A 72089-nucleotide genomic window follows, 5' to 3' on the forward strand; every position below is an offset into this window, starting at 1 on the left:
AGTAAATGTTTGGGAGATAGTCCATGAGTAGCGAACCTTGGTCATCTCATTGTATCAAGCTAACAATTCACCCTCATATTCTATAATGCTAAATGTTAGCGTCCACCCATGATATGGTGGTAACATAAAACCTTGCCTAGTCTCCCACATAATAAAATACTTAACCTAAATTGTCCATTTCCTAATTAAGGACTTCCAACTCTAATAAGGAACCCACAATAATGGGTTGCATGAGGAGAACAAATATGATCTACTATAATTTCATGCATACAAATAAGAACTCCCAAGTCTAACCATGAGTAAGGTATGAATTTACATTTTGCACAAAATCGAACAACCATGAATTATATAACTAAAATGGTCATTAGAAAAAGGAAAAGGTGGGAGAGGAGGGTTAAGTGTACAAGGGAAAACTGCTGCCCACATACCTCAAGCCACATGGGCACAGCAGAACTTACATACAATGGTCAGTCATACAAGTAATTACTTTTTATATGGTACAGACTTGACCACATCTAGCAGGCTGTTTTGACATGTTTACAGTGACTGCATGCCTTGCATTGGCCATATTTGAAAAATCCTATCTGTACTGAAAGCCAATTTCCTTCCAGGCTATGTCTCATATTGCTGTAGACCAAAAACTCCCTGTCACACTGGCTCTTAGTGTTTTTCGTTAACCACTACCCTATCAGACAGAATCAAATTCCAATGTTTGCTCAAAATCCTATGAATCTGACCTGAATTCCTGCTGTACTATGCGATGAACTGTATAGGTGAAGAACTAGTGCTAGTGTTGTTGGGTCTGAACATCAATTAATTCCAAGTTTCTCTATCTGCTTTCACCTGGGCTGCCTTCAATACATTACTGGGACACCCAGTAAGTTTCAAACAGTGGCACATACTCTCTTTCACTCTGTTGTAAACTGCTGTAGTGGAGAAATTCCTTTTGACCCTGATGAATTCACCATAAGATATGATCCACTTCAAGTTAGGGGCATCACCACTCCTGGATTTAAAGAAACTTTTTGCTGCTGTCTTTTTTCGGCAGAGCCAGGTCTCTATTTCACCAATGGACAAATCAATGTTAACATTCAAGAAATATTTTTATGGGAGTCAATATTTGCAGTGAATGACACGTTTAGTTAATTCTCTTAATTCTCCTATACAAAGTACAATATTGTACTACCTGAGGAAGGTGGAAGCCAAAATGTTGTAGTGGGAATATATTTTTGATTTTCACCCTAGCTGTCTGTTTTTTTCTTTCAATCCTTCATCCTCAAGTATGTACACATAAACACACTCAGACTTGCACACCCACACACACACACACAAACTTACCTATTCACACCCGCACCCACATACATCCACATAAACAAATTACACATAGATATAAACAAATGATTACGTAATTAAGAAAGCTCTGTGATAAAGGGTCTGATTTAGATTTTTGCGGTAATGGTCCTGCCAACGATTCTCTATTAGTTTTCTCATCTGCTGCATTGGCGGTCCACCCATTCGATTTAGATGTAGGTGGTCCCATAAACAAAAGACAGCTAAAGAACTGCCATCACCACGTTGAAGTTTCCATAGGGAAAAGCAGTTAGCAGTGTGGTTCCAGCCACTTTTACCACTGAGCAAATCACAATGGGCCAGATGTAGGTAGGTCAAAATTTGCGAATCGGAAATAGCGACTCCATGCGAATCGCTATTTCCGACTCGCAAAACCAAATGCAAGAAAGACTTGCGATACCAAATTGCGAGTCGCAGATGTGTCGCACCGCATTTTGCGACATCCGTTTTTAGCGAGGTCGCAATTTGCGACCTCGCTAAAAGCGAGCTCGCAATTTGCGCGAAGGGTGTGGTCTGATGTCACAACTTGCGACTGCCTCGCAAATTGCCTGCAGGTGCAACATAACAGTTGGGAAACCCACTTCCTGGCTCTTGGTGATGACATCAAAACCAGGAAGTCACCAAATAGAACTGGGAGGAGGGAGGAGCACACCCAGCCCAAACTGCAGAACCACACCCAGGTGAGAGGAGCTGCAGCAACCATGGAGGAGACAGGCAGTGCTGGCAGGAGGAGAAAACTAAAATTCTCAAACAAGGAGTTGGAGGTCCTAACGGAGGAGTGCTGCCTGCACCATGACCAACTCTTCAGCAAGGCAGCAATGAGTGTCCCTTACACTCAGAAGAAAATAAGTTTGCTAGAAATTCAAGAAAATATCAATGCAATTGGGGTAAGCCACCGCACCATAGAGAAAATCCGGAAAAGGTGGTATGACCTTTGCTCCAGGACCAAGGAAAGGGTTGCGGAGCGCATGAGGGAGATGAGGGGCACCGGAGGAGGCCCATCCACCGTTCCACCACCTACAGCCCTGGAAACCATGGTAGAGACGACACTGGAGCCGGAGGCCGTACTGGGCATAGGAGAAGTGAACAGTTCAGCGCCTGGAACATCTAAAAGTGAGTACCATGTTACATACTTTGACACCCACCAATCCAGTATACACACTAACCCAGTACACAGCAGCAGGCACCACCAGACTAGCTCCATTCCAGTCTAGCAACATCTAGAATAGTGCATTATGGGCAATGTAGTACAGTGGTTCAAATATAGGCAAATGTTAATTATGAGGCATAAAACAGATGTGCGAGACTGACAGTGTATCCCCTATGTCCCACAGGTCTCCTACAAGGCACCCCCATCAGCGAACACATGCAGGGAGAGGAACATGGGCCAGACCCACAGCAGGAGGCTGCCAGTGATGCAGCAGGGCCCAGCAGGATGCCACCACCCATGGAAATGCCACCAGAGTCCATGGAAGATCCTGCGCAGGACATGGACGCTGCAGGGGTAGCACCAGGGCCCAGCCAGCAGCAGGAGCAGTGCGCAGACGCCGGCGCAGAGTGCAGTCTGTGCACAGGGATGATGTCCCAGATGTTGAGTTTGCGGGACTGGAGGCATCACTGGTACAGTGTCACCGCCTGCAAAACAGACAGTTGCGGTCAATAAACAGAAACCTTAATAGACTGCAGACCACCATGAACCATGGGATGGCAAATGTGGACAGTCAGTTCCAATACATGAACACACATCTAGGGAACCTGACACAGGCCATCGAACATTTGGTCAGGGAATTTGTGGCAGACAGGGCACAGGCACGGCGCAGGGAGCGCAACACTGCCGCCTGGTTTGACAGACTTGCAGCATCCATTGGGCGCCTGGCTACAAACACCACCTGCCTGTCATGGCATACAGTCAGCCTGCTGGTTGATTAGGTCATTTCACAGGGGATATGGCTCGGGGACTTGGCCGCATCAGCCATGCAGTAGACATAATGGAGAATAGGCAGGCTGCAAGGGGCACAGGGGATACCCCGCAGGACAGCGAGGAGGGCTTGACCATCAGCAGTGTGTCTGCCACCGATTCCCGTGTGCTGTGGAGTAACAGTGCACGGCAGGGGACCCACCAGGAGTGAGCCATGGTGGCCGCAGTAGGAGGAGGCTGTGAGCCACCAAAATGTACTATTACTAAGGCACATGCAGTTAATGTGTCTGATATGACTTTTTACAATTCAAGACTGTGGCATACAGCACAATTCTAATTTTTTCATAGTTTAGAAATAAAAAAGCTTTGTTTGTTTGACTACACAACTGGGCTATGTGTGTCTGACATTAGTGAGTGTGGTCACGGTCGCCACGTACTTGCCAAAGTAATGGGTTGCAATGTGGTTCCGTTTCTGTCTGCCCTCATTTGCGATGCTTCTATCCCCAGGCTGTCGGTGTGGTAGCTCTTGCTCCTCATCCTCCGTGTCTGTGTCTTCAGGGGTGAGATGTAGCCCACGTCTGGTGGCAATGTTGTGTAGGATGGCACAGGTGGCAACTATCTTGCATGCTGTTTCTGGGGCATACTGGAGTGCACCTCCACTTTTGTGGAGGCATCTGAGTCTTGCCTTTAACAAGCCAAAGGTCCTCTCAACTACAGTTCTGGTCCACCGATGTGCACTGTTATATTGCCTCTCGTTCTAATTGCCAGGTGTTAGGTACGGGTTGAGTATCCATGGTCTCAGGGCATATGCACTGTCACCTGTTTGACTAAAAAGGCAAATTTAGCAGGGCATCAATGGGTTACACAGTGACCTGCATGTATGGCTTCAGAGTTTAGTCAGCAATACCTAATAGATATCCGTCTCCAAACTCCCCACGTTCTAGGCGCTGGTGTATCCCACTGTGCCTGTCAATGTATGAGTCATGTGTACTCCCTGGATATTTAGCTATAATGTCAGTAATGACATTATGGGCGTCACATACCACCTGGATGTTTAGTGAGTGGATACATTTCCTATTGCGGAACACATATTCCAGATTTGCAGGTGGGCAAATTTGTATATGTGTCTCATCCACGCACCCTATTACATGGGGGAATTTGGAAATTCAGTAGAAGTCCACTTTGGTGCTTTTAATTTCTGCCTCATTCCTGGGTAGGTATATATATCTGGACATGTGTGTGAGTATGGCATCTAGAAAACATCTGAAGAATCGTGACAGTGCACTTTGGGATACCCCACCTGCCACAGCAATCACCCCCTGATAGCTACCCGAGGTGCAGTGAGCATAGCACTTGCACATGTGTAGGGATGGCGCTGCCGCGCATTGTCTGTCGTTCAAGTTGCGGATTCAGCAGTTCAATTATTTCTAAGATTACAGCACTGCTCAGTCTATATTTGTCATATATCTCCTCTTCAGTTTGTTGAAATAGTGTCTGCCTGGTTCGGTATATCCTCTCCTGTCTCTGCCTCCTCCTCCTCTGCTGGGCGGCCTGGACTCTCCTGCTCCATGCTATCACATACAGTTCAGACATTTTGAGTCACCCAGATGCCTTCTGGGTCTCCTTTTATACTTTGGTTCTGATTACCACCTGTTCTGAATCAGTGGTAATCTGGATGTGCAAAACGGGCTTTTTGCGACTAGTCGCAATTTGCGACTGGCTTTTGCATATGGTTTGCGACTCACAATTTGTGACCCCTGACCTGTTTTTGGCCAGGTGAACACTCCCAGTGTGCACAGCACCCCCTAGCCATGCCCGTGTCTCCCCACCCCACCCTCGCTGCTGCCAAGGGATCGAGCCCTCCTGGACCTGATCCTCCCTGGTGTCTAGTGGTAAGCGTTAGTGTGTTTGGTAATTTCTATTTCACTTTTTCCTGTATTTTCACTTTTCCTTGTTTGCGCCTGTTTTTCATTTTTACCTGTTTTATTCTGTCTCCCCTTCCCGCCACTGCGTCCCTGTGGGCCCGCCCCCCTCGCGCCCCCCATTCGCTCCCGCCTCCCAGCTGCTCCTCTCTCCCTCCTCCCCTTCTTAATGGCAGTCGCTGCACGCTGAGGTGAGTGACCCCTGACCTGTTTTTGGCCAGGTGAACACTCCCCGCGCGCACAGCACCACCTAGCCGTGCCCGTGTATCCCCACCCGCCCTCGCTGCTGCCAAGGGATCGAGGCCCACCTGGACCTGATCCTCCATGGTGTCTAGTGGTAAGCGTTAGTGTGTTTGGTAATTTCTATTTCACTTTTTCCTGTATTTTCACTTTTCCATGTTTGCGTCTGTTTTTCATTTTTACACGTTTTATTCCGTCTACCCTTTCCGCCGCTGCGTCCCTGCAGCCCCACCCCTCACACCTCCATTGTCCCCCACCTCCGGACTCCCATCTGCTCCTCCCTTCCTCTTCCCATCTTAATGGCGGTTGCGCCAGAGACAAGCCCGTCTTCGCCCGTCTGCGCCTGGACCGCGCCCAGTGCCAGAACCCCTGGACCTCGCAACCACCATGCCGCCAGACTCTGTTACGATGCCAGCACCCTCCTCGCACTCAACACCGGTTGAGGCACCACCTCCTTCCAGGCCACCCCGAAACACACCCATGGACCCTTCTCCTGCCGCACCTGTAGCTTCACCTGCGACAGAGCCACTGAACATCCCAGGACCGGAATCAACCACCTCCACTGCATACTCCTCAACACCTGCTCACCACGCAAGCATGCCATCAAGCTCTGGGACTTGCTCGACACCGCCGCCCCTGACATAGCCTTCCTGACCGAAACCTGGTGGAACGACTTCTCGGCACCCGACATCGCCATAACCATCCCAGACGGCTAAAAGATCTCCTGCAAGGATCGCGTCAACGTCAACAGAATCAGAGGAGGTATAGCCATCGTCCACAAGGCCACCCTCGAAGTCTACACCCTCAAGTCCGCCGAACACCTGCCCTTCCGAATCCACACCGACCCCAACACCACCCTCAGAGGGACGCTCGTCTACAGACCCCCCGGACCCAGGGCACCGTTTAGCAACTCCATCGCCGACCTCGCCAGCACCCACGCACTCACCTCCACGGATTACATCCTCCTCAGGGACCTAAACTTCCACCTTGAGAACAATAACGACGCCAACTCCACCACTATGATCGACAACCTCGCAAACCTCGGTCTCAGACAACTTGTCACCGCACCCACCCACGCCGCCAGCCACACACTCGACCCCATCTTCTCCACAAGCACTCACGTCACCTTCAACCACACCACCGAACTCCACTGGACCGACCACCACTGAATCCACTTCACCTTCAAGAAACAAAACAAACACCACCACACCCATCTGCCCCCCGTCGATGCTGGAGCAAAGTCAACGAAGATCAGCTGACCAACGCCCTCGCCCAGAGACTGCCAACTGACCCCACTGACCCAGACAACGCAGCCCACAACTTCAGGCAATGGATCAATGACTGCGCCAACTACCTCGCACCACTCAAGAAGCCCACCAACAACCAAGCCAGCAAAAAAGCCACCTAGTTCACCAACGACCTCCAAGCCTCCAAGCGCAACTGACGGAAACTCAAGAAGAAATGGCTCCACGAACGCACACCCGACAGCCACACAGCCCACAAGGACGCCACCCGCAGACATCACCAACTCATCAGGCTGGCCAAGAGATCCTCCTTCAAAGCCCGCCTGGATAACAACGCACACGACAGCAAAGAGCTCTTCAGCATCGTGAAGGAACTCTCCAACCCCAGCGCCAACGTCAATGATATCCCACCTTCCCAAGAGCTGTGTGACGCACTGTCCTCCTCTTTCCACCGGAAGATCACTGACATCCACGACAGCTTCAACACCTCGACCACCTCGACCACGCCAGTCCCCTCCTCCTCGAACACCACCTTTACCAACCGCCTGACTTCATGGACCAACGTCAATGACGACGAGACACGCAAGATCATGAACTCCATCCACTCAGGATCATCATCAGACCCGTGCCCACACCATGTATACAACAAAGCAGATGCAGCCATTGCACTTCAACTACGGAAGGTCATCAACATCTCCTTCGAAACAGCGAATTTAACTGAAAGCTGGAAGCACACCAAAATCAACGCCCTTCTCAAAAATCCCAAGGCGGACCCCAAGGACCTCAAGAACTTCCGGCCCATCTCCCTGCTCCCGTTCCCGGCAAAGGTCATCGAGAAAATCGTTAACACACAACTGACCCGCCACCTCGAAGACAACAACATCCTGGACCCTTCCCAGTCTGGATTCAGACAGAACCACAGCACCGAGACCGCCCTTCTCGCCGCCACAGATGGCATCAGAAACCAACTCGACAACGATGAAACATCAGCCCTCATCCTCCTAGACCTGTCAGCCGCCTTCGACACGGTCTGCCACCACACTCTGAAAACCTGCCTTCATGAAGCTGGAATCCAAGAGAAAGCCCTCGACTGGACCACATCCTTCCTCTCTGGCAGAACCCATAGAGTCTGCCTCCCTCCCTTCCAATCCGAAGCCACCAACATCATCTGCGGCTCATCCCTCAGCCCGACGAGGGTTCAATATCTACATGGCTCCCCTCATACAAGTGGCCCGCCAACACAACCTCAACATCATCTCCTACGCCGACGACACCCAACTCATCCTCTCCCTCATCAAGGACCCGCACACCGCCAAAACCAACCTTCACGAGGGTATGAAGGCCATCGCCGACTGGATGAGAGGCAGCCGTCTGAAACTGAACTCGGACAAGATGGAGGTCCTCATCCTAGGGCCCACCCCTTCCACCTGGGATGACTCGTGGTGGCCAACCTCGCTGGGTACCCCACCGACACCGACCGACCATGCACTAAACCTTGGATTCATCCTCGACTCATCCCTCTCCATGTCAAAACAGGTCAACGCCATCTCCTCCTCCTGCTACAACACCCTTCGCATGCTCTGCAGGATCTACAAGTGGATCCCGACCGAAACAAGAAGAACAGTGACACAGGCCCTCGTCAGCAGCAGTCTTGACTACGACAACGTACTCTATGCAGGTAATCCGGGCTAAACACCTGCAACGCCTCCAACGCATCCAAAACGCCTCCGCCCGACTAATCCTCAACGTGCCCCGCCACAACCACATCACCCCCCACCTGAGAGACCTTCACTGGCTCCCCGTCGACAAGAGGATCACCTTCAAGCTCCTCACCCATGCACACAAAGCACTCCACAACGCTGAACCAGCCTACCTGAACAACAGACTCAGCTTCTACAGCCCCCTCTTTCAGCTCCGCTCTGCCAACCTCACCCTCGCCGTCATCCCCCGCATCCAACAAAAGTCCTCCGGCGGCAGGTCCTTCACCTACCTTGCCGCCAAGACCTGGAACACCCTCTCGACCAACCTAAGACAGATCCAGGACCTGCTCACCTTCAGAAGACACCTCAAGACCTGGCTCTTCGAGCAGTAGCAGCACCCTCCCTCCCCCCAGCGCCTTGAGACCCTCGCGGGTAAGTAGTGCGCTTTACAAATCCAATGATTGATTGATTGACTTCCTGTTTGTGGGTCGCAAAATCAGGTCGTAATTTTTGCGAGTCGGTGCTGTGTCGCATCGCTATTTGCTATTCGGAAATGGGATTTTTGCATCCCATTTCGGATTTAGCAAGGTCGCAAATAGCGATTCTGGCCATTTGCAACTTGCAATACTTTGCTACATATGGCCCAATGTGCCTTCCTGCTGATGCAACTGTGGTGGGTAAACCCCAACATCTGAGTTGGTGAACTAGGATGGAATAATGCACAAAACATAACTTTTTTCTGAGTTTTCTAATTTCCTGCTGCCATGAACTCGGTCATACAAGTCCTGCCATTGCTGCTTCTCCTGGAACAAGGCAAATTCAACCACTGGAATAGAAGGTAAGCATTAGCACTGGACTTGTGCATGATAAAAAATATTTTCAAGTAATAGTGCAATGATGTACAATGCATATGTGTTTTACTGTCAGAAATGAGGGCAAGTGCATGGCACACACACATACAGAAATTACATTATCAGCAAATAATTTGGAACAATTACCAAAATGATGCCAGGACAAAGGTATTGTAATGGAAATATTTTTTTTTTACATAACAATGAGATACTTCTCTCAGTATATATATATATATATATATATATATATACGACAAACAATTTCAGAAAAAGAAAAGAGTCTAAATTTGGGTTGCATGCTCAGAGCTTACCTCCTATTTTCACTGCCAATTGCAACCTCTTTAGGAAGGGGCATCCATTGGGCAGGGAACAGGCACCTCAATGATCTTCCTTTAGGGTGAGGGTCGTTGGCTTTAGGAGGGGAGGTTTTGGGAGGGGAGGGTTTGGATTTGAGAGGGGTGAGTTTGAATTTTGGAGTGGTGGGTTGGGGTTTGGGAGGGTTGGGTTGGGGTATGGAGTAGGTGGGTTGGGTTGGGGTGTGGAAATGGTAGGTTTATGTTTGGGAGGGTTTTTTGGGGATATGGAGTGGTCAGGGCCAGGACAAATAGAAGATCTTCCATAGGAAAATGTCAAGGGAGGTTGGCTGGGAGTTTCAGTTGGGAGGTAGAGGGAGTGGCAGTGGGTGATGTGTGTGTGTTTGTTGATGGTGCGATTGCCTGTGGGTCTGGTGTATGTGGTGTAAGTTGTGCTTGGTGTTTGTTTGTGGGTGTCTGTTGTTTGGGTGAGTGTGGGTGTTTGTGTACAGTGTGTGTAATGCCTAATGTATGTGTGTGTGTGGATGGGTTGCTGTGGAGGTGATATGTGTGGTTGTGGTACCTATGGATGAGCAGGTGCATGTGTGTGTCTGGTGGTTGTGGATATTTGCATGGTTTTGTGTGTGGTGTCTGCAGGTGTGGTAGTGGTGGTTGGTGATGTTTGTGTGCTGATGAATGTAGTGTCAGTGGATGTGGTACTGGTGGATGTGCATGCTTGTTTGATGGTGGGTGTGGATTCTTCAGGTTTGGTGGTAGTGGCTGTGCAGGTGAGTGTGGTGGTGGTTGTGGCAATGGTGGCTGTGCATGTGGGTGTAGTGGTGTGTGTGATGTCTATGTGTATGCTTGTGGTAGTGGTGGTGATAAAGGGTGTGCTGTTTGAGTGCGTGTCTGTGTTTTTTGATGTCTCTGTGTATGTGTGGACATGCTGTTTGTGTGTGTTGAGTGGGTTCATGCAAAGGAGTGAGTGTGTTTTGGAGAGGGCAGGGAATATTGATTTGGGATGGGGAAGAGGTGGAAGGTGGGGCAGGAGGATGGAATGGGTGGGAGTCATCAGTCAGTAAAGAGGCCAGACGTTGGAATGACCTCTGTAGGCCAGACATGGTACTGTGAATGCAATCCAGGTAAGCTACCATTTGTGTCATCTTGGCACTGTGCTCCTGGATGACGTTCAGTAGTACAGTCTGGCCTACAGAGCCAGTCTGTAAACGGTCAATAGCCTCTTCACTGAGTGCCACCTGGGAGAAAGGGTCATGGAGGAGATGCCTGCAGCAAAGGTAACTCCATCCCTTTTGGAGGGGTGGATACATTTCACTTGGTGGGAGCAAGAAGGAAGGTGGGGATGGGAACTTGGGTGGTTGACAACGATGTAGGTGGCAATGTTGTAATAGGGTCCACCACTACTAGGAACTGGTCTGTGGAGGCCCCCGAAGATGATGACGAATCACTGGTGGCCTCTATGCCACTCCCCTCACTGTCTGTGCACTGGGTCCTGCGATGTCAGTGGTGTCTGCACCAAAACCACAGTGCCCAGCTTCTTCTCCGCTGATGTGGTCAATGTCACCTTCACCTTGCCCAGATGATGCTGAAAACACAGAGACAACAGTGTGAGTGTGTCAGTGTAAATAGAATAGAAAAATGAATTTACTCACAAGACATTTGCCAAGTCTACATATTTGACCAGTTTAAATGCTCTCAAACTTGGCTGCATTATCATCAGTATCTCATACATATAGGGAAAAGATTTCTACCCATATGTTCAAAGTTTTCAAATTTCTCATGCTGGCTGCTGTATCATGTATGCCTGTGTCTTTTATCCACATTTATTTCACTGCATGAATTGTTCCACACCTCTGATTGCTAGGGCATTGTTGTTTAGAACACTGAGCTTATGTCCCCAAAACTCAAAGTAACCAGAATTGCATCTGTACAGTGTGTTTACAAGGTCAAGCAATCTGCATCATGTACATTCACCAAAAGTTAAATAGATATCAATGTGTGTCCACAAATACTGCAATGTTGTATTAAAATGACTGTGAACTGAAAGCCTGTTTCCTATGTCAGACTATTTCACAATAGTAACACTCACTTCAAGTAACTAAAGCATATTTCAATTGCACCACATATCATGTGGAATCTGTAATGGAGTAGTTTAGCAATGTATTAAACACTACGTACATATCATTGCTGTTGAAGATATTTGCTAAATTATTTTTGTGGTGGATTGACAAATGGCTTTGACAGCATGAATAAATGCATATGTCTTGATACATTGATAACCCAGTTCAATACAGAGCAAAAACATATTCATCTTTCTGAAAGAGTCATGTTTTGAGCCTGCTATTAACCTAACAACATGGAATAAACAAACATCTATGTGATGTAACCTTCCATCTGCAAATGGCCCTGTGAGCAAGTGCCTCTTTGTGAAAAGGTTTGCACTAACTTTTTGCCTGGAACATGCTGTGGCTTCGAACTGTAAGTACCCTGAGCCCCTGCTGAACAGGTCCCAGGGCCAGCTCTCTTTCCCCAAAACTGTATTGTGATTGGCACTTCAACCAGACCTGTAAGTCCCTAGTAAATGGTACTCCTGGCATAATGGGCATTCATACTAAAGAGGGCGCCCTGAGCCGCAGCACCAATTGTGCCACCGTAAGAGGCCCACACCAGTCTCATGCAAACTGCCATTGCAAGTTGCATGACAAGGTGTCCCCTAAATTGCAAACTCGACATGGCACTCACCCATGGTGCCATGTCTACTAATACTGCATGCAAAATAGATAAAAGAACAAAAAGTGTTCCTGGAGGAATTATTTCCATAATCAGTTCTTCAACAATATGTCATCAATTAATGTATTAATGGTCAATGAAACATCTCCGTACAAGAATAAATCAAAGACCAGCTTATTGTTTATCTGTAAGAATAAATCACTTTATATAAACAAATGTGTTTACTTCCTGCCAATATTTATGGTTATCGAGGCAACAAAGCATCAATCCACAGGTTTATTAAATATGCAGACGCACTGGTACTCTTCTGATCTCTGCTTACACTACACCTGGGGAAGAGAAAGATAACATCCCCCTCCTGACTACCGAATACACAACAAGTTTGTTATAGTCATATATAATGCCTTTCCAGGAATTATAGTTGGACCAAAGCAGTTCATGCAGTCAGTTCAGCCATGGAGGATATACTGTTGATGTTTCGGTCTCCAATGGCAAGAACATCCTCAGGATATAGGGGGTCATTCTAACTTCGGCGGGCGGCGGAGGCCGCCCGCCAAAGTTCCGCCGGCAGAATACCACTGCGCGGTCAAATGACCGCCACGGTAATTCTGGCTTTCCCGCTGGGCGGGCGGGTGACCGCCAAAAGGCCGCCCGCCCGCCCAGCGGGAAAGCACCAGCAACGAGGATGCCGGCTCCGAATGGAGCCGGCGGAGTTGCTGGTGTGCGACGGGTGCAGTTGCACCCGTCGCGATTTTCAGTGTCTGCCACGCAGACACTGAAAATCAATGTGGGGCCCTGTTAGGGGGCCCCTGCAGTGCCCATGCCAGTGGCATGGGCACTGCAGGGGCCCCCAGGGGCCCCACGACACCCGTTCCCGCCAGCCAGGTTCTGGCGGTGAAAACCGCCAGAACCAGGCTGGCGGGAAGGGGGTCGGAATCCCCATGGCGGCGCTGCTTGCAGCGCCGCCGTGGAGGATTCCCTGGGGCAGCGGGAAGCCGGCGGGAAGCCGGCGGGAAACCGCCAGGGTCAGAATGACCCCCATAGTGTTGAACTGGAATGATTCCTCCAATTGTTGCTATATAGCACAATAAGTAACCCACATTACAAAACTAACAATGCTACTATTAAAAGCCAAAAAACACTGTACATGCAAGTGTAATAATAAATCCACACTAATGCCAGTGTGAAATTATTAAAAAATGTACCAAGAGGGTACATTAGAGGTGTCCCCTGTAAAACCTAACAGACCTGGCATGGTTCCTCACTGGTCTTAGCCAGCCTGCAACCACCAGACACATTTCTGGACTCCTGAGGTGAGAGCCTTTGCTCTCAGGAGCCAAAAGACAACGCCTTCCTGGGCAGAGGTGTCACACCTCCTCCCGTAGGCAGGCAGGCAGCCTGCTTTAGCGGTCAGTTTCAAAGGCCTTGCCACCTTTGAAATGTGACCCCAGCCTCTACTGCTACCAGTAAAATGCAGCCCATCTGTTCTACCCCCACTTTAGGAGGAAGAGTGAGGTGGGAAACATAGAAAGAATAGGGGGAGTGGCCAACCTCCGCCTGCACCCCCCCTCATGTGTGGCAGGTGAGGTGACCACTCCATTTCATTTTCCTCCATCTTGGATGGTAGTAAAAATAGCCAATTAGGGTCAGGGTTGTGTCCCCTTTCCACAGAAAGTGGCCACTTAGTGGGTGCAGTCACCCTAAGGTAGGTAGCTCATTGGATACCACCTGGTACCCCTCTAATGCCCCCTAAATACAGTATTTAGGTGGCATCCCCTGACCAAGACCTCAGATTCAATGGACACAAGATGACCAGGACAAAGAAGACCCAAGGCAGGAGAACTGAAGCCCTGTTGAGCAAAGAAAAGTGTGCCAAACCCTGCCTGCTACTCTAAGGACTTGACAATCATTGCTGCAGTGTCGCCTGTAAACCTGAAGGACTCTATAATATCCCAGAGAACTCCAGCCTTCTAATACTAGCAAGAAATTCCCTCTGAGTCAAGGAATCACTCTCCTGCACACTGCAGGCAAGGAACCCATGAAGTTTGGTTTAATGACCTGCTGCTGACCAATAACTCCGACGTAGTAGCCCAGCCAAGAACAGTAGAACTGCTTCAGAGGACCAGACATGCCTCCCTACCAAGTTTGGAGGGACTAGGACCTCTCAGGACTGTGGCGTACCAGAACCTGGGGTACCGGAACTTCTATGTCAAACACCCAGAAATAGAGTCCACCCTGGACTCCCAAAAACACAAAAGCAAGCACCAGTTGAGAGACTTCAGGACACCCAAGACCATCCATCAAAGCTGCCTGCTCCTGACTCCAAGACACACAATGCCTGACTGACCTATTGACCTATTGTTTCTGCACACGACCTCCTTGCCCCCTGCATCAATCAGCTGTACCGATCCGCCCGAACTTCAGACCTGTCCATGACCTCGACCTAAAAATAGAAGATGCCACTTGTGAGAGCACTGTCTGAATTTACATGCATTTTTCTATTTTCTCCCATTGATTCCTATGGTGCATAATTATGCACAAAAAATGGCATTTTCCGAACTTTGAAAAGTCCTAACTAAAAAAGTAGTTACCTTATAATGAAGTTCTTGGTCTTCAAAATGTTATAAAATCTATATTATTTTGTAAATTGGTCTTTAGTTATTCATCTGAGTGTGTATCTTCATTTATTAATACTGTGAGTGCAACCAATGCTTAGCATGACTCCTGGATTAGCCTAACTGCTCACCCACTAGTACAAAAATTAAGCATTAGGGGCCAGATGTATCATCACGACCCATTGCGATTCGGTAATAGCGATTTTTGAAAAATCGCTATTACCGACTCGCAAAGGGCCATGTATCACATTTGCGAATCGGTAATAGCGATTTCTTAAAAATCGCAAATGCTATTACCGAATCGCAAATTGCAATACCAGCCCCATTCACAGCTTTGGGCCTGTTGGCCCATAGCTGCAAATTTTTTGCGTTTCCAAAATTGCGATTTCTGAACCAGAAATCGCAATTTTGGAAATGCAAAAGGCCAGGGTGCTGGGGGCCTAAGGCCCCCTCTCCTGCACCCCAAAATTATTTTTTTTAACATGTAAGGTACACACATGCCAAAAGGGCATGTGTGCTTTCCATGTTAAATTTAAAAATGCAGTTTTACTGCATTTTAAAATTTGGCACCAGGTTACCACCTGGTTGCATTTCATGGTATTTTGCAAGTGCAAAATGCCATTTTTGAAAAATCGCAATTTGAGATTTTTTCCAGCAAAGCCTTGCGACCTGGAAATTGTGAATCGCAAATTGCGAGTCGCAATTTCCAGGTCGCAACGCAAGAAATCGCAAATTTAGCGCTTTCTTATTTGTGGTCTGCGAATGCATTTCATGCATCGCAGACCACTGTTTTGCACTCGCAAACGGCCGAATTTACTGATTCGCACCGTTTGCGAGTGCAAAACCTTTTGATACATCTGGCCCTAGGTGATCTATATTTTACCTTTAGATACCAAGTTGGGGTTGCGTGGACTCTCTGCACAGTGGATGTAATTTTTTTTACACTATTTAGATTTCCAGCCTCCTACAGTCCCTTTCAGTATCACATTTCTCCCCATCATTGTGTTCTTATATTGATATAGTTAAGGACACTAAAATGTTGTTTGGGGTACGTGTAACTCTGTCTCTATTGTGGACACATTCCTGTCTATTTCAATCAATACAGTTTGGCTAAAAAATTCAAATTGATTGACACAGACTGGCTTACATTCACATTTGTGAAGGACTAAGGCTTCATGCAATCTGCTACTGGCTACATGAACTGACTTGAATCTTGCGGTGAAAAAATATTTCTCACATGCTTCAGATAAGGAATGATGCCATTGCACATGTTTCTAGTCCTTTTGAACCAGAAGATCATTATCATTTTGTCATTGTACCAACCTACCAATGTAAAATCTGAACATCAACTGTATTATACGTGCTTAGTATGGCATATCACCTGTAATAGAGCCTACATTGCCTACTCACATTTGTGATGGAGCATTACACTTGCAGGTACCTCTTTTTTGCATGCAGCCATGTGTCTGCTGAAAAAGGTACTTGGCTTGCAATAAGGAATTTAGTGGCAACCTTTTGCACAAATCAGTACACCAAACACAGCATCAGACACCTTTTGATAAACTTACACGTCAAGAAACCCTTGTGTGCATTGAATGTGGGTCAACAGTCAAGTTGATGCCATACAACATTGCTGTAAATAAAAATGATTAAACAACAAGAATAACTACAAACAATAACTCACCACCTTGATGCTGCTGTTGGGCCTTCAGCTGCCCCTTAAGCTCTGGGTAGGCCACCACAAGCATACAGGCCATTAAGGGGGGCAGGGTGTGGCACACGAGCGTGTCTCGCTGAAGGACTGGCTGAGCTGGACTTCTGCTGACTTCTTGGTCCAGCATCAAAGGTCCTCCCACATCTTCCTGCAAACCAGGCTGCATCACTTATGGACCCCCAGGGTCCCCACCTTCTTGCCAATGACCTTCCATATGACTCACATTTAATGGGTGTTGACCTGTATGGATGAGAAAAAATAAGAACAAAAGAGGTTTTGAGTGTTTTTTTTTTGTCTACACTGGTGTGACACAATTTACATCTCTTACGTGCATTACCAAGACATTCAGTACAGATTTTTTGAAGCTTTTATAAATGGTTCCTAGGAATTACTGATTTGCAATGATCTGTTGAGTACCCTCAACACTTTATATCTCCTCATGTTATCAATCTAGGCCACAAACATCATTTAGGCCCACTCCTGATAACTCCAAATCATTGGGAGCTACTAAAGGCCAAACAACCTGTTACGTTATTTGCACATAACGCCAAGCACAGCTACATTGGCTTCATATCTAATCTTCTAAGAGCCAAATGCTTTTGTTTGCACCACATAAAGTGACTAAGGGCAACATAGAAGGGCTGCCATGTGTCAGTGAGAGCATTGTTTTGGGTGATGTATGAAAAAGTGTGTGTAGTAAGGGGACATACATGTATGGATGATTGTGAGCATGTGTCATTTAGACTTGCAGCACAGGAAATACCTTCCCCCATATGTGAGATTATGACATGTTTGACTCATACAGATACTTTTAATTTAAATTATTGGATGCAATTTCACTTGACTAAACAGCATCAGACAGCTCCACAACTTTGAAGATAGTTTTTGCAATTGACATATCACTCGCCGGGCGGGCGTCAATGCGGCTGCACCCCCACCGCGGCCATTTGGAGATCCCCGCTGGGCCGGCGGGCGGAAACCTAGTCTCCACCTGCCGGCCCAGCGGGGATCTCGGCCGCAACACAGGAGCCGGCTCCAAATGGAGCCTGCGGTGTTGCAGCCGTGCGACGGGTGCAGTTGCACCCGTCACGCTTTTTACTGTCTGCATAGCAGACAGTGAAAAGCTGCACGAGGCCCTGTCATTGGGCCCCTGCACTGCCCATGCCAGTGGCATGGGCAGTGCAGGGGCCCCCAGGGGCCCCACTACTCCCCGTACCACCAGCCTTTTCCTGGCGGTTCAAATCACCAGGAAAAGGCTGGCAGTACAGGACTCGTAATCCCCTGGGCAGCGCTGCCCTGGCATATTAACACCGCCGGGGCAATTGTGGCGGGAAACCGCCAGTCCCGGCAGTGCGACCGCGGTGCTTCCGCCGTGGTTGTAATGCCATGGGAAGCACCGCCAGCCTGTTGGCGGTGCTTCCTCCGAAACAGCCCTGGCAGTCTTGGACCGCTAGGGTTGTAATGAGGGCCACAGTGTCTATTGGGCACTGGAAGTAAGGGGCCTGCGGTGTGAACTGAAAATCATCTTATACTTTCAGGTGACTTTTCATTTCAACATACAGACATTTCTAATATTGTCAAACAACACTCTATACAAAACAAAAACATTCAGTTAACTACACTCCAATAACAACTCTTCACTCATGAACAAAAGGGGATATATTAGCCTGTTTACAAAGGTGGAACAAGTTACTTTAACAAACATTTTCTACTCTAACATGTACCTGTTCCTCTGGGTTCCCATACAGCTGGCTGTGCAGGGTCAGGACCTTCCTGGTGAGTAGCTCTAATTACTCAGGGGAGAAGGCAAGAGCCCTGTCACCTGCTTTGCCCAGCACCCTGGCTCCAGGAGGTTGGTAATAGCCGCAGAAGTCAAGGAGCTGTTGTTGGCTGGAATGTTAGGCCGCAAGTGAGCTTTTTTCCAGATGTTGTGGACAAGTACACAGGTAACGCACTCCGCCACAGAGACAAACACAGCCATTGCCTTTTGTGAGTATTTATTACACATAGCCGATGGCAGTGTCCGTTATGGAGTATTACACCTACTATGTTTTCAACTTCCATCGACAACTGTCGAATAGCCAATGTCCAGACGGCAAGTTCAGGCACCTGCCATTTTAGAATGTGAAGCTGTGTATTATTAAATTTGTTGTGCATCACCAGCACTCAAAATAGTGGCTACTTTGTATACCAATGTCAGATACATACAACACGGTTTCAGAGGTGTGCTCCAAGAAGTCCTTGCTTCAGTGATGAGACACATCAACAGCTTCATCCAGTTTTTGGCCAGGATTTGGCCAATGTGAAGGGAGAATTTTATGATTTTGGTGGTCTACCACATGTGGTTGGAGCAATAGCACATAAATTGCATTGTTGCCGCCACACACCAGGGAGCAGGTCTACTGCAATCAGAAGAACTTCCATTCCATCAATGTGCAAGTTGTCTGCTTACCAGATTTCCACATTTCAAGTGTGTGTGCCCCCTTTCAAGGGTCAACATATGGTTCCTTTGTACTATGGAACAGCACCCTACCCCTGAAAAGGTCACAACCTGGACCTTAGAGGGCCTGGCTTGTTGATAAATACAATATGACTTGAGGATAATTTGCTTTAATCCTAGTTTAGGAATGTTGTTAGACCTGACATGCTTTAGGGTGGTCACCCCTAACTTTTTGCCTGCCTCCCTCCACTTTTTGAACTCTGTTTTGCTGGCTTTTAGACTCTGCGCACTTTACCGCTGCTAACCAGTGCTAAAGTGCATATGTTCTCTCTCTTTTAAACATGGTAACCTTGGATCATACCTGATTGGACTATTTAATTTACTTATAAGTCCCTAGTAATGTGCACTATATGTGCCTAGGGCCTGTAGATTAAATGCTACTAGTGGGCCTGCAGCACGGGTTGTGCCACCCACTTAAGTAGCCCCTTTACCTTGTCCCAGGCCTGCCATTGCAAGGCCTGTATGTGCAGTTTCACTGTCACCTCGACTTGACATTTAAAAGTACTTGCCAAGCCTAAACCTCCCCTTTTTCCACATGTAAGTCACCTCTAATGTGTGCCCTAGGTAGCCCCTAGAGCAGGGTGCTGTGTGGGTAAAAGGCAGGACATGTACCTGTGTAGTGTACATGTCCTGGTAGTGTAAAACTCCTAAATTCGTTTTTGCACTACTGTGAGGCCTGCTCCCTTCATAGGCTAACATTGGGCCTGCCCTCATACAGTATTGAAGTGGTAGCTGCTGATCTGAAAGGAGTAGGAAGGTCATATTTAGTATGGGCAGAATGGTAATACCAAGTCCTACTGACTGGTGAAGTTGGATTGGATATTATTATTCTAGAAATGACACTTTTAGAAAGTGAGCATTTCTTTGCACTTAAATCTTTCTGTGCCTTACAATCCACGTCTGGCTGGGCTTGGTTGACAGCTCCTTGTGCATTCACTCAGACACACCCCAAACAAAGGGTACTCAGCCTCACTTGCATACATCTGCATTGAATGGGTCTTCCTGGGCTGGGAGGGTGGAGGGTCTGCTCTCACACAAAGGACTGCCACACACCCTACTGGGACCCTGGCAGACAGGATTGAACTGAAAGGGGACCTGGTGCACTTCTTAGCTACTCTTTGAAGTCTCCCCCACTTCAAAGGCACATTTGGGTATAAAATAGAGCCTCTGCCCTACCTCATAAGACACTTGCTGGAGACGAAACCTGAACCAGAACCAGCATCCTGCCAAGAAGAACTGCCTAGCTGCCTAAAGGACTCACCTGACTGCTTTCTACACAGGATTGCTGCCTTGCTGTTGCCCTGCTGCCTTGCTGAACTCTTTTCTGGCTGTAAGAGTGATCTCCAAGGGCTTGGATAGAGCTTGCCTCCTGTTCCCTGAAGTCTCAGGACCAAAAAGACTTCTCTTTTTCATTTTTGTACTCTTCGTGCGCCGAAAAATTCGACGCACAGCTTGGTCTGTGGAGAGAAAAATGCTGCACACCGACGCTGATCGATGCGACGCCTTCGGGATGACCGGAACTTCGATGCACGGCCTCGCAAGGACAACGCCGCCCGACTTCCAGAGGGAAAATCGACGCGAAGCCTGCCGTGAGAGCGAAACTTCGACGCACGGCCCCGCGGAATGACGCGCAGCCGGAAAACAAGCAGGAGAATCCACGCACAGACCCCGGGACATCTGGTAATCCTGCGACCCACAGAAGGAGACTGTCCGTGCGCCAAAAAACGACGCCCGACTTCCCCGCGTGAAAAATAACGACACAAGTCGGTCTGTTCTGGGGAGAAATAGAAGCACACACCATTTTTCCATGTATCTCTTCTTCTGCGGCCCTCTGTGGAGATTTTCCACTCCCAACTAGGTACTTTGTGCTTGAAAGAGACTTTGGCCCTCATTCTGACCCTGGCGGTCCTAAACCGCCGGGGCCACGGGCAACGGAAGCACCCCCAACAGCCTGGCGGTGCTTCAGTGCCCATTCTGAATGCGGCGGTAAAGCCGCGGTCAGAAAAGGGGATCCGGCGGTCTCCCGCGGGATTTCGCCGCCATGGGGATTCCGACCCCCTTCCCACCATCTTGTTCCTGGCGGTAAAACCCGCCAGGAACAGGATGGCGGGAACGGGTGTTGTGGGGCCCCTGGGGGCCCCTGCACTGCCCATGCCACTGGCATGGGCAGTGCAGGGGCCCCCTAACAGGGCCCCACAAAGATTTTCACTGTCTGCTATGCAGACAGTGAAAATCGCGACGGGTGCTACTGCACCCGTTGCACCCCTGCAACTCCGCCGGCTCCATTCGGAGCCGGCTTCCTCGTTGCAGGGGCTTTCCCACTGGGCCGGCGGGTGATCTTCTGGCGATAGCCCGCTGGCCCAGCGGGAAAGTCAAAAGGACTCCCGCGGTCTATTGACCGCGCTGCGGTCTTTCGGCGGTTTCCGCCCGGCGGGTGGCGCCCGCCGAGCTCAGAATGAGCCCCTTTGTTTGCTTTTTAAAGACTTAAGACACTTTATATCACTTTCCAGTGATATCTCTACAATTTCACATTGCATCTTTATTCGTTTTGACCTACAATTATCCTGATAAATATTATATATTTTTCTAAACACTGTGTGGTGTATTTTTGTGGTGCTATACTGTGGTATTGTATGATTTATTGCACAAATACTTTACACATTGCCTTCTAAGTTAAGCCTGACTGCTCGTGCCAAGCTACCAGAGGGTGGGCACAGGCTAATTTTGGATTGTGTGTGACTTACCCTGACTAGAGTGAGGGTTCTTGCTTGGACAGAGGGTAACCTGACTGCCAACCAAAAACCCAATTTCTAACATTGGTGATCAGCGGTGAGGATAGGACTTGTATTTGTGCAGTGACATACAGTAGCTAAGTATTTCACTACCTACCCACAGTTGAAGGTCAACTTGATTTTTATCTCTTGGTTTGCAAATTTGTTTTTCCTGACAATTTTCAAAAACGAAATCCTCACTCAACATGTCTCTGACTGGATCTCAAGTAGGAGACTTTGACCTAGCCATGTTGGATACATATACGGTCAAACAGCTAAGAGGGTTCTGCAGGGTGATGAGAGTACCCACCCAACGGGTCTCCAAAAAGGAGGACTTTCAAGTGGCGCTGAGGGCCTGAGCAGAAGCCCATTTAGAGGAGGATGATAAGGAAGAGGAGCCAGAATATGACCCCTCAGAGGATTTGTTGCTATCAGTGGATGACGTTACCACTGCAATTGTGTCCCCTTCCAGACCAGGGAGCAGTGTCTCTGTGCAAAGCCTGACCGCAGAGGAAAGGAGAGAGGAAAGGGAGTTCCAATTGCAAATGGCAAAACTGAAAATTGAGGCCCAACAGGAAGACAAGAGGGCAGAGAGAGAAGCCAAACAGGCTGAGTCTGAAAGAGCTTTGGCTGAAAAGAAACTATTGTTGGCTCACGAACTGAGTCTCAAGGAGCTGGAGATCAAGGCAAGACAGCCTGAATCCAGCAATAATGGTGGCAGCATACAGACAGGACCTGCTGGAGAAAAGAAGGTTCGTATACCCAAAAATGTGGAGCTCTGTTTTGTGGTGGGAGATGACATAGATAAATGGTTAGCTGCTTATGAAGTTGCACTAAGGGCTCATGAGGTTCCTGAAGGGCAATGGGGGGGGTAGCTATGTGGGGTTATGTGCCGCCATTGGGGAGGGACACACTTCTCACATTGGATCAACCTGATCAAAACACATACCCACTTCAGAAAGCCACTTTACTTGCCAAGTTTGGGCTGACCCCTGAGGGATACCGTCAGAGGTTCAGGGACAGCACTAAACAAACCACACAAACATGGGTAGATTTCTTTGGCTTTTCCAGTAAGGCACTGAATGGATGGGTGCGGGCAACAAAGTAGATAATTATAAAGGGTTATATGACTTGATTCTGAGAGAGCATATCCTCAATGTTGCCTATACAGAGTTGCGCCAGCACTTGGTAGATAGTAAGCTGACTGATCCCAGGAAGCTTGCTGAGGAGGCGGACCTCTGGGTTAGCACCAGAGTGTCCAAAAAGGTACCTGGGGGGGACACCCACAAAGGTGGTCAGGGTTCCAAACAGAAGAAAGAGGGGGGAGATAAACTTACAGATAAGGAACTCTCAAAAGAATTCCCAGGGAGGGGGTGGCAACCATTCCTTTTCCAGATTTGTGAAAAAGCCAGGGACATATGATAAGTCAGGGAAATCCAACCCCAAATGCATGGAGTGTTACCAGTATGGTCACTATAAAGGCGATCCCCCAAGTGCTCCAAGAGGGCACCGTCCACTACCGGACAGACATCTGGGTTGACTAGTGTAGCGCTCGGGGGGGAGATGGACCCAGATAGCTTTGGGGAGCAGGTAGAGATTTCCCTAGTGTCCCAGGGAGAAAGAGAAATGGTGCCCAAAGCCCACATGCCCCGAATTCTTCCAAGTACAGGCAGTGGGTCACCATTGATGGGCAGAAAGTGGAGGCTCTGCGTGACACAGGAGCCAGTATGACTACTATCAAGAGTCAGCTGGTGTCAACAGAACAGATAGTCCCTAATACATTCCACCAGGTCATAGTCGCTGACAATCGTGAGAGTCACCTACCGGTGGCTCTGGTTCCCTTTGAGTGGGGGGGGTCTCTGGTACTCTTAAAGTAGCTGTGAGTCCTGCCATGCCTGTAGATTGTCTGTTAGACAATGATCTTGAGCATACTGCTTGGAAAGAAGTAGAGCTCAGATCTCACCTGGAGATGTTAGGGTTACCTGAGTGGGTCTGCATGACCACACGGTCCATGGCTGCCCGGGAAGGAAGTCAAGGGCGTCTGGAGCCTGGAAAGATGGCCCAGACAGCTGCCAAGAGGAAGGGCAAGAGGCGCAGGAAACCCTCCTCCAATGTTCCCACGGTTGTGGACAAGGCTCCTGAGGAGGAGGAGGCCCCTGAGCCAACTGGGGAGGACATAGCTGACCGGGGTAACCTACCTGAACTTGCTGGCTGGCAAGTAGAGGGGGGGCCAACCTGAACTTGATGGCTGGCAAGTAGAGGGGGGGCCAACCAGGGCAGCATTCTGCAAGGCGCAGAAGGAATGCCCCACCCTTGAGGGTCTGAGAAAACAGGCCACAGCCCAAGCAGCAGGTGATGCCTCTGGCGCTCACCATATTTACTGGGAGAATGATCTCCTTTAGAGTGAGCGTAGGGTTCCAGGTCCTGGGGCACCCCGTGTGCTAGTGGTCCCCCAGTGTTACCGGAAATTCCTACTAGGCCTGGCTCACAACATTCCCCTGGCAGGACACCTGGGCCAAGACAAGACCTTTGAAAGGCTTGACATCCACTTTTATTGGCCTAGAATGAGGACAGCCTCAGATAACTTCTGCAGAGCTTGCCACACCTGCCAGGCTAGTGGGAAGACAGAGAAACGGCTTAAAGCTCCCCTAATCCTACTCCCAGTCGATGGCACACCCTTTGAAAGGGTGGGCATCGACATTGTTGGTCCCTTGGACCACAAACTGGATTGGGCAACAGGTTTATCCTGGTTTTGGTAGACCATGCCAACTGCTATCCAGAGGCAATCCCTCTGAAAACAGTGACTGCACCGGTGGTGACCAGAGCCCTGTTGGGAATATTTACCCGTGTGGGATTCCCTAAGGAGGTCGTGTCTGACAGGGGCACAAACTTCATGACTGCATACATGAAGGCCATGTGGGATGAGTGTGGGGTGACCTACCGGTTTACCACCCCTTATCATCCTCAATCCAATGGGCTTGTTGAGAGATTCAACCAGACCCTGAAAGGCATGATTGGTGGCCTGACTGAGGCCATGAGGCGTAAGTAGGACGTCCTCTTACCCTGCCTGTTGTTTGCTTATAGAGAGGTGCCCCAGAAAGGGTGGGGTTCAGCCCCTTTGAGCTTCTCTATTGTCACCCTGTCAGGGGACCCCTAAGCATTGTTAAGGAGGGCTGGGAAAAAGCTCCCCAGTCACCTCCCCAGGATGTAGTCAGCTACATGCTGGCCCTCCGCAAACAAACCCAACGCTTCTGGAAGCAGGCCCAGAGTAACCTCGAGGCCAGTCAAGAGGTGATGAAGGAGTGGTATGACCAGAAGCCCATTCTAGTTGAGTTCTCACCTGGAGACAAAGTTTGGGTGATGTAGCCAGTAGAGCCCAGGGCTCTCCAGGAACGCTGGACTGGCCCCTTTGAGATCAAGGAGCGTAAAGGGGAGGGCACTTACCTAGTGGACCTCAAGACCCCTAGGCACCCCCTAAGGGTCCTCCATCACAACCGGCTCAAACCTCACTTTGAGAGGTCTGAGGTCAGTATGCTCCTGGCCACAGATGAGGGCATGGAAGAGGAGAGTGAACCTCTCCCTGACCTCCTCGCTTTCAAAGAAGGGGATGGGTCAGTGGGAGGTGTCATTCTTTCTGACTCCCTGACTCTAACCCAGAGAGGGGACTGCTATGAGCTGTTAGAGCAGTTCGCCCCCCTGTTCTCCCTTACTACTGGACTAACCCACCTCTGTGTGCATGACATTGACACAGGTGACAGTCAAACTGTAAAGAACAACATTTACAGGTTATCGGATAAGGTGAAGGCCAGCATCAAGGAGGAGGTCTCCAAGATGTTGACTTTGGGGGTTATTGAGAAATCCAGTAGTCCCTGGGCCAGCCCTGTGGTATTGGTTCTTAGTGCTACTGCCCCAGGTGCGAAGCCAGAACTCCGGTTCTGTGTGGACTACCGGGGTCTCAATTCAGTCACCGGACTGATGCTCACCCCATCCCCCAAGCTGATGAGCTCGTTGACAGGCTAGGCGCTGCCAAGTTCCTGAGTACGTTCGATCTTACTTCAGGGTACTGGCAGATCGGCCTGACTGAGGGGGCTAAAGAAAGATCAGCTTTTTCCACCCCTGATGGCCATTACCAATTCTGGGTGATGCCATTTGGGCTGAAAAATGCCCCCGCTACCTTCCAACGGTTGGTTAACGGGGTCCTAGCTGGTAAAGATGCCTTCTGTGCAGCTTACCTGGACGACATAGCGGTCTACAGTTCCAGCTGGGAGGAACACTTGCTCCACCTCAAGGAGGTGCTTCAGGCTCTGCAACAGGCAGGCCTGACTATCAAGGCTAGTAAGTGCCAGATTGGGCAGGGGTCCGTGGTGTACTTGGGACAACTAGTAGGTGGTGGCAAGGTGCAGCCACTCCAGGCCAAGATTGAAACCATCAAGGCTTGGCAATCACCAAGAACACAGACTGAGGTGAGAGCCTTTTTGGGCCTCACTGGATACTACCGCAGATTCGTCAAGGGCTATGGTACCATTGTGTCCCCCTTGACAGAACTCACTTCCACGAAACAACCTAGGTTGGTGAATTGGACAGAGGCTTGTCAGAAAGCATTTGATTCTCTGAATGAAGCCATGTGCACGGCCCCGTGCTCAAGGCCCCTGACTACTCCCAGGAATTTATTGTGCAGACAGATGCTTCAGAGCATGGCATAGGGGCTGTTCTAGCACAGCTAAATGAGGAGGGCTCAGACCAACCAGTAGTCTTTATTAGCAGAAGACTATTACCACGGGAACAAAGGTGGAGTGCTATTGAGAGAGAAGCATTTGCGGTGGTCTGGGCACTGAAGAAGCTAAGACCCTACCTGTTTGGAACTCACTTCCGGGTTCAGACAGACCACAGGCCCCTCAGATGGCTCATGCAGATGAGGGGTGAGAATTCAAAACTCTTGAGGTGGTCCATTTCCCTACAGGTGGATGGACTTTATAGTGGAGCATCGCCCAGGGGTTGACCACGCCAATGCTGATGGTCTCTCCAGATACTTCTGCCTTATCGATGAGAGCTCCCTGGAGGTCGGGTAGCTCTCCTCTCTTTCAGCTGGGGGGGACACATGTTAGACCTGACATGCCTTAGGGTGGTCACCCCTAACTTTTTGCCTGCCTCCCTCCACTTTTTGGACTCTGTTTTGCTGGCTTTTAGACTCTGCGCACTTTACCGCTGCTAACCAGTGCTAAAGTGCATATGCTCTCTCCCTTTTAAACATGGTAACCTTGGATCATACCTGATTGGACTATTTAATTTACTTATAAGTCCCTAGTAATGTGCACTATATGTGCTTAGGGCCTGTAGATTAAATGCTACTAGTGGGCCTGCAGCACGGGTTGTGCCACCCACTTAAGTAGCCCCTTTACCTTGTCCCAGGCCTGCCATTGCAAGGCCTGTATGTGCAGTTTCACTGTCACCTCGACTTGACATTTAAAAGTACTTGCCAAGCCTAAACCTCCCCTTTTTCCACATGTAAGTCACCTCTAATGTGTGCCCTAGGTAGCCCCTAGAGCAGGGTGCTGTGTGGGTAAAAGGCAGGACATGTACCTGTGTAGTGTACATGTCCTGGTAGTGTAAAACTCCTAAATTCGTTTTTGCACTACTGTGAGGCCTGCTCCCTTCATAGGCTAACATTGGCCCTGCCCTCATACAGTATTGAAGTGGTAGCTGCTGATCTGAAAGGAGTAGGAAGGTCATATTTAGTATGGCCAGAATGGTAATACCAAGTCCTACTGACTGGTGAAGTTGGATTGGATATTATTATTCTAGAAATGACACTTTTAGAAAGTGAGCATTTCTTTGCACTTAAATCTTTCTGTTCCTTACAATCCACGTCTGGCTGGGCTTGGTTGACAGCTCCTTGTGCATTCACTCAGACACACCCCAAACACAGGGTACTCAGCCTCACTTGCATACATCTGCATTTTGAATGGGTCTTCCTGGGCTGGGAGGGTGGAGGGACTGCTCTCACACAAAGGACTGCCACACCCCCCTACTGGGACCCTGGCAGACAGGATTGAACTGAAAGGGGACCTGGTGCACTTCTTAGCCACTCTTTGAAGTCTCCCCCACTTCAAAGGCACATTTGGGTATAAAATAGGGCCTCTGCCCTACCTCATCAGACACTTGCTGGAGAAGAAACCTGAACCAGAACCTGCATCCTGCCAAGAAGAACTGCCTAGCTGCCTAAAGGACTCACCTGACTGCTTTCTAGAAAGGACTGCTGCCTTGCTGTTGCCCTGCTGCCATGCTGAACTCTTGTCTGGCTGTAAGAGTGCTCTCCAAGGGCTAGGATAGAGCTTGCCTCCTGTTCCCTGAAGTCTCAGGACCAAAAAGACTTCTCTTTTTCATTTGGACTCTTCGTGCGGCAAAATTTTCGACGCACAGCTTGCTTCGCGGCGAGAAAAACGCTGCACACCGACGCTGATCGACGCAACGCCTTCGGGACGACCGGAACTTCAACGCACGCCTCGCAAGGACAACGCCGGCCGACTTCCAGGGGGGAAATCGACGTGACGCCTGCTGTGAGAGCAAGACTTTGACGCACGGCCACACCGAACGACGTGCAGCCGGAAAACAAGCAGGAGAATCCACGCACAGACCCCGGGACATCTGGTAATCCCGCGACCCACAGAAGGAGACTGTCCACGCGCCAAAAAACTACACCCAACTTCCCCGCATGAAAAATAACGACGCAAGTCCGTGTGTGCTGGGGAGAAATCGACGCACACACCATTTTTCCACGTATCTCTTCTTCTGCGGCCCTCTGCAGAGATTTTCCACTCCTAACCAGGTACTTTGTGCTTGAAAGAGACTTTGTTTGCTTTTTAAAGACTTAAGACACTTTGGGGGTGATTCTGACCGCGGCGGTCGGCGGTCGCCACCCGCCAAGCGGTTCCCGCCGAAAGACCGCAGCGGTCATTCTGGCTTTCCCGCGGGGCCGGCGGGCGACCGCCAGAAGACCGCCGGCCGGCCCAGCGGGAAAGCCCCGTCAACAAGGAAGCCGGCTCAGAATTGAGCCGGCGGAGTTGAAGGGGTGCGACGGGTGCAGTGGCACCCGTCGCGATTTTCACTGTCTGCAAAGCAGACAGTGAAAATCTTTGTGGGGCCCTCTTACGGGGGCCCCTGCACTGCCCATGCCATTGGCATGGGCACTGCAGGGGCCCCCAGGGGCCCCTCGACACCCCATACCGCCATCCTGTTCCTGGCGGGCGAACCGCCAGGAACAGGATGGCGGTATGGGGTGTCAGAATCCCCATGGCGGCGCAGCAAGCTGCGCCGCCATGGCGGATTCCCATGGGCAGCGGAAAGTCGGCGGTACACCGCCGGCTTTCTGCTTCTGGCCGCGGCTGTACCGCCGCGGTCAGAATGCCCGGCGGAGCACCGCCAGCCTGTTGGCGGTGCTACCGCTAACCTCCGCCCTGGCGGTAATTACCGCCAGGGTCAGAATGACCCCCTTAATATCACTTTCCAGTGATATCTCTACAATTTCACATTGCATCTTTATTAGTTTTGACCTACAACTATCCTGATAAATATTATATATTTTTCTAAAAACTGTGTGGTGTATTTTTGTGGTGCTATATTGTGGTATTGTATGATTTATTGCACAAATACTTTACACATTGCCTTCTAAGTTAAGCCTGACTGCTCGTGCCAAGCTACCAGAGGGTGGGCACAGGCTAATTTTGGATTGTGTGTGACTTACCCTGACTAGAGTGAGGGTTCTTGCTTGGACAGAGGGTAACCTGACTGCCAACCAAAAACCCCATTTCTAACAAATGGCTTCATATGATTTTAATCTATCAATGTTTTGCTTCTATGTAGGAGACTCAGTGTATCCTAACCAACTATGGTTGTTGGCACTTCTGAGGAATCCAACAACACCTGGGAAAGTTTGCTTCAATGAAGCACATTGAAGAACGTAGAGGCCCGTTGAGCAGGCTTTTGGGCTCCTGAAGGCCAGATTTCAGTGTCTGGACAAGACTGGTGGAGCCCTCCTCTACTCACCTAATAAGTTGTGCCAAATCACAGTTGCCTGTTGCATGCTCACAACATCACCCTGCCATATAACATCCCTATCATCGCAAAGGTTGGAGACTGTGAAGAGCCACCGGATGAGGATGCTCATATGCCCAATGAAGATGACAGTGGTGAGAGGAAGGAATTGATCTATGTCAAGAAGTCATAGACCACTTTGTCACTTGAGTTTAAGTGTACTGTTACATATTGCAACATCCAATGTCAGAACAACGTGTGTCTGTGATGGTAATTTAGTATAAATGGTCAGTGTAGGCAAAGATGTTTGCAGATCAAAGAGTCCCTGCATTGATTACTGTGTTTATTGACATAGTGTAACTTTGCTTGTGCTAAATATATGTACCCCCTAACATATCACTTGAGTCAAATTCAATATATGGAATCATTTCCTTTGTTATTCTGTCTTAGGATCCTTCACCATATCATCCTCATTTCATAATTTGGACAGTTCAAAGTTGTGACATTTGCAGTGATACGTGGTTTCTATTGGAAAGTAGAAAGGGACCATGGGTTGATCCTGGGACAGACATCCACGTTGGATGCACAGATCTTGTACAGAAACAACTTGATTGACTGGAAGCTCTTGAGATTGTATCAGACTTGTTTTCTGTCGGATGTTTCCACCAGGGGAATATGTGCTACTTAACTTACTTTATCCACATGTGTATGCCAGGCCATAGCATACTGGTTTCTCTTCGCACTGGCTAAATTTGTGTTCAGTGTTGGAAGCTTTCTCCTTATAATTGCAAGAACTTTGTTTTAGCACACCACTGAATGGTGGTTGTGACATTGCACCAGATACTGCCAAAGTGTCCTGAAATAGTCATGTAGCCTCAGATTTTGGTACTACCATGATGTAGACTATTATTGGTGTTTCTGATGTAGGTTTCCTATTGTGAAGGAAGGATATCTGGCTCCAGCTGAGGTCATAACTCAAAAATAGTTTGCCTGTTTGGTTTTATGATATATTCTCTTTCTTCCATGGTGTCAAGGTTCTGTACTGTTGACTTCTAAATGGCACAGTCTGTTTGAGTTCTGCATGATTTGTGAAAAGCACATATGATTTTGTCACAGACGTGTTACCTACAAATGTATGACGTCAATACATTGTGATTTTGTTGTTTCTTTATCCATCTTTTTTTAAATGAGTTGGTATCTATTATTTGTTTTTTAATCATATTATTTGACAAGTTTGAAACATGATGGTATATGGAATACATAGAAAATTAATTGCCACAATAAAAACTACACCAGTCTTTGGCTTTGTTTTATATGTATTTATTTTGAACAAAAAATGAGTGCAATAGCTTTGAAACCGGATTGAAAAAGAACAAGAATGAAAAATGAAAGTCCATCATGGTCGATGAAACTATATTTGTTGAGCACAAATTGTTTGGAGTCCAATGTACAACATACAACTGTCCTTGAAAAATGTAAATGTATCCATGAAATAGTCCACAGACTGAATTGCCATCCTCTCCTGGTGGTCTGGATGAACATCCCTCATGGGGGGGTCGCGCAGGGGCACAGGAGCAGGGACAGGGGTGGGTAGAGCAGTTTCCTGTTGTGGCAGTGCCTCTCTGTCTGTGGCTGAGGAAGGTGTATGTTGTTCTAATGTTGAAGGACCACAAATAGGGGTTGATGGTACAGGAAAGGCCCTGCACAAGTGATGATAAATGACAAACATCAAACTACTTTAGGAACACAAACTGGAGTTGTGATTCTGCTGCTCAACTATGTGCCCATCACGTCTTGGAACTGATTTAGTGATCCCCAGACTTGGTAAGTGGTGGTCTGAGTGACAATGATGCCAGTGGCCTCACTTTGCTGCCCCACATATTCTCTCCCATGACCCCTACCCCCACTATCATGTGCCCTTGAGGCAGTGTGGCCCGTCCCACTGGGTCCTGGGACAACTGGAGGTGGTGTTGGTAGTTGCTCAAAAGCAGCTAGGACTAGAGGGGCACAAGATGAGACTTTGTGTTCTGCTGGACACAGGAAAGGGAGGTATCTATAGGCTGAGTTCTTGTAGCAGCTGGGATGGGAGGTGTAGGTCTGGGCCAAGTGTGACTCACTGGGGCTATATGCCCAAACAGACCAGATGGACAAGGCATTCCCTCATCATCTAGACTTGCAGAAGTGGTATCCTCAATGAAGGCTTCATACTGCCGGGAGTGGAGGTATCTTCGGTTGCAGACTGTGGTCCACTGGCCCTGGGTGTTTGGCCTAATATGAATTACAAAAACAATGGCATTAAAGGTCTGTATTGTACCTCCAATATGTCTTCAGCTACAAATGAAGCAACCTGAAAAAACTAAATTTTATGATCAATGGACATGCAATGTTTAGGCCTTTGCGTGATTTGTACTTATACAGGTTAATGTACGCAGGTGCAAGGTGAAGAGATGTCCTGAAATGAAAAAGTTTACTTAGAAAGTACATATCACATGTACCAGACATGCAATTCAACACAGTAGAGAGGAGATTTTAGAGCTGAGCAATTTAAAGGCCGGCAGCCTCAAAACCACACTATGGTACAACCTATTGGACAAAATGGCATTGGTCATCATGTGAACACTGCAGAGTAAATTGTGTAATCAGCATGCCACAGAACATGATTGGGAACCTTTGAATGAACAAACTATGATTCATGCAAGCAAGTAGATCAATTCATTTTAGTGACAGGAAGGTGACAACATACTGGATCAACAAAGCGGATGAAATTTTAATACTTACAATGATATGGTGAATGACAATTTCATAAAACCGTGGCTTTTGGGCATATGTGGAAGGAAAATGTGGTTCGGCAACATCAGATAGCACTGTTGTTTTGCAGAGACAAAAGCAGGGCATTGTGGTAGCTGTAGTCATTTGTGAACACTATTTCTAATACTTGTGAAAAACTGAGTAACACATACCTATATAAATTACCCTAGGTAAAACTAACACACATTTACAATAGGTATACACATGTGCATAATGTGAATAGGTCAAGATATCACTTACAAGCATTATGCCTTCATGAGCATATGGATGGAGTTTGGAACCTGTTTCTGAAGTACAACAACCTACATTGAGATAAAGCAAGGGACTAGGCAAATGCAAGGGGTGATCCATGGAGAACAACACAATCTGACAATACATACTGTTCATTGTTAAATAGATAGAAACAACCATGATGCTACTAGTTTGGATAATACAAGATATTTTGGAAAATGAAGTTTCAATATATACGTTTTGATAGGTGTTGGAAACACTCTGAACAGCTAAGTTTAGGGCAAGGACTCTATTTGTGATTAGTGAGACATACATAGGTGTAACCTACAAGTAACACACTCCAGTAGGGATTCTTGTCAAGCATTCAAGATGTAGTATCTGCAGACTTTGTCCTCCCAGGGAATGAGTTGTAATAGGAGACTGGGAGAACACCACCAGTCCTCTGATTCTCTAGGTGATGCTTGGAGTCCAGGGAATAGACTCTCCCCTACAGGTCATTCCACCTCTTCTTAATTTCCTCCTGTTTGTGAAGATTGTTCATTTGGGGAAATAGAAAGAGTGAAAAATTGGTATCAATGAAACCTTTATATTTCCAAAATGGGTACAAGATAAGGTGTGGAGAAGCAGTGGTTATTCCCACATCTCTGAATTCCGGGTTCCCCATACTTGCATGTGAATTACAAGGCATTTCTCAAAGAGATGTCTTTTTTACACACTGTCTTAAATTTGGAAAGAAAAATGTAGAGAAAGACAATGGCAATAACACTTATTCTGCTATTATGTATTCCCGCAAGTCTCCTGATAAACGTGGTACCCCACTTGTGTGGGTAAGCCTAGGGCCTGCAACAGGAAATGCAACATGGACGAATCACATTTTTACATTGAAATCTGACGCGTTTTTTGGAAAGTGCCTGGCTGTGGATTTTGGCCTCTAACTCAGCCGGCACCTAGGGAAACCTACCAAACCTGTGCATTTGTGAAAACTAGACACCTAGGGAAATTCAGAATGGGGTGACTTGTGAGGCTCTCACTAGGTTCTGTTACCCAGAATCATTTGCAAACCTCAGAATTTGACCAAAAAAACACTTTTCCTCATATTTTGGGACAGAAAGTTCTGGAATCTGGGAGGAGCCACAGATTTCCTTCCACCCAGCATTCTCCCAAGTCTCTAAATAAAAATGGTACCTCACTTGAGTGGGTAGCCCTAGTGTCCACGACAGGAAATGCCCCAAAACACAACATGGACACATCACATTTTCCAAAAGAAAACTGATCTGTTTTTTGCAAAGTGCCTAGCTGTGGATTTTGGCCTCTAGCTCAGCTGACACCCAGGGAAACCTACCAAACATGTGCACTTTTAAAAACTAGACACCTATGGGAATTCAGGATGGAGTAACTTGTGGGGCTCGCACCAGGTTCTGTTGCCCAGAATCCTTTGCAAACCTCAAAATGTGACAAAAACACTCTTTTTCCTCACATTTCGGTGATAGAAAGTTCTGGAATCTGGGAGGAGCCACAAATTCCCTTCCACCTAGCATTCCCTCAAGTCTCACGATAAAAATGGTCCCTAACTTGTGTTGGTAGGCCTAGTGACTGTGGCAGGAAACGCCCTGAAACGCAACATGGACATATCAAATTTTTACATTGACAAATTACATGTTTTTTGGAAAGTGCCTAGCTGTGGATTTTGGTCTCTAGTTCAGCAGGCACCTAGGGAAACCTACCAAACCTGTGCATTTTTTGAAACTAGACACCTAGGAGAATCCAGGATAGGGTATCTTGTGGGGCTCTCACCAGGTTCTGTTTCCAAGAGTCCTTTGCAAACCTCAAAATTTGACCAAAAAAAACACTTTTTCCTCACATTTCAGTGATAGAAAATTCTGGAATCTGAGAGGAGCCACATACTTCCTTCCTCCCAGCATTCCCCCAAGTCTCCCAATAAAAATGGTACCTCACTTGTGTGGGTAGGCCTAGTGCACGTGACATGAAATGCCCCAAAATACAACATGAACACATCACATTTTCCCAAAGAAAACTGACCTGTTTTTTGCAAACTGCCTAGCTGTGGATTTTGGCCTCTAGCTTATCCGGCACCTAGCAAACCTGGACATTTCCAAAAGACTAGACACCTAGGGGAACCCAGGGTGGGGTAACTTGTGGCGCGCTCACCAGGTTCTGTTACCCAGAATCCTTAGCAAACCTCAGAATTTGGCAAAACGATCACTTTTTTCTTCACATTTCGGTGCTGCACAGTTCTGGAATATGAGGGGAGCCGCAAATTTCCTTCCACCCTGCATTTCTCCAGGTCTTCCTCACTTTTTAGTAAGGTAGTCCACGGCGTCCCTATTTCTGCCCGCGGTCGAGCCGGCAGTCAATGTTTGGGGACTCCTGAACCGCCGCAGCCCGTTTTTTGGTGCTCGTATGGTGTTTTGTGCCACTGTGTGGCCCAGAAGGCACATTTCGTGCTCCGAGTCACACTGCAGCCCCTGGCAGCATCCCTGACTTTCCCTTCCCACTTACCTTACTTGGGTCCTTTTTCTTTTTTCTTCTTTTTCTTCTGTCTTCATGTCTTCTTTCTTCATGGTTGTCCATATTACTTTTCTACTTGGCTTTCTTTCTCATTCATTTCTATGTGGCTTTTCCCAATCCAAGTTGGTGTTCTACCTTCTTCCTGTTTTGTCACTTCCTGTTTCATGGTATATAAGCATTGCAGTTCCCTCCTTCCTTGCGTTGCAAACACTTCCATCCTGGGTGTAGTCCTCACTCCTGTTTCCAGTTTCTTCTCACTCCTGCATTTTTACCTGCAGATTTGATTTCTATTTTTGTCTTTTTTCATTGCTTTTCCTCTTTTTCAGGAGTTCCTGTTACAGAGGTTTTTTTTCCCCATTACTTGGGTTTTTCCTCTGGGACTCCTCCTTCGAGAGGATACGGTCTGCCTTGGTGTTTTTCTAATCAGCAGCACCGTGACTACTAGAAGGGGTCACCCTTATCTTGGCCAGTCCAGAATCAGTAAGAAACAAGGCAGCCCTCCAAGTACTGCAGCCTACAGCAGTAAGAAACGTACAGACCATGAAACACTTGTATGGGTAGGCCTGGTGCCCGCAATAGGAAATGCCCCAAACACTACGTGGACACATCTTAATTATCAAATACAAAACTACCTGTTTTTGCGGGGGGCACCTGCATTTTTGGTCCTGGGCTCAGCAGCCATCTAAGGAAACCTACCAAACACAGACAATTCTAAAAACTATACACCCGAGGGAGTCCAGGGAGGTGTGACTTGCATGGATCCCCCAGTGTTTTCTTACCCAGAATCCACAGAAATCCTAAAATTTTGCTAAAAAACTAATTTTTCCCACATTTCTGTGTGGGATCACGCACTGATACAAATTTCCTACCACCCAACGTTCCCCTCAGTCTCCCTTAAAAAATGATACCTCACTTGTGTAGGTGGCTGTGACAGGAAAGAGCCAAAAACATGTCAAAATTGAGGGGGAACTAAAGCGGGTACTAAAGGGCAGTTTGAAAAAAAAACATTTTTAGGCTGACAAGTGTGACATAATTTTTATCGGTATAGATGTGACAATGCTGGGTGGGAGGAATTTTGTGGGTTCCTGCAGATTCCGGAAGGTTCCATCACAAAAATGTGGGGAAAATGTGTGATTTCAAGCAAAGTTGGAAGTTTGCAGGGCATTGTGGGTAAGAAAATGGTGAGGGGTGCATGTGAAGCACACCACCCTGGACTAACCCAGATGTTTAGTTTTCAGATGTGTCTAGGTTTTGCAGATTTTTCTACATGTCAGAGTCCCAAAGTCCAAAAAGTGCAGCCCTCACCATTCCAAGTAGGATGATTTTGAGTTAGACAAGGTCTCACGGCCCAAATGTAAAACCAAAATCCAAAATAATCAAATGTCCTCTTGCCGTTTGGATAAGATCTTTTAGTGTGCTGAGGGAGAGCTGAAAGACTATTACCCTCTTCAGTTGGGGTGGGGGCATAACCATTCCCATACTGGTTGGTAGCCACCACCCCACTATTCCTTTTTTTAATTCCCTAGCATCCAGTAGACTTTCTGCCCCTCCCCTCCCCTGGGAAGTGGAGAGGGGTAATTGCTCCATTTGCCCACCGGTTGTCCCCATTTATTTGGGGTGGGGTTATGGCCATACCCCTACCCTCTTTTTGTGAAAACAATTCTTCCCTGGTGTCTGGTGGGCTTTGATGGGCCTTACAAAAATAGGCCAATGAAATGGCCAACAGTAATGTGCTCCCATGGTGAGCGACCCTTGCCCAAGGGGCTGCCCCTCCTAACAACACACACACCTATCCCTGGTGCCTAAGTGCTTTCTGCCCTCTTGGGACAGATCAGCCTAATATAAAGAGGCCGATTTGCCCCCAAGGGGTGCAGAAATGGCATAAAATAAATTTGCCCATCAGGGGAGCAACCCTTGCCTAAGGGTCGCTCCCCATCTGTAAAAAAAAAATAAAAAAAAAAAAATCCCTGGTGCCTAGTGGTTTCTGCCACCCTTGGGGGCAGATTGGCCTAATTAAAATAGGCCGATCTGCCCCCAAGGTGGGCAGAAATGGCCTAAAATAAATTTGCACCCCCCCCCCCCAGGGAAGCCACCTTTGCCTAAGGGGTCGCTCCCCATCTGCAAAGAAAAAAAAAATCCTCGGTGCCTTGTGGTTTCTGCCACCCTTGGGGGCAGATCGGCCTAATTAAAATAGGCTGATGTGCCCCCAAGGGGGGCAGAATTGACCTAAAACAAATTTGCCCCCCAAGGAAACGGCACTTGACTAAAGGGTTGCTCGCCATGGGTGTAACTGACATAAAAAAAATCCCTGGTGTCTAGTGGTTTCATTCCCCCCCTTGGGGGCAGAAAAGGCCTTTAAAAAAAATGCCCCCAGGGGAGCAACCCTTGCTGAAGGGGTCGTTCCCCTTGGTTGTTTATAATAAAATAACAAACTCTATGGTGTCTAATGGGCATTCATGCAGCCTGAGCCCTTTCCTTTCCTTTCATGCCTCTGCCTGCCCCCACCCCCGATCAGAAGAGAAATGCTTTGCATTTCCAATCGCCCTGGAAGTTCTGCTTTGAACACTGATGTTATCTGATGTAATTGGGGGTTATGGGGGTCAAGGTTAGAAGGGGAAGCGATTCCCCTTCCAACCCTGCACATGGGAGGGAGGTGGGAGGCTCATGGGTGGAGCACTAGTGCTCCCCCATGAGCCAGTCCCTGGACGTAATGGTTACATCCTTGGCACCTCAGCGCTGCAGCCAAGGACGTAACCTTTACATCCGTGGTGGGAAAGGGGGTTCAGCTAACTTCTTTATATATAAAAAATGAGTAAAGCAGTTTTAAATAAACACATTTATGTTCTTTTAATATTGCAAGAATCAAACTCTCTTTCAGGAGCTTAATGATATGGCACTCAAATATTGTATGCTGCAGTCTGGGAGTATTTGACTCTGCAAATATTAATGCCTATCATTTTAAAGCATGTATCAATAATGTTTTTGTCATTTATTATGATACATTGTGTTCTTAATCTTCATGATCCTCCTGTCGAATAGGTTTGAGGGCTGGGCTCATTTTGGGCATTTTGCGGAAAAACCTGTCCTAATTTTAGGCCTTTTTAAGGGGGATTGTGCTTGCTTGCTTAGTATTTCAGACCTGTAAACAAGCACCAGCAAGTGGGGAATACAAAGAGATATCTGGGCCGGACATTTACAGGCAATTTGTGATTGGGGCCTCAGTGTATTGGAACACTTACAGGAGGTAAACTGAATGAGACAACGCAATGTGGTTGCTGTGGGAGGAGGAAGTGAAACCAAGAAACAGGTAAGCAAAGCATCTTCACAATTCACATGAAGTGTCTATTCACTCATCTGGATGCCAAATATACAAATGTTTTCATGCTATTCACCCCGCTGAGTAGGTTTCAGGTATAGATGCTTATTAGTCCCATGCCATGAATGGCCCATCAGCCATTCAGGCATATTAGTTACCTTTACAATATATCCTGGAAATAGTAGTTTAGTTTTTACTATAAGAAACAGTGTTTTAAGTGGGCAAGGTCCTTTCTCTACTGATCAATCATTTCTGCCCTTGACAGTGCTGTCTCACCATAAGCAAGCTTGAAGTAAAAAAAGATAAAAATATGAGTCACAGGCTTGGAGGCTGTACTTAACTATATAAATGTTGAGGAGGTCAGGGGAAGGAAGGAGTAGGACTAGTAGGAGGATAATTAGCAGTATGAGTGTAAGGGCCAAGACGACCAAAGACACGAATACCAAGACAAGAAGAACCAAGACCAGGGAGACCTCATGCATGAGAACGAAGGTTACTAATGCCAGAGAGGACCAGGAACAAACAGATGAGGAGGAGGAAGACAAGGAAAACAAGACTTACGATACAGGGTGAGAAGGATTGGGGAGGCAATGAGACTATGGACCGGGGGATCAGGACCCAGTGGATGAGGGCCCACAAGAACCGAAGGACCAGGAGTAAACAGAGGAGGGCTAGGGGGCCCCTAGCGCACCAACCAAGACTACAGGGATGAGGATGCTCAGGAGTAGCAGACCTATATGGTTAGACCAAAGGTTTTGCGGAATATATCTCTCTCTCTCTATATATATATATATATATATATATATATATATATATATATATTTCTAAACCAAGTCCCGGAATGCAGGTGCTCCACACAGCGGTCCTGGATGGGTTCCGAGAGACCCCAATATAACCTTAGACACTCCTTCAAACATCAGGAGAACCAGGACACCTCCAATATGAAAATTCAATTTATTTCAGCACAAAATCCAACGCGTTTCGGCCACAGCCTTACTCATGGAACATATATATATATAAACAATAAAAAAGCTTCCACAGAAGGACGCACACTCAGGAATTCACAACAAAATAGAGTAATTTATTCACACTACGCATTTCGGCTGTCAAGCAGCCTTGATCACGTGTAAAATTCCACCAATATACACCTAGTTTAAATACCCAACAGATACAAACATAGAAACAGGACTACATATTGTATTGTTTTTGAAAAAATAGAAATAGAAATAGAAATAGAAATAAGATGGGAATACATCTATAGGGAGTTATCAAATACAAATCATACACATTAAATAAGTCACTAAGTCAATACTTTTCCATATATTAAGAAACACAATATTTCAATAAATGACAAGTTAGGAAATTATAAGAACACCAACATTCAAATATATATATGCTGACATTTCTTGACTGGCTTTTAATCAGTACCCATATTGGTATATAAATATAAATATAAGATATAAACTATAAAATACTTGATTATAAAATACTTGATTATAAAATACTTGATTATAAAACTTTAATGCGCATTATACTTATTTGTTTTAATGAATTTAATATTCTTTTTAACAAGTATAAATATCTAAAAAACTGTGCAAAAGCAATTGTATCAACGTACCCAATCATATATAAATATATAAATATTTGAATATAAGTAAAATTATTTCTCCCACCTGAAATATTAAAATATACTTAGTCAATGTATTTATATCTCAAATCCTTATTCAAATTACCTTATATTACTCCCTAAGATGATTACAATCTTATTTCCCCTCCAACTCTTTATAACCCCAACATGTTCTACACAATTTCTAAGTATCCGGTATCCTTGACACCTCGTGACTCAAACAACAACTTTGTATTCCAAAATCAGGAATCCGTCCGGAGTCCTCCATTCTGAAAAGATAATAAAACAAAATAAATATTAAATAATAAAAAAACACACACTCTGATTAAAAAACCACTACTCAATATACTCAAACAGTATTGTTAGCCTTAATGACTAAAGTCTTCTACCCCATACTGTAATCTTAAGAATAATCATCACAATAAGTGTGTAGGAAGCTCTTCACTCATATTCAATCCATCAGGTGTCTTAGTTTCTAAATCAATAATAGATTTGAATTCTTTTATACGTAAAGTGAACTCCCTATTGCCTCCTCTATGATGCGAAGGTACATGTTCGATGCCAAAATAAGATAATAAAGTGGCATCAGAATTATGATAATCCTGGAAATGTCGAGCTACCGGATAGTGGGGATCTCTTGATGTAATAGCCCGCATATGTTCAAGAATGCGTTTTTTCACTGCATGTTTTGTACTTCCCACATACCACAGATGACACGGACATTCTAATACATAAACAGTAAAAGGAGTACTACATGTTAAAAACTGCTTAATAGGTCTATTTGTTCCTGTTTTTTTTATAGGGTACTCTTTTCTTGCCACACTGTTACGGCAGGTTTTACAGTGGCCACAAGGAAAAAATCCCTGTAAATTAAGCTCCTTAACATGGGACAACGGAGAGATATCATTAGATCTCAGCATATCATGGATATTACGACCTCTTCTATACGTAATCGAGGGCCATCTCTGAATCTCCTTACCTACAACAGGATCACTCTTCAAAATATTCCATTGTTTGGAGATAATCTTTTTGATCTGTGTAGTATCCTCATTAAAAGTTAAAATTAGTCGGGTGTCATCATTATTCTCTTTTTCCATTATGGCCGTATTATCAAAAAGGGTCTGAATTCTCTCAACACTTTTAATTTTTTCTGTAGCCTTTTTGATTACCCACTCCGGGTAACCCCTTTGTTTAAATCTTCTAATCATTTCTACCTGTTCTCGTTCAAATGCCTCATCTGTGTTGCTTATTCTTTTGGCCCTCAATAATTCTCCATACGGAATACTCCATTTAAGTTTATCTGGATGTCCACTAGTAGCATGTAGTAAGCTAGTTCCTGCTGTAACTTTACGAAAGAGTTCAGTATGGATCATCATATATTTAATCTCAATTTTAGTATCTAAAAATTCAATAGACACATTGCTAATATTGTATGTTAATCTGATATTGAAATCATTGTCATTAAGTTTATTAATAAACTTGATAGCCTCCTTCTCAGATCCTTTCCAGATTATGAACAAATCGTCAATATATCTAAGCCACTGTATGGCCTAATGTGTTTCAGGATATTTCTCTTCATCTTTGAAAATATCGTCTTCCCAAAGACCCAAAAATAAACAAGCAAAACTGGGAGCAAAGCAAGTTCCCATAGCAGTCCCCAGAACTTGTTTATATAGTTGGCCGTTAAATAAAAAAATATTATTGGTCAAGCAATAGGTTATCATTTCAATGATCATATCTGTATGTGCTAGAAATCTTAGGGATCTGGTATGCAAAAAGTGTCTACACGCCTGTATTCCCTTCTCATGATCAATAATGGTATATAGGGAATTTACATCGCGGGATATCAGTAAAAAATCCTCTTCCCAAATAATACCCTCCAATTTACCTAAAAAATCCTTAGTGTCTTGAACAGAAGAGGGTAGATTCATTACAAAATCTCTTAAAAAGAAATCCACATATTTGGATATATTTTCCAGAGCGTTACCACATGAGGATACTATTGGTCTCCGCATAGGGTTGACTCTATCCTTATGGATTTTAGGGAGAATATAAAATACAGGTAACTTAGGAAAATCCTTTTTCAGGAAGCAATACTCTTCCTATACTAGTAGGCCCTTATCCTTCCACTCATTAAGGAGGTGCCAAATCTCAGTGATACTTTTAGCATATACTTCTTTGGTTACAACTTTATAAAATCGTGTATTACTCAGGTGACGCATAACCTCGTCAATGTATTTTTGTCTCTTCCAAAGTACTATATTACCTCCTTTGTCTTTCTGGGCAAATAATAGTATCACTGTCTTCCACTAGTGATCTGATGGTTTCACTCTGGTTAGATGTCATACTGTTGTTACTTCTTGGTCTGAACCATGTTCGATGTCGAAAATGCGTCAGACTACGATCTGTCATATCATAAAAAGTGTCAATATTGTCATGCATCATATTTGGGAAAAATGATGATTTAGGTTTAAAACCAGAAGGGACTACTCGATCATAAACAACGCCCAACTCATCCAAACTTTGATATAAATTCTTCTCACTGGTCAGTACTGTATGATCCTGTTCTAACTCATGAAGGGTTAACAATGTATCCACATCGCTAATAGATAAAACATGTTCTTCACTGTCCTTACTTTCAAATGGTTCCAAACTGTTACCAATATTCCCTCTCAGTTTGAACAATTTTTTTTATTTCAATTTTCTAACAAACTTGAACAAGTCAATACGGGTTTCAGCGTAATTGAATTGTGTAGTCGGGCAAAAAGAAAGACCTAAGCATAATGTTCTTTTATCATCCTCAGTTAAAATATGATCTGATAAGTTAATAATAGTCTTATTCACCGTTTCCATATCCATTAAATCACTGTACTGGAGCCGCTTGTCATTTTTGCCAATTGCTCCTGATTTTGGTCTTTTCTTGGTCCGGTTTCTAATTCTCTCTCCTCTTCTGACTTTGGCTCATCTTCCTCTTCGTCCTGTTGGTCTGCCGCTGTAATTCTGTCCCTCTCCCTTCTGTTTGTATAATACTTGCCTGCCACGACGCAGCAGGCGATACTCGTCTAAAAAAGTAGCCGGTTTGTTGGTAACTTCGACACTAGACGCTTCACTCTCAGTTGAACTTAGAGAATCAATCTCTCGTGCACTTTCAAGTTCACTTTCAGAGGTTGAGGGCTGGACCATAGGCCTTAAAATATTGGGGCCGAGTTTATACAGATGATCATATTTCCTGCTGAAAGTTAAAATCCTTCCGCTTTCATAATCTCCAATGTCTCTGTGGAGTTTTTGTTGTTTTTTAGTTTTTATATCATCTTCATATTTCTTCAATTTTAACTTCATAGTTTCAAGAAAACTAGAAATAATTTATTTTTATTTTTCAGACCTGCTGGTAAAATCATCTTTTATTTTTTTAATATCTAATAACAGGATCTCACGATCGCGCCAAGCATATTTAACCAAAATTTCTAACATATGTTTTGAACTGATTGCAGAGTTATCCGCCCATTCTTTTAGCATTTCAGGATTCGGAGACTCATAAACTGGTGTAATGAAGATTCTTAGTCCTCTTGGGACCATATCTTGATCAATATAATTTTGTAAGGACGTGGCTTCCCACCATTTTGAAATTTCCTGTTTGCACAATTTTTCCAACTTGTGCAGGGATGTATTCAGATCATTGTTACAGTCCAGATCAATCCCGGGTAATTTACCTCTTGTGGCAGTTTTCGCAAATAATGCCTGAGCCGCCATTTTCCTTTCATTATCAATGTTATCATCCATATTGTTGACTAAAGTATACAAATCCAAATATACACAGAAGAACTCTGCTTCTCTACTACAATGTATATACTCTATCAAAACTGTGAAAACCCCTGGAAAAAATACCAGTTCCCCTTGCCGAAACCTCAAAGGCACAACGTTCAAATATCTTATGCAAGTGAGGAGAACCAAATGTACCTTTATACGGTGTCTCGTTAATATAGTTAAAAAAACCTTGAAAAACACAGCAATTCTCGAAGAAACACGCAGTCTATGAGCTTGGTTGTGGATCCAGATAACAGCGCGTACAATTTCAAAACACTTCACGATTAGATCCAATTGGGATACATTTCAGATTTTAAATTCCCAATGTAAGCTTAATTAAGTGCAACACCACGAAATTACAAATGTGCGATAATCACAAGCCTCCATGCGCACTCTCAAGATTCTCCGTGGTTGTCCTTCAAAAGTTCGCACCTCTCAAAAAATTCCTCGACCCCAGGCAAACTCAGTCATGAAGGTAGAAAGTGTGCGAAAGAAAAAAGAACAACAAAAAGAAGCGAGTTCTTACTGTCATCGGTGGCTGTATACTGCAACCGTTTAAAGAGACGTTGTTTCCAAAACCTCGCTGTTTGTAATTGCAATGAAAACGGTTGAAGGGGTTATAAATGTCTTCACATCCAACAAAAACATGTACCTCTCAAATTACTGCCCGGTACAGTGCCTAAGGCAGCTGAAACTTTACGAAAGGTACAAACAAAGTCTCACTGATCGTACGCCGTCTTGATATGCTGTGATGTCAATTGGCAGAATGCAAAGGCGCTATATATATATATATATATATATATATATGTACTACAAAGATACATAGTTAATTCAACTTCTCACCTTTACTGTTTCAAGGTACTGTGCTTTCTCACTTCTCCCTACACAAGCTATCTGAAGATGTCAGCTAGGTCTTCTATGGCACAGTAGCCTCTCCTTCACAGACTGTATTCCACACTGGACCAACACTCCCATTCTGTCCTTGACATCAGCTGTGCAGACACTTAGATGTCTTTTATCATTTTTCTTTGTTGTACCATATCTTTCCTGTCTACCGTGTTAGTTTATCTCATTGCACATGCAAGGTTATAGCTCCCTTTAGCTGCTTACACTGTGCCTGTTTCTGTTCCTTTTGCTTGTATGGCATTTCTATATGTTTGTCATATTTGGCACTGGGCCTACTGTTCATCTTTACTTGTGCTCAATTATATGTTAGTCCATATTTAGCTAAGTGCCTTTGGTTTGTGCTTATGGTGTATTTCTGTACTTCATATAAAGCCTACACCCAGGTCACTCGGGAGAAGGAGCTGTTTGCAAGACAGTGCATGTGGTGCATGTCTGCCTTCCTCCTTGGCTAGCAAACAAGCACTGGTACCTACAAAAACATGTCCTCTGTTCCTGAGCACGGCTATGCCTGGTGTGTTCATTTCGTTGCTCCAGAGAGGTTGCAGAATTATTCCCTGACAAAAGAACACCAGTACCAGGAGAATGATTGAAAAGGGTTTCGAGACAGGAGGACAAAGGTCACAGACATCATATCAAGGAGGACCAAGGAGACAGCAAATGACCAGGATTGGGAAGACCATGGCCAGAAAGAGCCAGGACTAGCAGGACCTGGAGACCCTAGAAAGACAGGACAAGGAGGAATATAAAGGACCAATAAGTCTAGGTGCAATGTAAGCAGGATCAGAGGGTCAGCAGTGGTTAGATTCTAGGGGACCCTAAACCAGGATTACAAGGGCTACATGAATCAGGGTGATCTACAACATGGGAATTAGGAGGACCATTGCCATAGGTATAAAGAAGACCAGACCCAGGAGGACCATTATACAACAGAGTGAACCAAGGAAAGATGGAAAAGAACAAGGTGGAATAGTCAAACCAACAGACCAGGATGACTATTAGGTCTGCAATGGGGCAGGAGAACCTAAGACTAGGGGGTCTAGGGAACCCGAGCCCAGTGGGCTCAGCACCAGAAAACCTGATACAGTAAGATCAGTCAAAATAGTACCATAAATAAGACCAGGCCAATGTGGACCAAACCAGGGAGATTATCTATACCAGGGGGGCAGGAGTAAATGGACTGAGGGGCCAGAATTAGGTTAAGGAGGATGACAAGGTCCAGATTTGGGCGACTGTGAAACAGATCTAGAGGAATGAGGGCAGTAGTACATGGGAATGACAGTGAGAAAGGCCAGGGCCAGAAGGTTCAGCACCAGGAGGTTATAAAGCTAGCATGAAACAGAGGTCTTGCACCATTAGAAATAGGAAAGGCTAGGGTGATCTGTGGTGGGTAGGGACCAGTTTGTGAAGAACCATGAGGACAAGGAGTAGGAGGACTCAGGCCAGGAGGATCAGGACAGTGGGGGACTATAAAGATCAGGACCAGAAGGGTAATGGCCACTGAGGTCAGGGAGACCAGGATAAACAGAATTTGGACTAAGAAGACAAAGGGCACCCAGAGGACCAGCGCAAAGTGGATGAGATGAAGTAAAAGGATCATGGCCCGGAAGGCCAGATACAGAGGCTAAGAAGGCCATGAAGTTGGGACTTGAGGGACCAGGGCTTGGGATGACAAGTGGGGGAGAGCAATCATCTTGGATAGCAGGACCAGGGTGAGGATGATCAGTTGTAGGAAGGACAACCAGAGGCTGGAAGATCAAGGGAATTGAACAGTTATGGCCAGGAGGCCCAGGACCAAAATGAACAGGCATAGTAGGACTGAACAAGTAGAAACTGGATCAGGAGGTCTAGCACCACTGGGTGGAGGACTACTAGGACTAGGAGGACAAGGAGCCGATACAAGAGGACTAAGACAGCCCAAACCAGGAGAACCAACATTAGGAGGACCAGGAGAGGTCAGGTGGATCAAAGGAATCAACAGGACTAGGACCTGCAGTACCAGGGCTAGAAGGTTCAGGATTAGGAGAAAGTAGGCAAGGAGACCAGGGTCAGCAGGACAAGAAAGGAACAGTACCAGATGGGAAAGACTGAGGGAATCAAGAAAGGCAAAGATGGCCAAAGACAAGGTTTATGATCACCACCACAGTAGGACAGCAAGGGATCAAGGAGAACCAGACTAAGATGGCTGGTGGACCAGGTCCACAAGAACTAAATGAGGAGAAACCAAACTATGAGGACCAGGATCAAGAAGTTCAGGGTCACAGAATCTTCAGACGGATAATGTCTGAGAAAAACAAGATTAGGATGACCCTGGCCAGGAGGATCAGAGAGGTGAGACAAGGGCCTTAGACACCCAAAGTCAGAAGGAAAAGTTCTTAGAGGGACATGAAACAAAGGACCACAAATATCAGGGCAAAGAGGATCAGGACTTTGAGTAGCAGGACCAACAGGACCAGAGTGAGAATAAAAGGAGCATCTGAACCAGAGCTGTCAGGAGCAGGATGACGATGCTGGGTTAGTTAGAACAGGATGACCTGAAAATGGGGGTCTGGACTAAGTGGACTAGTTAGTGCAGAACAAGGATGACAAGGAGTAGGAGGACAAAGGCCAAGATTATCAGGAGAACATGGTTAAGGATCAGGAAAACTAATCAGATCAGGGGCAGGTGGCCTAGGGCAATTAAGACCACAAACGCGATGGGGGAGGATGAATTGGAGTAGAAGGAACAGAATAGTGAGGAACAGGGTTAGGAGGACAAGAGTGGGACCATGACCTGAAATATTAAGTAGAGCAGGAAGACCAGGAACTGTGGTATCAGGATCAGGCAGCCAAGGATCAAGGAAACCAGAGCAACCAGAGCCATGAGAAATAATGGACACAGACAAGGACCAAAATGACCAGGCCAAAATCAAGAGGGCTTTATAAGGAGGACCAATAGTGGTGAATGAAATACAAGGTAGAACGTGAGGACAGGGACAATGGCAAGGAGAATCAGGATGATCCAAACCAAGAAGACTAGGAGTACCTAAACTAGGAGTACCAGCACAACAAGGCTATGCAGAAAATGACCAAGCAGACCAGAAAGATTGGGTTGAGGAGGATCAGTGGTACCGGGATGAGGAGGGCCTAGAAGGGTTAATATAATACAAGGAAGGGCCAGGTGCAGCACCAGGAAGGCCAAGGTTAGGAAGGACTACAACCAGCAGCCTCAAATTCAGCAAACAAATGTCATAATGACCATAACTAGTCAGCCAGGGCCATGATGTGTACTAAGAGGATTGACACAACCCAGAGAAGAAAGACTTGAAACAGGATCAGGAGGGAAATGAACACCAAAAGGCACAGAAGAACCAGGAGGACAAGGAAGAAGACTAAGAGCAGGAGGATACCTATGTTATTTAGGCTACGTGTACTAGAATATGCCTTTTGTTAACTGTTCTTGTTCATGTCTCGTATGTTGTCAGCCACGTGATAGGTGCTCCTTTTCAGCCTTTTTATATAGAACAGGTAAGGATTTACTAAAAGAATTAGACCATGCAAAGTGAAGGATGACAGAAAGACTTGGAGAAACTCAGTTGGCAGAAGTAAGCAAAAAGGATTAATGGATATGGCAATCAGAAAATGGGAGATCAGGATTATAGGAAGGCTCTGATGAGCATTATGGAGCATGAGGAAAGCTCCAGATAGATCATCTCAGATTGTCCAAGGAGGGATCATGAGTAACAAAGTGTTCTAATTGCCAGCTAATGATGCACTGGGAATCAAGTGATCAAGCAGTGACAGCAGTGATAGCAGTGATAGCTTGAGTGCCAGACTAGTATCCTGAGTCACTCTGAGGCCTAGATGAAGGGTGTTGGAGGTACAGATGTAGCATATGTGTTTGGAAGGCTAACAAAGTGGCACTGTGAATCTGACTTAGATGTTGGCAGTAACCGCCCTGCTGTCACTTTTTAATCAGATTTCTTTCCCACAGTCCTCTCACCCTATTTAGGTGTTGGTGGGACTGTCGACAAAAAGACCTCCACAGCCCCACCGACTCCACCAGACTCGGGATTCCATATTGACGGAGTAATGGTAAAACAGCAGCTGGCGGTGGGGCTGCAGCCACTGTTCATGTTTAGCAGATTCTGATCTGACTTCCCATCAAGTTGACTGTGGCGGGAATACCTCCAACCCAAGGCTGGAGGATTGGGGGAGAAAAGGGTGAAAACCCTCATTCTCCCCCATTTTCTTTTACTTTTCCACAGGAACATGACTGGAGGACCACTGTCAATGCTGCTGACCCTTAAGAATGAAGGACACCGACCCCGTCATCGCCGAACACAAAGGTGACCAGTACATGGGACATGTAAAAGATGGAGTGATGCTGTGCCATCTAACATGACCTGACTGTCAACATACATGTAATGTAAGTATGCTTTATTTTTCTTGGGGGCGGAATATGTGTTAACATAGGTTGTGTTATACAATGTTGTATACATTGTATACAACTCACCTATATCAACACATATATCCAATGGGACACTCCAGCTCCGTCACTAAACTGACCGAATCACACCGCCAGTACAGCAAGAACATATAAATCAGGTCAGCAGTATACCGGCAGCCTGACAGCGGTGGAGTTCAATCAGTCAGCAATGTGAAACTGCTGTGGTTTGTTTCCCAACCGCTAACATCTTACTACAGCACTGAGTATCAAGACCATTAGAGTAGTCTATGTGTCTCCACGATCTTTACACTGACACTCTGTGTGTGTGTATATGTGGGGATTAGGTAGCAGGTGTAGAGCAGTAAGACTCTTTGTGTGGGATAGGTCTAAATGCTGGGCTGAGTGGGGTGCATTTTGGGTGGCCCTTGATTGAGCATGACTTCTGATGGAGAATAAATACAGATTCCCTAGTGTATTGCATTGACTGGGCCCCTGTGAGAGGAGACCCACAACTGAATTGTAAGGACATGGAGAAAAGGTTTACCCTTAGAAATTCTTTGGGGTCCTTGTTAGCAAAGGGCTGCTTATTAGGTCTTCCTGAGTGATAACATAGAATAGATGGTAAGACTGAGTGGTAGGTCAGAGCTTTCGCTTATCAAAGGTGACAATATTTCTAAGAAGGGCTTGGCCTTTTGTCTGTGGATGATGACTGCTCAGGAAGGCAGTTAGCTGGCAGCCAGGTGATGAGATCTCAAGCTTTGTTGTGTCTTTTCTGGCTAATCCTGCTTGAAATCAACATCATTGCTGTTACTGTGAAAACCATCACCTAGCACACAATATATGTATGAGCTACAGCCAAAAATTGCATTTGAAAGAGAATTGCCCCAAAGCAGCTATGAAACCTTAACCATGAATTCACATCCACTTTCTGGTAAAAAAGTATGAAAGTGGAACTGTGGAATGATCAATCCATAGGTCACAAGAATGGAAATAACAAAATGTCTCTGTGTACTCAGTATCTACGTTATTATCTGTGATATGTGTAATAAAATCAATGAATAAAATCTCTCTCTCAGTTTCTCCTGATCTGCTTGTTTTGTGCTTTTGTTGCCTATATGCATTTTTCTGATATACAGCGAATATCCAGTCATATTCCAATGGCAACCAATTTAAATAATTATAGTCCCAGTCATTCACTCACTGCCTCAATGGATGGAATACTTCTTCTGACGGTCTGACGGAGTAGGGGCCGTGAGAGAAAAAACTGTACATGATCTGCCCTATTTAAGGATAAACCTTGATATAAGTGACAGGAAAACAATAATGACCATATGGCCTGGGAGAAATCTCCCAGCTTGTGGAAGCCATTAGTTTTTTTGTTTTTGGGAGTTTGCTTTTAAAATACAAAACCTTTGTACATTTGTCAGCCATCATGTCTGACAGTGCCATCCATCAAACCTTTCTTGCATAGACCAGAAATGCTATGGCAGCAGTTCCTGCCAATGTACAGAGTTGGCTGCAGGGCAGCAGAAAACTCTAAATTTTGCAGTGGAGGTCCTGTGGGAGAATGCCAGAGGTATTGGCTTCCCCTATGCTGACAGAGTAAACTCCTTCCCCCAAACTGTAATTCAGGCCCTTATTTTTTCTTCCTTTTGTCATGAGATTGGAGTTAAAGTCTCTCAACTTCACTGTATTGGTGACTCCATAAGGGATTCTGTGCAATTGTTTCCATTTTGATAAGATCACTCTAAATAACATATGACACTATGTGGGTCATTCCGACCCTGGCGGTCGTGGAGGGCAGCGGAAGCACCGCCAACAGGCTGGCGGTGCTTCCTGGGCTATTCTGACCGTGGCGGTAAAGCCGCGGTCAGAAAAGGGGAACCGGCGGTTTCCCGCCGCTTTTCCCCTGGCCCAGGGAATCCTCCGTGGCGGCGCTGCTTGCAGCGCCGCCACGGGGATTCCAACCCCCTTCCCGCCAGCCTGTTTCTGGCGGTCTTCACCGCCAGAACCAGGATGGCGGGAACGGGTGTCGTGGGGCCCGTGGGGGCCCCTGCACTGCCCATGCCACTGGCGTGGGCAGTGCAGGGGCCCCCTCACAGGGCCCCATACAGATTTTCACTGTCTGCTTAGCAGACAGTGAAAATCGCGACGGGTGCCACTGCACACGTCGCACCACTGCAACTCCGCCGGCTCCATTCGGAGCCGGCTTCCTCGTTGCAGGGGCTTTCCCGCTGGGCCGGCGGGCGGCCTTTTGGCGGTCGCCCGCCGGCCCAGCGGGAAAGTTGGAATGGCCGCCGCGGTCTTTTGACCGCGGGGCGGTCATTCGGCGGTAACCGCATGGCGGGCGGCGACCGCCGCCCGCCGCGGTCAGAATGACCGCCTATGTCACAGGGAGACAATTACAATATTTCCAGTTCTGACCTTTCAAAATAACTTTGGAAAAATTCATACATTTGCGAACTTTAGACCTAGAAGGTATGGCTTGCATCTAAGCAAGTTTTAGACCTAAATATCTCAGGTCACCAAATCACATAATTTGTGACAACAAAATGCTTGCCATTATGTATGAAACCTCATTTACAAGCTGAAAATTGAAGGGGTTACAAAAGGGAATTCCCACCCCCAGTTACCTATTACGAAAGGAATGTATCACAAGTTTTCAATTGCAATTGCAATTGCAAACCATTGATGCGCTGCCAACCCCAGTGGAAACTAATTTGCTAAAATGAAAGTGGTCCTCTTAGGACCCATTATCCTTTGGGATCATGTTTGCAGCCTAGGAGGGAGAAGGCAGCGATCCAATGACCACCATCTTCTCCCACGGAGGTTTTCCAATCCCAAAAACCTTCCTTAAAGGCAGCACTCCTTTATGGAACACGGACTGTTTTAAAAACTAATAAGTTTCAGTTATGGAATCTAGTCACAGGAATGGTGAGTTGCTGGTCCATGCAGGTCATCATCCCTGTGCCAACTAACAGACATTGGCCCTCATTCTGACCCTGGCGGTCTTTGACCGCCAGGGCGGAGGACCGCGGGAGCACCGCCGACAAGCCGGCGGTGCTTCAATGGGGATTCCGACCGCGGCGGTAAAGCCGCGGTCGGACCGGCACCACTGGCGGGGTCCCGCCAGTGTACCGCGGCCCCATTGAATCCTCCGCGGCGGCGCAGCTTGCTGCACCGCCGCGGGGATTCTGACCCCCCCTACCGCCATCCAGATCCCGGCGGTCGGACCGCCGAGATCCGGATGGCGGTAGGGGGGGTCGCGGGGCCCCTGGGGGCCCCTGCAGTGCCCATGCCACTGGCATGGGCATTGCAGGGGCCCCCGTAAGAGGTCCCCTAAATGTATTTCACGGTCTGCTGCGCAGACAGTGAAATACGCGACGGGTGCAACTGCACCCGTCGCACAGCTTCCACTCCGCCGGCTCGATTCCGAGCCGGCTTCATCGTGGAAGCCTCTTTCCCGCTGGGCTGGCTGGCGGTCTGAAGGAGACCGCCCGCCAGCCCAGCGGGAAAGTCAGAATTACCGCCGCGGTCTTTCGACCGCGGAACGGTAACCTGACGGCGGGACTTTGGCGGGCGGCCTCCGCCGCCCGCCAAGGTCAGAATGAGGGCCATTATGTACTCCTTGGCCAGCACTCAAGCAAATAGCAAAGAAACTTCACTCATTACTGGACTACTGGTAAAACAGCAGACGTTGTGTACAATTTGGCCAGGAGCCACGCAAACAGTGGAACAACTTCATCATTTACCTGGCGGCTGGTTAAATAGCAGAAATGATGTACTATTTGGCCAGTGAAATGGCAAATAGCAAAGAAATTTCATTATTTAGCCAGGCCCTAGTTAGATAGCAGAAATGATGAACTGCTTGATTTGTGGTCTTGCACAATGAAACAAAACTTCATTATTCACTAGTGGCTGGCTAAATATCAAACAGTATGCACAACTTGGCCACTAGCCATGCAAACAGCATTCAAACTTCACTATTTACCTAGCTGCTGTCTAATTAGCTTAGGTGTGGGCTATTCTGCTTTGTGCAGATTTCAACGGGCTCTTACCACCGGGTTGAAGTGCAAACAGGAAGTGAAGTCAATTGGCATCCATCTCTTTACATCATTTAGAGTAGAGTCCTGATGTCTTATTATTTCATTCACAAAAAGTAGTCTCAAATTGTTCAAAGACTTCTTGCGCCTGGAATACTATTTTGCAAACTCACCTATGTACCATTAGATCAGTTCACAAAATACTGGATTTCAGAGACTTTCAGAACCACTTACCTAATTAATATTCATTAGGCAGGTGGCAATTTGTGACCATCTCTGATTGGCTGCACTGGCACTAAATTAAGCTGCCTAGTACCAACGCAGTCATCCTTGTACCATTGTGCAGGATGTCAGCATTGAGGGGTTTGATTGTTTATGTATTGGAAGGTGTCCCTTCCGGCACATAAACAATCACTAATGGCGATTTGGCACTGCTGTGTGTGCTGCATAGTGCCAAAGTGTCATTTTGAAATTGTTAATTTTCAGGAAGGGACACCTTCCCACATATAAACAATCATTTCTGGCCTTTTGCTGTTTCTATGAATGCTGCAGAAAGAAACAAATGAGGAGGAATAAAAGTATTCCTCCTCGTTGGGCCTTGCTAACGCCACCCCTTCTGTGGCGTTAGATTTTGGCGCTGTCTCAGGTTTATGAAAACTCGTAAATCTGAGGCAGTGTCAAAATGCAATGGGTGTTTGTTGGAAAATGGGTTATTGGTAAGGGCAGGTAGGTACTTACACTTAGCAATAGGCCACTAACCTCCACTTAGGTCCAGTTAGGTTTCAGTAAATTAAACCCAGCTCAACCCTTGGTAGCTTGGCAATGAGCGACAAGGCTTAACTTAGGAGACAGAGAGTAAAGCATTCAAATCTCACAAAACAGTAATTAAATAAAACACTGGAAATAGTTTAAAAATCCAAAACCAATTTATAAAAATAGATTATATTTTTATCTTTAAAATTACACAAAAACGAATAAAATCGGATAAGGGGAACCGGAGATATGAATATTTAAAGAATTATTGTTTTCTAGCGCCTAGAAACAAAAAGCACCAATCGGGTCATCTGGTTGCACCTCGACCGGGGCAAAGTCAAAGTTTAAGGCCGACCGCGATGGAGCCCGGCTCGGCTACAGCCCGCAGGAGGCCTCGGTCAAAAGTTTACCTTCGGACTTACTCGTTTTTCTGAAGATTTTCTTCAGCAGGACTAACCTGCCAGTCCAATCTAACCTCCTGGAACTCTTCAGATTTGCGTCGTGGGAGCCCTCGGCGGACATTTTTACCTTCGGACTTAGTTGTTTTTCGAGGTGCAAATCCTTCGACCGGGGTAAACCTGGAGCTTGGTCCGAAGTCCTTGGAGCCCTCCTCGGATACGCTGGCTGGGAGGTCCTGGTCAACTTTCTACTTTCGGATTTAGGGGGTTATTACAACTTTGGAGGAGGTGTTAATCCGTCCCAAAAGTGACGGTAAAGTGACGGATATACCACCAGCCGTATTACGAGTCCATTATATCCTATGGAACTCGTAATACGGCTCGTGGTATATCCGTCACTTTACCGTAACTTTTGGGACGGATTAACACCTCCTCCAAAGTTGTAATAACCCCCTTAGTCTCTTTATTGGAGATTTTCTTCACCGGGACGAACCTGCAAGTCAGGCCGGATCACGGTTGAGGCAAGCCGGCTAGAGTTGCCGGTGAGGGTTGTTCCTTCTATGGAGCTTTTTTCCAAAAGTTCTCCAAACTTCTCCAAACTTCTGGGTCTTCTCCCAGATGTTCCTTTAAGGTGCTTTTGGGATCCACAGCTCACCCAAGGTTCCAGAAGCTCTGAAATGATCCTTGGCGGTGTGGACTACAACTCCCAGAATGCACCTGGTGCAAACTCCTTTTTGGCCACTGGACAGTGGTCAGCTGGTTGATTTCTTCAGGAGTTGGTGCAGGGGACTCTGGTTAGCAATTTTTCACCTGTAGCAAACAGGGAGTTCCTCCTTGAACCAGTTGGAGCCAGGAAAAGTCCTTCTTGTGGTGAAGCCCAAGTGTGCAGCTGGTGCAGTCCTTCAGAGTGCAGGGTCTAGGTGCAGGCCAGGGGTCCAGCACGGCAGTCCTTCTTCTCCTTTGGTTCTTCCTTGTTGGAATTTGATGGGGATCTGAGGTGTGGGTGTAGGTCTGCCAGTTTTATCCTTGCTTTGGGTGAAAAACAGGGGGTCCTGGTTCTCCAATCTGAGGCAGGGTCCTTCCCCCTGTGATGACCACTTCCTGGGAAGTGTGGCAAAAATCAATCCCAGGAGGTAACATTCCTCAAAAATCCATCATGGCTGAAAGTGATTTTTGGAGGTTACATCTGGCTGAGCCCACCCACTGGTGTGGCTAAAAATCAAAAACACACCCCTCTCCTAATCTAATCAAGGGGGCACCTAGTTGTCTGGGGTTGCAGGATGTGGGGGTGTTGCTGGGTTGCTCCAAATGTCCTTCTCTGCCTTTGAAGACCAGTTTGGCAGCCCTCCACCTTCCTGCCTCATCATCTGTTAAGGGGAGATCCCCTCCCACAGGCACACCTCTTTGTGTGAAGCCAGGCCACTTCACACCTCATCAAGCCAGGCTGGCCAATCAGAACACAGCAGCAAAAACAATGCAGGGCTGAAGTTGGCAACTTTTCAGGTAAAGTTTAAAACTCTTTACCTGAACAAGTTATATTAAATACTGGAAGTTGTGGGTTTTATTATAACAATTAATTTGATACCAAACTCTTAGTATCTGCCACTTAAGGGGACTTTTAAAATTAAAATAAAGTCTCCCCATTCTAGCCTATGAAGGCCATTCACTACAATGAGGGAAAAACACATTTGGCTGTTTTTACCTCACCAGGGCTTATAAAACTATTTTTATAAGTTCCCTGCTTATAGCTACATGGCACCCAGTCCTAGGGGCACATAGGGCACACCTTAGGGGCAACTTATATGTAAAAATAAGGTAGTCTAAGACTTTGGAACTACTTTTAATTCCAAAGTCGAATTTGCATATAACTTTAATTTAAAAGCAGCCAGCAAAGCAGGCCTGCCTTTAAAGTGACACTGGGCACCTCAGCAGTACACCTATGGGTGCACTACCTATGCTGGGGTCCCTAAACCTACATGCCCTTCCATATACCAAGGACTTATAGGTAGGTTGACTTAGCCAATTCTAATTAGCCTAATTTGCATACTGATTTTACATAGAGCACAGGCCCTGGGACTGGTTAGCAGTAGCTAGGGCACCATCAGAGTCAGGAAAACACCAGCAAAAAGTGGAAAATGGGGGCAAAAAGTTAGGGGGCCTCTGCAATCAGCCCTGTTCTCTCACAGTGTTTCCTTGGCTTGCCCACGGGCAACACCCAGTGCATGTCGCTTCCACGCAAAGGGCTGCCTGTTAAGGGGCCTTATTTACAAGGTGGCGGTAAGGCACAAAAAGTGGGTTAACGCCATCTTGTAAATACGGATCAGGCCATAGTGTCACCGGAGTGTCAGCCACTGTTCCAATTTACTTTTTTTTTTTGTTTACATTTATTTTGCATTACCTACTGTCAGAATAGTGTGCACAGATGGCACTCCAGTTTTGTTTTCGATCCTTCACTTGCATATCTTCACTTTCGCTTAACCGTTAGGGTGCCTGGGGCGAGTTGGTCTCGTCCTCGCACACGGTCCCCGTGTGTCGGAGACAAGAACAGCTCGTCCTGCACCCGGCCAATGGGGGGAGAGCTAGTGCTCCCCGTGGGACTCCCTCCCCCGTGGGCCTCCCTCCCACAATCCCCAGTCGGGGATAGAAGGGAAATCGCTGCCCCTGGTCTGGCAGCGAAGGGTTTAGTGATCAATATGAATAACACACACACCCCAAATTGAATAAGAAATATACTGGAATAGATATCAGTCGTATTGAAATGAATATGGCCCTCACCGTAAACAATAAAGCAATCACTTAAACAAATACAATATTCATGAAAAAGAATAGGACATTTCTTGAAATGACTCACATATGCAAAGAGGAATATGCAATACATTGAAATGAATGTGACAGATTGAAATGAATATAAGGTACTGAAATGAACATATTATATTCTGAAAAGAAAATAATGCATATTGAAAATAATATAACATACACCGAAAAGAACATTAAACAGGTTGCAATTAATTTGAATTGCATGGAAATTATTATTACCCAGGTGGTAATGGAAATGAGACATACAGAAATGAGTAGGAGATGATTAAAAATGATTGTGGCTTGTGCTGAAATTAATGTAAGCCCAGTTGAACTGAATTTAACATGCCTTCAAATGAGTGTGACCATAGCTGAGATTCTCGTGATATTTGTCAAAATGAATATGGCATGCATTGAAATGAATATGACACATATTCAAGTGAACATGATATATGTTAAAATGGATAAGTTGCATCTTAAAATGAATATGACAACTGCTAATATGAATATGACATCCATTGAAATAAATATAACATTGATTGAAAGAAAGATAACGTTAAAATGAATATGACATAAGTTAAAAAAAAATATGACCTTCCTTGAAATGAATTTGACATGCTTGAAAATGATTATCAGTAACGTTAAAATGAACATGACATTTATCACAATGAATACATCTTGCATTGAATCGCTTCCTTCCCTGGTCTGGAGGTCTGTATCTGTAAATATGTTCATTTACTCAGTATGAGTCAATCATTTATTATTTCCAATAGTTCAGACACACTGACAGACTATGGGGGTGATTCTGACCCTGGCGGTCGGTGATAAAGTGGCAGCCAACCCGCCAACAGGCTGGCGGTCCGAAAAATGGAATTCTGACCCTGGCGGGAACCGCCAACAGAGACCGCCAACTTAACACTCCGACCGCCACGGCGGGACAAACAAACAGCGCGGCGGTCACCGCCAACAGGCAGGCGGCAGACAATGTACCGCCCACCATATCACAACTCACCAATCCGCCACCTTTTCCGGGGCGGGAGCCCCGCCGATAAAAACACGGCGGAAACAGACTACGAACGGGAAAACGCTCACCTCTACGCACTCCACGAGGACGGAGGACAGCATGGAACCCGAATTGAACATCATACCTGCTCTCGTCTACCTGCTCATCTACCACGAGTACGAACTCCGCCGCAGACGTCAACAGTGAGTACTGCACCTACGACACACGGGAGGGGGGGAGGAGGAAAGGTTACGGGCACACACATATGCGACCCCCCCCCCCAAGATGTACACACCAATGCAGAGCAACAAGTCACAGTGACACCACCCAAACACCCGTAAAAAATACAATCACATAACCAAATTGAGAATAAATATTTATGAACAAAATAGTCTCAGAAAAGTATTATCATCCATCAAAACGTTCTTCTGATAAACAAATTATTTACACAGCAGTGGATAACTGAAGCAAGTAGTCCTGCACATCTTACGAATCCATCATGTCCGTGGGCCAAAGTGTAGCGAAACAAGGGCAAAGTCCACACAGGAGACCTGAGTCCTTTGGAGAGAACACTGCAGGGGCATCTGGTGACAAAACTACAGGCACCTCAGGGGGAAGGGAAGGGGGGGGCACCACAGCCACATGAGTCCACGACGCCAGATCCACGAGGGGCCCACCATGGCCACTGTGCCATCCTGGGGAGTGCAAAGCCACAGTCTCTCAAGTCTCTACAGTGGGTGGCTTGCCCACTGTGCCATCCTGGGGAGTGCAAAGCCACAGTCTCTCAAGTCTCCCAAGTGGGTGGCTTGCCCACTGTGCCATCCTGGGGAGTGCAAAGCCACAGTCCATCAGGTGGATAAATGTCCCCACTGGACAAGGAGGATGCATGGTGGGCACAGTGAACCCTGAACAGTGCCTGACAGGAAAGGCCCAGCGGAGCGGTGCTTGAGACGGCGGGGCCCAGCGGAGCGGTGCTTGAGACGGCGGGGCCCAGCGGAGCGGTGCTTGACAGGAAGGGCCCAGCGGAGCGGTGCTTGAGACGGCGGGGCCCAGCGGAGCGGTGCTTGACAGGAAGGGCCCAGCGGAGCGGTGCCTGACAGGAAGGGCCCAGCGGAGCGGTGCTTGACAGGAAGGGCCCAGTGGAGCGGTGCTTGAGACGGCGGGGCCCTCTTCAGCGCTGCTCTTCTGCACGGCGGGGCCCTGTTCAGCAGTGCTCTTCTGCACGGCGGGGCCCTCTTCAGCGGTGCTTGTCTTCACGGCGGGGCCCTCTTCAGCGGTGCTTGTCTTCACGGCGGGGCCCTCTTCAGCGGTGCTTGTCTTCACGGCGGGGCTCTCTTCAGCGGTGCTCTTCTGCACGGCGGGGCCCTCTTCAGCGGTGCTTGTCTTCACGGCGGGGCCCTCTTCAGCGGTGCTTGTCTTCACGGCGGGGCCCTCTTCAGCGGTGCTTGTCTTCACGGCAGGGCCCTCTTCAGCGGTACTCTTCTGCACGACGGGGCCCTCTTCAGCGATGCTTGTCTTCACGGCGGGGCCCTCTTCAGCGGTGCTTGTCTTCACGGCGGGGCCCTCTTCAGCGGTGCTCTTCTGCACGGCGGGGCCCTCTTCAGCGGTGCTTGTCTTCACGGCGGGGCCCTCTTCAGCGGTGCTTGTCTTCACGGCGGGCCCTCTTCAGCGGTGCTCTTCTGCACGGCGGGGCCCTGTTCAGCGGTGCTTGTCTTCACGGCGGGGCCCTCTTCAGCGGTGCTTGTCTTCACGGCGGGGCCCTCTTCAGCGGTGCTCTTCTGCACGGCGGGGCCCTCTTCAGCGGTGCTCTTCTGCACGGCGGGGCCCTGTTCAGCGGTGCTCTTCCAGTCAGTGTAGGGAGTCAGACCTGGCCTGGACAACCTGCTCACTCGCCCTCCGAACGTGCAGTGTCAGGCCCCTTCGGAGACGGAGTCCTGGGCCCTTTGGTGTCGTCCCTTGCAGCCGGGATGGGGCGTGTGGGGCCCTCCTGCTCCGCGCTCCTGCTGGCTGGCCTCTCCGCCCTGCTGCCCTTCCGCTCCTTAGATGGGGCTCTCGGCCCCTTGCCTCCCCTGGCTGTTGTGGCAGGTGAAGTGGCCTGAGTCACCTCTTTGGGGGCAGCCGTCTCAGTCCGCTCACGGCGGCCCTTCACTTTCCGGGTCCTCTTGCCTGGGGGGGGGCTGCCAGTCCCCTTGCTGCTCAGTGAAGTGTCACTGCCGCCAAAGGGTGGACTCCATATTCCATGCACCACTTGTACCTTGGAAGCTGGGCTGGTGGTGGCTGAGGTGCCTTTGGGACTTTTCCCAGATGGAGGGGGTGGGTCAGGGGAGGGAAAGAGGTCAACATTTGTGAGGTAATATTTCTTTGGACCAGGGTAAAGGGTAGGAGTAGTGGAGATAGAAGTGGAGGAAGAGGATGTGGTTGTAGGAGAGTCAGGTGTGCTGTCCTTGGGTGCAGGTGACTGAGACGTAGGCTGTCGTGAGGTGGTTGGCTGTTGTTTGGGTGTCTGCCTGCGTTTATGTGTCTTGGAAGAGGGGGTGACAGACACAGTGGGAGAGCACACAGGGGACGTGTACATGGCAGTGGGGGTGGTGACTGCACGTGTGAGGACTGTAGTGGAGGGTGTGCTGGTGATGGAAGAACTGGCTGATGTTGGTGTGCATGCAGGTGTGAGTGTAGACGTCACAGGGAGGGAGGAGGGAGACGAGGAGGAGGGAGACACAGAGGTGGCAGTGACTGTTGGTATGTCTGCAACTGGGTGTTGCTTGGGTGAATGCTTGTGTGTTCTGTGGTGCTTATGTTTGGATGAGCTGGCCTTGGGTGTTGAGGTGTGTGCAGGCTGGTCAGATGGTGTGGATGGGATAGGCTGAGGAACAGGAGACAGAGAAAGGCTGGAGGCAGTTAGAAGAGGGAGACTGGAGACAGGGACAATGGCTGCCGTCAGTGCTGAGGCCAGAGAAGTGAAAGCTCGTTGATGGGCAGCCTGACCCGAATGAATGCCCTCCAGGTAGGCATTGCTCTGTTGCACCTCCCTTTGCACCCCCTGGATGGCATTCAAAAGGGTAGTCTGCCCAACAATGAGCGTCCTCACGACGTCAATGAGCTCCGCACTGAGGGCAGCAGGGGTAACAGAGGCAGGGGCTGAGGTGCCTGGGGCGAAGGAGACACGCGCCTTCCTGGGCGAACGGGCACGGAGTGAAGACTGAGGGGCTGCAGAGAGGGCGGTGCTGGTGCGCTGGGTGGCGGCTGTACCTGTTGTTGCTGGGGGCACAGATGTTGCCGCCCCCGCTAGGGAGCTCCCAAATGAGGACGTGTCCGTGTTGCTGGTGTCTCCACCGGCCCCCGTTGTGGTGCTCCCCTCGCCCTCCGGGTCACTGGTGCCCTCGGTGTCTGTGTCAGTGCCCACCGGGGCCTGGTGACCTGCAGCTCCCTTGTGCTCCGACGCCAATTCTCCTCCGCCTGATGATGCTAATGCACAAGAAACAAAGAACAAGGGTGGGGGGAGAAAGAAAACAAAGTTGAGTGCATGCCTTGTCAATAGCCTTGGCGGAGAGGACAGACACAGGTGCCTCATGCACTAAGCCGCGAACTTGGGGTACACTACTCTGTACTTCTGACTAGGCCAACAGGTCTAGGGACAACAGACGCGCTCATGGGTGATGTTGGACCATGGATAGCTGCACTTGGCACCCTACAGAGGTGGTGGGCGGGGGCACAGGGCCATGTCTAAGGGAGGGGACTACACTACTGAAAGCGCCCTGGCCTACTGTCACCCACAGCCCTCCTCCCCCACCCAGACGCCTCCACTGCGCGTATAGATAGGAGAATGTGCTGATACTCACCCCCTTGTGTCTGCTGTGATGTCCTCAAGCGCCCATCCAAATCAGGGTAGGCCACCGCCAGGATCCGGGACATCAGGGGGGTCAGGGTACGACTGGCACCCCTCCTAGGTCGGGAGGCCATCCCCAGCAGTGACTCGGCGGTCTTTCGGGTTCCGCGGCGGATGTCCTCCCACCTCTTCCAACAGTGGGTGCCCCGTCTGGTGTAGACCCCCAGGGCCCGGACTTCCTTGGCGATGGCACGCCAAATATCGATTTTCTGATGGGCGCTCACCTGTTTGACATGTACAGGGTGGGAAAGAGAAAACGTCACATTTCTGCATGTTTGGAGTACATGCCCCCCCTCCCCACCCTTGCCATGTGGCCCATACTCTCATCAGTCGTGCGTTGCATTCCTCATTTTCTCCCCATCCCACCAACTGACAGCCACCCCACTCCACACAGGCATTACCCATTCAATGGGCACTCAGTGTACTCACCTGTTGGTCTGGAGGACCGTAGAGTAGCGCATACTGGGGGAGGACCCCGTCCACGAGTTTCTCCAACTCTTCAGACGTGAAGGCAGGGGCCCTTTCCCCAGTCGCAGCAGCCATTGTCACTTCCAGACCGAGTTCACAGCAGCACTTGCAGTATAGGTCCTCTCCTGTGGATGATCAGGTCTCGAGTGATTAATCAGATAGAAAATGGCGGTCACGCACGCAGCGGTGCGTACCGCGGCGGTGCGTACCGCGACCGCCGGCGCACATCGTCATTGGCTCCTGAATCCCATAGGGTTCAATGTTAACCAATGCGACTTCGTACAGCGGTCTTCGACCGCCTACCGCCACGGTGTGCCACGCCAGCGCATTGACCTCACATCCCATTGTCCCAGTTTAGAGGTCAGGCAGCCGCCATTTCAAGGGCCCACATGGCTTAAATTCTACTGCGTCACACAGGCCTAGGCCTTGCATTTGCACACATACAAACATAGCAGTCAAAACATTTTCGTGTACTGTGCAAGCTGTGTTGTACGTACCTGTGAGTTGATTGACTCAGTGCTCCATGTTGTCCTTCCTAGGCACCGTCCGCAGGGACTTGCGAGGAGAAGGAGGAATCCTCCCGTGTACCGGCCGCTGGTTGACCTGTCGACAATGGAAGAACGCCATATAATACTCCGATACCGACTTGACCGAGCCACTATACATGAACTGTGTGCCCAGCTGGAGCCAGACCTGATGTCACCCATCCGCCAACCCACAGGGATTCCCCCTCTAGTGCAGGTTCTATCAGTCCTCCATTTCTTTGCAAGTGGCTCATTCCAGACAACAGTGGCCATGTCATCTGGAATGTCTCAGCCTATGTTTTCAAAGATTCTGTCCAGAGTGTTGTCTGCCCTGATGAAACTCATGAGGAGCTACATCATATTCCCAGAAGAGGGTGATTTGGCCACAGTGAAGGGTGATTTCTATGCCCTTGGACATATCCCCAACATCATTGGTGCCATTGATGGGACCCATGTGGCATTAGTACCCCCAAATGACGATGAACAGGTGTACCGAAATCGGAAAAATTACCATTCTATGAATGTGCAGGTTGTCTGTTTGGCAGACCAGTACATCTCCCATGTAAATGCCAAGTTCCCTGGGTCAGTGCATGACGTGTATGTTATGCGTAATAGCAGCGTCCCCTATGTGATGGAACAGCTACAGAGACAGCATGTGTGGCTAATCAGTGACTCTGGTTACCCCAACCTGCCGTGGCTATTGACCCCAGTGAGGAATCCCAGGACCAGGGCAGAGGAACGGTACAATGAGGCCCATGGGCGTACTAGGAGGGTCATTGAAAGGACCTTCGGCCTCCTGAAGGCCAGGTGTAGGTGCCTGCATATGACAGGTGGATCCCTAATGTACTCACCAAAGAAGGTGTGCCACATCATCGTGGCCTGCTGTATGCTTCACAACCTGGCTTTGCGACGCCAGGTGCCTTTCCTGCAGGAGGATGGTCCAGATGGTGGTGTCGTAGAAGCCGTGGAGCCTGTGGAGAGTGAAGAGGAGGAAGAAGACGGTGAGGAATAGACAACAGGGAAGCTGTCATACAACAGTATTTTCAGTAGCACACAGGTAAGATTCAGCCACGCCATTTCCCAGTTACTTAGAGCCTCATGCATCTCAACTTTATGTATTTCCCCCCAGCTCTTTTAAATAACATATTCCTTTTCCCTTCCCTTCTCAGTGCTTAATGACTCATAGCCCGACTTCTGCTTGGTTTGGCCATGTACTACAGCGTATTGACATTGGTATGTTGTCATCACTAACTGACATCACATATTGTGAACTGTTATGTGTTGTACGATTTTTTGAGAATACAGCATGACTCAAAACGGTTTTCTGTGCAATAATTGTTTTATTTTGTGTGCTCAGATAATGGTACATTATATGATGACGGTGATGGGTGGGGGTGGAGTGATGTCCATGGCAGAGTCCAGTTCTCAGTCTGACAGGTCTATTGTCCATATGCCTGTGGAAGGACGGAGCAGGGGCTGTTTGAGTTTGGACAGGGTGGCAATGTGGGACAGTGGGATGACTTCTGGGGGTATCTCATGCTGGCGGTGGTCTTGGCATCCTACTCTGGTTTTTTTTTGGGTCTTAGGCTCCTCTTGCGGGGTGGTTGTTCTTCAGCAGGAGGTGGGGTTCTTGTGGCCTGTCGTTGTGTGTGGGCCTCCTGTCCACTAGCGCCGGCGGAGGTGGTAGGCTGTTCCTGGCTAGTGACAGTGGCCCTGTGTGGTGCCACATGGTCCCGCAACGTGTCTTCTATCCTGTTGAGGGCCTGGACCATGCTCCCCATGGCGGTAGCAATGGTGGTGAGTTGGTTGCTGAACCCCATGTAGCGTTCTTCCTGCTGTGCCTGTATCTCGGTGAACCTGGCCAGTACCGTCGCCATCGTCTCTTGGGAGTGGTGGTATGCTCCCATGATGGTAGTGAGGGCCTCTTGGAGAGTGGGTTCCCTGGGCCTCTCCTCCCCCCCCTGTCGCACGGCAGCCCTCCGAGTTGCCCTGTTTGCCTGGGCCTCTGTCCCCTGGACGGTGTGCCCACTACCACTGCCCCCAGGTCCCTGTTGTTGTTGGGGTGTTGGGTTAGCCTGGGTGCCCTGTAGTGGCAGACACACCGCTGCTTGACCTGTCCTAGAGACAGAGGCATGGGCCCGCTGGGTGGGAGCTGTGCTGTTGTTCCCAGGGGGGTTTGGGTCTGCTGTGGCCTGTGTCTGTGTTTGGGGAACCCACTGCCCAGAGGTCCCCGATGGTCCAGGCTGGTCATCAGGTTCCAGGTCGCCAGAGCTGCTGTCCTCACTGGGGGCCTGTTCCGGGGGTGGGATGGACATTTGAGGACCCTCCTGACCGGTGTGTTGGCGTTCGGGTCCTGCATGGGGTGAGAGAGTATGGTTATTGTTTCTGTGTGTGAAAAAAGCGTGCGAATTATGGGTGCCCTTGTCCCCCAGTGCAGGCATTCCCTTGTGGGTGGTGTTGTGAGGGTGGTTTGTGGGGGGGATGGGTATGTGCAGTGGTCATGCTTAGGTAATGGGTGTCCAATGTTTGTGGTGGCATGCAAGGGTTGGTGAGGGGTTGGGTGGGTTGTGCTAGGGATACATTTTCAGGGATGATGTGTGATGGTGGGTTGGGGGTGAGGGTGGGGGTGTGGGTTGGCATGCTGGTGGGGTGGGGGGGATGAAGTATATGAGATAGGACTTACCAGAGTCCATTCCTCCGTGTACTCCAGCGAGGCCCTCAGGATGCAGGATGTTTAATACTTCTTGCTCCCATGATGTGAATTCTGGTTGGGTGGGTGGGGGTCCTCCGCCAGTCTTCTGCACCGCGATGTTGTGTCGCGACACCATCGAGCGCACCTTCCCCCGTAGGTCGTTCCATCGTTTGCGGATGTCGTCCCTATTTCTGGGATGCTGTGCCACCGCGTTGACCCTGTCCACGATCCGCTGCCATAGCTCGCCTTCCTTGCTATGGTGGTGTGCTGCACCTGCGAGCCGAAGAGCTGGGGTTCCACTCTTAGGATTTCCTCCACCATCACCCTGAGTTCTTGGTCCGTGAAGCGTGGGTGTCTTTATGGTGCCATGGGGTGGTGTGGATGAGGTGTGGGGTGGTGTATGTGGTGATGTGTGTGTTGGTGTGTGGTGCTTTGTGCTACTATGTGGTGTGTGTGATGTTGTAGTGTGCCTCTGTGTGTCTGGCTCTCTATTCTCTGATGTGTCTCTCTCTCCTTCGTCTCGGATTTTTGGTCGTAGGGGTTTGTGGGTGATGTGGGTGTGTGTTTTATATTGTATTGGATGTGTGGGAGTGTTGTTTGTATGTGTATCAGGTGTGTGTATTTCAAATTGTCCAACGTGGTAGTGTTTTGTAAAGGTGTGGGTATTTTGACCGCAGCGGTGTGTACCGCCAATAGACTACCGCGTTTGAAAGACCGCCGCGTGGATTTGTGGATCGTAATGGCATGGGCGTATTTCTGTTGGCGTGGCGGTGGAGGTTTGGTCATCTCCAGTTTATCGCGGGCCGCTGATGTGGCGGACTGCAATGGCGGTCGGATTTTTGGAGGTTTGGCAGTTGTGGGTCAGAATGACCGTAGCGGCTGACCGCGGCCGCGGCGGTATTGTGGCGGTCTTCTGACCGGTGGTAAGCGGCTTTTACCGCCGAGGTCAGAATGACCCCCTATGTGCTGAACAGTGTAATACATGTTTATGTTTGACCAGACACTTGTATGTATGTGTTTGTGTGGGATGGTTGTAATTCTGAGCTGGAAACTGTGTACATGCAAGATTTACCATCTTGAACAAGTACCTTGGACCATCATCGTATGGTTCACATGCTCTGACATATCTACATGGCTAAATATGAAAGGAAAATCAGCAGACAGTGAGTCAGTGATGACTGATTTTATTGTGACGCTATGACTAAGAGAAAGAGACATGTGACGGGGTCAGTCACAGTGAATGAAATAATTGAAGTAGATGCCACACGATTGGAAGTCCAAAGTCCATAGTATTCCTCCCATTGGAAATGGAATGTGGTTCAGGATCAGTCCACAAAGTAACACACAAAGGAGGACCTTAAAGAAGAGGTTTATTGCTGGCAGTGATGGGTGTCTTGCCATCTGTACCTCCTGGATTCTTTGCTGGACGCCCCCACTTGTGGCAGGCAGGGATCAGCTGCTACAGAGGAAGGGGTGTCTGTAGCTGGTTGTTTCTCTGGTAGGGCCTCCCTTCCTGTGGCTGCAGCCGATGTTGATGGGCCTGCTGTTGATGAACCAAATGAAGGGGAAGATTGGTTTTGAAAATCCCTGCTCAGGGTTGTGTGTATGTCCCTTAACATCCCTGTTAGGGAGGCCACGTTGGAATTGTGGGCTTCCATCTGTTCACGCATGTCCGAATTCATGTCCCTTAGTAGCTGCTTGATTTCACAGGGTTCAGTCAACACCTGGCCAATCACATCTTGGGACTCCTGATAGACCCCCCAAGGCATGGCTGATGGTGTCCTGGCCAAGAGCAGCCCCAGGACCTCACCCTGCTGGCCCACAGCATCCCTCCAATGCACCCTACTCCCACAAGCCTGCGCGCTTGCCTCCGGTTGCCCTCTCTAACTTGTTCCTATGCCCTTATTATCTGACGTGTTGCACTGCTACTCAGGATTCATGACTCGAGGGGCACAGGCTGATGGAATCTGTGCTAGGTACATAGGTTGGTGGGCCAATGGTTTCCTGTGATGTTGAAGGCACAGGATTGGGAGGTGATGTTGTGGGTACAGTGATTCTCACTGTTGTCATCTGATCAGGTTGCCCAGGTAGACCACAAGCTTCCTCAACGTCCAGAAGTTCAGAAGTGTTGTTGTCACTGAGGGCTTTAGACAGGGGTAGTGGTAGTCTGTTCTGTGGCCTCCCTGTGATCAGAGACAGATCCACCTGTTGATAAAAAAATGTACAATGTTACTCGGTAAATTGTGCCATTTACCGCCAAAGGTTTTGTGTTACAGTAAGCAGAGACCTTGGGCAAAGTTTAGTTGTAGGTACTCCAGTTGTGCCAAGTAACCATGGTATTGTGTGATTTGAAATGATATGTGTGAAACATGCCAACCCAATTTGACTTCAGCAGCTGATGAGATGTGCTGATCAGTTGCACTGAGGACGATGGCCTGAAATTACTTTTTACCACCAGTGCAGCCAACACAGTGGAGAGGCAAGGTAAGGCTTTGACCATTTGGAGGCCTAGTTGAGTGGGATGAAGGCCAACCCATGAGTTTGCTGTATATTTGACTGGAGTCATCATGTGCACAGTGCTGTTTCAATGTGTCTGCTGTCAATACCATTCTGGTGATGCATCTTCAGGCCTTAGGAATTCTTGTTGTACACACTGGATAAGGTATCGTTCCTGTCCTCAATAGTTTCATCTTGGGTTAGCAAGTCAAGATGGAACTAGGTAGACAGACACATCTCTGATTTGAGCATTATCTGTATCTTGATCACTCCCAGGTGAGTAAAATTGAGAGTTCACAAACAAGGGTATTTGGCAAGTGACCACTGGGCTGGTGTTTGGAGTTACTGAAACAGGGCCTATTGAGCTTTGCAGTCAGATCACTCTCTACACCATACACACTATACAAATGGTATCCCCGCAGGTAGGTACACTTCAATTGAGTGTTCACAAACAGGCATATTCAGACAAGTGACCACTGGGCTGGTGTTTGGCATTACTGGAACAGGGCCTATTGTGCTTTGCAGTCAGATCACTCCCTATACTACACACATTTGACAAATGGTATCCTCCAGATGAATACACTTCAATTGAGAGTTCACAAACAAGGGTATTTGGACAAGTGACTAATGGGCTGGTGTTTGGAGTTACTGGAACATGGCCTATTGTGCTTTGCAGTCAGATTACTCGTTACACATCACACACACATACAAATGGTATCCTCCCAGGAGAGTACACTTCAATTGAGAGTTACCAAACAGGGGTATTTGGACAAGTAACCACTGGGCTAGTGTTTGGAGTTAGTGAAACAGTGCCACCTGGGAGTTGCAGTCCTGTCACTCCCTCTACTACACACACTTGACAAATTGTATCCTCACAGGTGAGAGGTTTCGATTAACAGTTGAAAAACACATGTATTTGGACAAGTGACTTGGTAGCTCTGATACTGGATCCAATTACACAGATTGACAGTGTTATAACTCAGATACTCTGAGTATTTTATTTCTTTGAGGTACATGAACAAGACAGTGTCAACGGCCATGGCGTCAGCATGCATGGCACTGCAATTTTGTGGCATTATTTGTGTTGTGACTTAACAGACTTCCCTCCCCCGGGTATTCCTGTCAAGCCCTCAGGATGTAGGATAGGGAACTGGGAGGGCCACCACCAGTTTTCTTGGCCTCCAGCTGCTGCCTGGAGACCAGGAAATGGACCTTCCACCTGAGGTCATTCCACGTCTTCCCAATTTCCTACTTTGTGTGCAGAGTGGTGTCTACAGCATTTATTGTGTCAACTATCCTTTTCCCCATTTTCATTTTCCTACTGAGAAGAGTGTGCTGGACTTGGGCTTCAAACAATTGTGTCTCTATTCTAATGATTTCATCAACAATGGCTCTCAACTCATCCTCTGAAAATCATAGGTGTTTGGCCCATGACATGACTGGAAATTAAAGTGAGTGACGGTGACTAACTAAACAAGACAAGTAAATATGGGGAAAAATGTTTATAATATGTGTGAAAAGTGTAAAATGGGATGGGGAAAAAAGGGCTTACTTATGACAAAAAATGGATGAAATGATGTGTGGTCTGTCTGATTGTACTGCAGTGGAAATGAAAAAGATTGTGGTCCATGAAGGTGTGTGTTTGTAGCATCCTTTGCAGGTGTGTCCACTTGGTCAATGTGTATCAACTGTGTTGTTTTTTAATTCATCCTGTGTGCACTTGTCTGTTACTTTGCTGAATGCGGACCGCAGTGGTCGACTTTCATTGGCTGACTGCCGCAGCAACTGTGTGTTTGTAATAGGCTCTGTGGTTGGCTGTGGTGCTGACGGCACTGGAGGTGGGACTGCTTAAATCCAAGCCGCCACGCCACTGCCATTCTGCCTTGTTTGCTTGGCAGACGACGGTCCTGTCTGTATGAATCGTGATTGGGCGGTCTAGTGACCACCAGCGCAGTGGTCTTTCTAGGACAGCCAACATGGCGGTTTTAGGGTCCGACCTCCGAATTCATAATCAGGCCCTAAATCTCAATATACCATTTAGAAACATAATAGTCTGACGCCAGTCGTGAGGTAGTTCAGGCCGGTCACAGAGTCACACGGACCATGTACAGTGCCTTGAAAAACAAGGAAACAAAGATGTTGCACTGAGTCGGGGAGGTGAGGCATCACTGGAGCCAATGCTCTTTCGGTTCCTTACTGCTACCGGGGAAGTGAGGCATTGGTTCGTTACTGCTAGGCAGGGGAGGTGAGGAGTCAGTTCCTTACGGCTGCAGGGGAGGTGATGCAGCATTGGTGGTGAGGCATTGGTTCCTTTCGACAAGGAGGGGTTGATGAATCCAGCAGATCAAAATGTGAGACATCGACTTTACGTGTTACGATCACACCACGGGGCCACAGGTGCTGAGGCAGAGTTAGAGTCGGGTGTCCCGGCTGTCAGGGAAACAGCACTCGGACTCACTCTGTGGCAGGACTTCAGAGGTGTTGCGATGGCATTGGGCATGCAGCATCAGTCTCAGTCATGGCACTCAGTGGGGATCACTGCTCCGATTAAGGCAGCGGCATGGAGTTGGACAGCTCCGCCAGTTCCAAAATCGCTCTTGATTCAATGTACTTGGTTTCCACCAGCACTTACTTCCAAGGGCTCAGGAACATGATTTGGCACCACTTGGCAAGTCAAGACTCTCAGCAAGAGAACCCAGGTGCTGGCAGATGAACACTTTGATGTCCCTGAGACTTCTTAACAGGAGGCAAGCTCAGTCCAACCCCTTAGAGAAGCTTTCAAAGCAGAATGTAGAAAGCAATGTCCAGTTCTTTCACTCCCAGGACAGAAGCAGCAAGCATAGGCCAGCACATCAAAGCAGCAGGCAGAGTGGCAGTCCCTTCTACAGCATTCAGCTCTTCTTCCAGGCAGAATTACATCAGTCCAGAAGGATTCTAACTTTGTGGAGCCAGAGGTCCAGTACTTATACCCATTCTATCTTTGAAATATTGTAGACAAACTTCAACGAAAAGTCTTTGTACTGCATAAGACCCTGCCTTTTCTGGCCTGACCCCACCATACTCCAGGGAGTTGGAGACTGCTTTGTGTAAGGACAGGCACAGGCAGGCACAGTCCTATTCAGGTGCAATTGTCAGCTCTTCCCACCACCATAGCTCAGGAAGACCCATCATGACATGCAGGGCACACCTCAGCTTCCCTTATTTGACTGTCTAAAGTGAATTCAGAAACAGCCCAACAGTCATCCTGACCCAGATGTGTATTCCACAGACAGGCAGAGGCACAGAATGGTTAAGTAAAAAAATGCCCACTTTCTTAAAGTGGCATTTTCAAACTTACAATTTAAAAAACAACTTCCCTAAAAGATGTATTTTTAAATTGTGATTTAGGAGACCCCAAACTCCAGATCTCTAGCTGCACCCAATGGGAAATTACACATAAAAGATATGTCAAGGCAATCCCCATGTTACTTTATGGGAGAGATAGGC

This window comes from Pleurodeles waltl, chromosome 8 (genome assembly GCF_031143425.1).
Source record: "Pleurodeles waltl isolate 20211129_DDA chromosome 8, aPleWal1.hap1.20221129, whole genome shotgun sequence".
Taxonomy (NCBI): domain Eukaryota; kingdom Metazoa; phylum Chordata; class Amphibia; order Caudata; family Salamandridae; genus Pleurodeles; species Pleurodeles waltl.